The sequence below is a fragment of the Lactuca virosa genome, chromosome 5 (assembly GCF_052849685.1).
Source record: "Lactuca virosa cultivar CGN04683 chromosome 5, Lactuca_virosa_CGN04683_v6, whole genome shotgun sequence".
Classification (NCBI taxonomy): Eukaryota; Viridiplantae; Streptophyta; class Magnoliopsida; order Asterales; family Asteraceae; genus Lactuca; species Lactuca virosa.
Window position 1 is genome coordinate 420,225,953 of NC_136430.1, and position 72,089 is coordinate 420,298,041.

General features: G+C 38.4%; 1 protein-coding gene across 1 annotated transcript; it reads right to left on the reverse strand.

The window, feature by feature from the left end:
• Positions 1 to 40,016: 40,016 nt before the first annotated feature.
• On the reverse strand, positions 40,017 to 44,067 carry LOC145114074 (protein FAR1-RELATED SEQUENCE 5-like). The gene is made up of 7 exons (XM_079050084.1): positions 43,968 to 44,067; positions 42,242 to 43,058; positions 41,977 to 42,172; positions 41,555 to 41,665; positions 40,257 to 40,847; positions 40,133 to 40,140; positions 40,017 to 40,029 (listed from the first exon to the last, which is right to left on the reverse strand). Exons 1-7 carry the CDS (start codon positions 44,065 to 44,067, stop codon positions 40,017 to 40,019), a joined length of 1,836 nt encoding a protein of 611 aa, XP_078906210.1.
• Between the last annotated feature and the right edge of the window lie 28,022 nt (positions 44,068 to 72,089).

Sequence of the window (72,089 nt, forward strand, 5' to 3'; positions counted from 1 at the left end):
CCAGGAGTATGAATAAAAGTATGAAAAAATTTTCAACAATGTGTCAACTAAAAAGGATAATATGGAAGATATTATTTTTCATTGTCTATCGAAATTGCCTGAAGACAATAGAACGAAGGAGATGATAAGGAAGTTTAGAGACATATTTTCAACTACACTTTTTTCTAGTCGAGAGAAATCAGAAACTATTAAGGAGAGAACTGAAGTCAAAGCAGATAGAGATGAAGAGCTTAATAAAACAAACATTTCTGATTTTGATGATGATAAAGATGAAGGAATGAATACAAAGTTGGTTGCATTTTTAGCTGTTAAACCATTACAACAGAAGTTTCCAGAGAATGAAGAAAGACAAGAAGAAGATCAAAATATGAATGTTGACGACCCAATAAATTTGGGTTTAGAGAATAATATTGGCGAGGAAACTATTAGACATCCGCACAATCCAGAAAGACAAATAGAATTTGAAGGCATAAATGTTGATGAAAAAATAAATTTGGCTTTAGAGGTGAATAATATAGACGAAACTGTTGTAAAGAAGAATTTAGAAGAGAATGTTGAGAACAAAAATCTTGTTGAGGGTGGTGAAATGATTGGTGGGGAGAAAATTAGGGAGGGGAATATTGTAGAGAAGGTGGTTGGAGACAACATAGGTGAGAGCTCAATTGTTACACCAAAACACGATCCAAAAGGTATGAATATTGTAGACAAGATGGTTGGAGACAACAACATAGGTGAGAGCTCAATTGTTACACCAAAACACAATCCAAAAGGTATATCTATTGATTTTTCCCCTTGGTCTGATTCATTCATAGAAAAATTAGATGAGGATTTGTTTAGAATATTCTCAAACGGAAATCCATATTCAAATACAATTCCAAATCCAGTTGTCAAATCTCCTGTTCCAACAAAACTAACATTTGAAAATTCAGAATTTCCTTCCTTTGATCTTCAAATAACCCAATTAATGACAGATGCAGAAACTGGTTATAATTCTGAGGGTAATGATGAAGATGGAGAGTTAGAAGGGAATGAAGAACATATTTTAGATGAGAAAGGGAAAAAGGGTCAGAATGTGAATGAAAGAGGGAAAAGGAAGGTGACTAATCCATATGTTTTTATATCACCTTTTGTGAATAGGGTAGTTGACTTAAATGAAAAAGTCAGTACTGGGCAAGAGATAATGGCGCAAATCATATTTAGATGCGCTGGAGACAAAGATCCAATGTAAGTAAATTCACAATGTTTAGTAAATTTTTTTTTATTACATATGCATATTCTTGAAGGAATACTTTTATAAATTTGAGTATTGTGTAATATTCTTATTGGAATATTGCAACACTATTCAAAAGAAATATTAGAATACATTAGTTTTAGTTAAATAATATATTTTAACTACAATGCAATATTTTTGTTTGAAGGGAAATGTTGTTTGAAACCGAGTCTGGAGACATAATGGATAGGGTGCATTTTGAGGGTATGCGTCCAAATCATAAGATACATCCTTTTGTTATTGATTGTTGGGTTGTTGTTCTTAATTCTTGTAACATCCCATTTTTCAAGTCCAAAAATTTCGATTTTGATATAACAACATAGAAAAACATTCATAAGAAAATATCATGAAGTCATATCATTTCGTAAAAACCATAATCTCACGTCTGAATATCATATCATAAAAGTAGTGACAATGTCAGAGTACAATCCCAAGAAATCTCCTAATGCGGAATCCAATGTGTGTATGATGTGCAGCTACCGCGCCGACTCCTTCCCCTTCGCTGAAGAGGTACCTGAAACAAAACTGAAAACTGTAAGCATGAAGCTTAGTGAGTTCCCACATCGTACCACATACCATACAATCACATAGCATACATACTGCCGGCAATTCTGGGGTGCCCGACCTACCCGATACGACCATTCTTGGGTGCCAACCTACCCGTGTCAAGTCATTATGGGGTGCCAACCTACCAGTGTCGAGCCATTCTGGGGTACTGACCTACCCGTGTCGAGCCATTCTGGGGTGCTGACCTACCCTTCGGTCCTAACAACCGAACCTCGGGGACTATTCCACCCCCTACTACTACTATTGCATATATCATAGCATAACCTACTGTCAGACATATCTGGGGTACCTGACCTACCCTTCGGTCCTAACAACCTAACTTGGGGACTAATCCCCTCCTACTACCGTTATCACATATATCGTATCATGCCAGCATATAAACATATCATCACGTGCTGTCAGACATATCTGGGGTGCCTGACCTACTCTTCGGTCCTAACAACCGAACTCTACTACTATCACATATAACATATGAGGCCAGCATATAACATATCAGGTAGTAGCAACCTAGATGATATCACGAAGACAATCATCCAACATTCAACTCCTACTGGTGGGACGACATTGTGGCCGTAGACCCACCGCTGCTGGAAGGTAACTCACCTCGTAAAGCTGACTGCGGAAATGCTGATCAGGAAATGTCTGATTGCTGCTCCGGCGACTCCCCGGCTACAATTCCCATAAAGACACTCAGTCAACACTACTAGCTAAACTTTGGGTAAAGTGACTAATTTACCCCTGGTCAAAGTCAAAGCCTTAGTCAAAGTCAACTTCCAGTTGACCTGACTCGTCGAGTTGGGCCGCCAACTCGTCGAGTATTTTTCCTTTCTTTTGACCCCTTCCCGACTCTACTCGTCGAGTTTAGCAACGACTCGACGATTTCTCCTTCTATAATGTCATCGAATGAACCTTCATCGAACTCGTCGAGTTCACCTTCATCCTATGAACATGTCCAGTCTGTGACTCACCGAGTTGTATGAACAACTCGTCGAGTTCATCTTCAAAACTAAGGAGATTGTCTTGGACTCGCCGAGTTCCTCCTCGAACTCGTTGAGTACTATGTTCTTCATGTCCATTACGGACCCAGTCTGGCTGAATCCTTTACTAACTCCACTCACTGATCCGAATCATAAACAGAAGGGTTTGGGTTTGCGACCCTACTCGCCGAGTCCATGAACAGGCTCGTCGAGTCCACTTCATTACATCTCTATTCTGTCGATTACAGTCCATTCCATCACTTCCAACTCATAGATCTAGGCTCCTAATGCTAGCATTGCACGTAAAGTTGCTAACTTTACGTGCATGCAAAGTGTTATGAGTCTAGAAAACTTAATCCAAGCTACAATGAAGGCCTAGGTCATGAAATGGGACCTTAGCTGGATAAAGCCAACAACTTTGAGCTTCTAAAGCTCAAGAGTGTCCAGATCTGTTGTCCAATCCATCCTCAAAGGCTTAATACTCGGATTCTACTTGGAAATGATCTAATTGTGACAAAAAGGCAAGCTAGAAAGGGGATCTATCAATTGAAAGCTCAAGGTTCAGACTTTTTACCTCCTAACAGTTTCCAAGTCGATATGAAGGCTGGATCTACTCTTCCTTCCTTGCTCCTTTCTGTCCAAGCTTCCAAGACGCAGTCTAAATGCCCTTAATCTTCTCAAAAGCTCAAACAATGGAGTTGGGTGGCTAGGGTTTTGGGTTCTGGACGAGAGAGGCTGTAAATGAGCCCTAGGGAAGAGAATAAGATGCTTAAATAGGGTACCAAGTCTCGGAATTAGGGTTTCCAAACCCAGACCAGACTCACCGAGTCCACTCGCCGACTTGCCGAGTCGGTCACTTAATCTTTGACACGGAACCCGCTCCGACTCGTCGAGTTCTTCCCTAGACTCGACGAGTTGACCCCTTTGACTTAGGGTTTCCTTTTCTTTCTTGATCTTTCTGATTCTGGGTGTTACAACTCTCCCCCACTTAAACTAGACTTCATCCTTGAAGTCCGCTACGGCCAACTGTCCTGCAATCTGCTTTCAACCTTCCTGCCTGATGAATCTAACTCCTGCTGACCACTTCCTTTGACCTTCCGCCCGGTCATTCAGTCTAACACTAGTCTTTGCAAATAACAATCCTCAAGTGCACTCTGATCCCGTCAGTACTGAGAACGCAACTTACTCAACTGACAATCCTTCCGGTACTCCTCGAGTACTTATGCTGGACATCCTAGAGGTTCACCCCTTTTTTCCTTGCGCGTTTTTGTTGAATCATAAAAGTGACCCTCTTGAACTTTAGCTACTACAGCCGTCAAGCACCCGCAGTCAAGCTCCTCCATCAGCAACCGCATCCAGAGTCACTTCCTACCGCAGTCACTTTACTAGATTACTTTACTTGTCTTTTAATGTAATACTCTCTATTGTCCAGTATGCCTTGCATGGCTGCTATTAGAGATGTAATCTAGTGTTCTTAGTGAGTCTCTATAAATAGAGTTCATTCTCTTGTATTAAACACGCATCTATCTATTCTGAATACACTTTTCTGAAGTTATCTTTTCTATCTCTCTATCCAATTACTCATCCCTTCTTACTCTCATACAACTGATTATAACCTCTCTTCGGAGCAAGTCTTTTGTGACTTAATCACTAAGTTTGATCTTCCTAATTAACTTGGTTTGATTGCATTCCTTGTTATGAATCAACTTATGTGTATACTTGATATAACAATTGTTGTCATTTCTATTTCTTTACTTTTCCGCAACTAACTCTCTAACTATCTAACTCTAACTATCTAACTCTAACTTATTAATATTATTGTTGAGCTTTTAGATCCTTCGAGATTAACTATTCCGCAATATACTTGTTCTAACGTTTGTTCAAGTGTGTCTCTAAGTTTTTCTCTCAACAATTGGTATCAGAGCCATAGTGGTTGCTTTTTGAATACGGAACTCTGATTTTCAAAGGGCCTTCTATACCACTGAAGCTCACTTCTTAAAAAAAAAAAAAAAACTTTCAAAAATGGCACAATCGTTATCTCTGAATGTTTCCAACAGTGTTGGTGGTTCTAACCGAGCCCCAATACTGGTAGAAAATGAATATCATCACTGGTCACAAAGAATGGAAAGATACTTAAGGAGACTTGGTAGAGATGTATGGCAATCCGTAGAAGAAGGACCACATGTCCCAGTCCTTACACCAGTCCAAACTGACGGCGCTACAACCAGAATAGGAGGAGGACAACCAGTTATGATCCGTCCCACCAAGGATGATCTCGATAAAATGGAAAATGATGCTGTTGCTTTTTATGAAATCTCCTGTGGAGTTGCTCCTGACAACTTCGATATTATCATAAATTGCAAATAAGCAAAAGAGATCTGGGAAGTTCTCAAGAATCTGTACAAAGGCTCAGAACAAGCACAAGACAAGAAGCTTACTACCGCACTCAATGAGTTCAACAACTTCAAAGCTCATACCGGCGAAAGCTTGGAAGACTCCTTCAAAAGGTTCAACCTGATTGTCACCAAATTATCCAATGCGGGCACCATCGGCAGTAACCATGAAACAAATCTTCAGTTTCTTAATGGTTTGGGAAGACATTGGACTACGGCTAAGATGATAGTCTAAGGCGATAGAAAGATTCATTCCTTGTCACTCTACAAGCTCTATGGAGAACTGCAAGCACAAGAATCCACCGTACTCAAAAACTATGCTGACTTCGGAGGACCACTTGCTCTCATAGCACAAGCTCCACATAATCAATCTTACTCTCCCTCGTATGACACTCCACCGCAGTCATACGAAGCTGATTCAGAGTATGATGATGAAGAAGAATTTCAGAAGGCTATTGCTCTGGTTAGCCAACAGTTCAACCGTCTACCACCTCCTTCCTTCCGCAAGAATCAACAGTTCAACAAACCTCCATTCAACCGTAACCTCAGTTCCCAGAATAACCATCCTCGATATCCCAAAAGTTCTCATCCACCACCATAATCTCAAAATAATCAACCAAAGGAGGCACCGCAGTCTGCTCAAACCACTGACTCCGGTACTCCCTCAGAAGACAAGACTGATGTTGTAATTTGTCACAAATGCAACAAAGAGAATCACTTTGCAAGAGATTGTAAGGCCAATGTAGTAAAAGACAAAGCATTCTACCTTAGAATGGCTCAAGAGTTGGAAGATAAGGAAAAAGGCAAGGGCATACGTAGCCCATGTCAAAAGAGACCATCAAGTTTGGTCATCCAGAGACGAAGATGAAGCCATCAGCAGTGTCAAAGGAAAAGGAAAAATCTGCATGCTGGCAACTGCGGATGATGATGGGTCTACAAAGTTGGAAAAGAACTACTGCTACATGGAAAAGGATGGAACTCTAAGCATCGTCGAATAGGTAAAACTCATGATCCAAACTCTAAACTATAGCATGCATGACTGTCAACCATACATAGATGATCTTAATGACACTTGTGCTGCCGTCCTTACAGACTATAACAAAGCCTTAAATGAGAAGAACATTGCGTCCCAAGAGATGTTCCATGTGAGAGGACGCCTGGATAACAAAAGACTCAAAATGGCTATGTTAGAAAAGGACTTAGAGTTAGAGAAAGATGCAAGAATGTTAAGTGAAACACAATTAGAGATAGCTTTGAACCAGAGAGATTTAGCTCAGAGTGAAATTGTACGCTTAAATCTTTTAATCGAAAAATTGTTCAATGAAAGTGAAGCTATTGAAAATTTGGTAAATAATGGCACCGTGGACAATACATACAATTGGGGTTGGTCAAATGGATATCCTACCGCAATGGATTCCTCACCCCCGTTCAACAAAGACAGACTGTATGTCCCTCCAGACCGAGAATTTCATTTCCCAGTCAATGACAAGACCTTTCCCGAAGACATCAAAACTCACTTCGGTAGACTGCATAATCTAAGCAATAATTGTGTCATTGAGGAAATTGTGCCTGAGGTTTCGGGTCACACATGTGATCAAATTCCTATCTGTGGCACCATTTACCCAAATTCTCAAACCTCATCCGTAGTTGATGAAGAAATTGTCATTGAGGGCCCCGAAGTCTCAAAAGACTTTCCATCTCTGCCCTCAGACCGCAATGTCTCACACTGTAGTCAAAAGTCCCACAAAAGTCCCACTGAAGTCCCAACTAAGACTTACTCTGCAATAGTCAAATCATCACTACCGCAGTCCTCAGTAAAAGGAACTGTGACTCTTCAGGCAATTCATCATGAATTACCTATAGAGAACTTTGAAGTGGGTCAATGCTCTCAGACCCCAGAATCTTCAAGTTCGGATGACTCAAGCCCACGTTTTCAAAATCATTCTAAGAATTCCAGGAAACCGCAGTTGAACAACAATGACTGCGGCTCACCAAAATCCTTGGCCAAAAAGGCCTTCAAAGAGGAAATTAGATCTTGAGGCACAAATAGACAAACTTTTTCAAAAAATAAGAAGCATGTCAGATTTCCAAAGTCCAAGAGTCCAGAAAAACTTTTTTTCTCACACTACTTTTCAAAAAACTCTCCTATCAAGCAAACCTACAAAAAGGAATGTACAGCTTCAAAAGTCATTCCTACTTCATCTGACACAACCCAAAAGAGTGTTCAGTCTTTTCGAAACAATGGTTTTCAGGTCTATGCCTCAAATGATCCTAAATGGAAAGGTATTTTACCCACTCCACCACTCGTAAAGTCACATCAAAATCTTAACAAGTGGAAGGGTATTCTACCAACTCCACCAAAAAGAACTCAAAAATCTACACGTGCTAAACCTTTTTCAAAACAGACTTTCTCAAAACCCAACACCACTCATGTCAGGAATTACCAACCTCGGACCGGTCACAAGTCCAACTCATCCTTTAGACCGCTGACCAAGCATGGTGCCAGTACAAAAAACAAAATCTCTTCTTGTAAATGTCAGTGTAGTTGTCAACAGGCCTCATCCTATGTCAAATCTTGTCGGAGTCAGAAACCTCGTAATTTTTCAAAAATACACAACACTCCAAAATTGCACAAACATCCAGGACTAGGATTGAAAGTTGACAAGAAACCCGTCCCTGCAACCTCGGTCCATGCATCATTCAGAAATTCACCAATTGCCCCAGGCTCCAAACTAGTTTGGATGCCTAAACTAACCGCATAATTCTCAGGCTTTGTGCAAGGAGGAACAAGAAGAAGAATGGTTAATTGACAGTGCCTGCTCCTTGCACATGACCGGAAGGTTAGAATACCTTCGAGATTTCAGGCCAATATGCAATGGTGGAAATGTCACATTCGGCAACAATGCGAATGGGGTCATCCGAGGTTACGGTGTTCTCACTACGGGGAACTTCTCTATTCAGAAGGTTGCTTATGTAGAAAGCCTTAAACACAATCTCATCAGTGTTGGCCAACTATGTAATGCATGACATCGCGTTGAATTTGATGATCAGTTCTGCTATGTAATGACAAGTGACAGAAACACCTGTCTGATCAAATCCAGATCCGAAGGTACCATGTATCCCTTGGATGTCTCTTTGATCATTGGCAGACCGCAGTTGTGTTTCCTGTCCAAATCTGTATCCGAAGTCAGCTGGCTATGGCACCGCAAGCTAGCTCATCTCAACTTCAGGTACATCAACAACTTGGTCACCGGAGAACTAGTCAGAGGTCTCCCTATTCTCAAATTCAGCAACGATACTCTTTGTCCGGCTTGTGAATGTGGAAAACAGTCCAAAGCAAGTCACCCTATGATAATGGACTCCTCAATTTCTGAACCACTGGAGCTCTTGCACATTGATCTCTGCGGTCCATCCACCGTACCCAGTCTCCACCACAAAAAATACATACTGGTTATTGTAGATGACTTTACACGCTTCACTTGGATCTTCTTCCTTAGACTCAAGTTAGAAACACCGCAGATTCTCATCAATTTTATCAAGGAAATAGAGCTTCAGATCAAGCTTCCAGTAAGACGTATCCGCAGTGATAATGGAACCGAGTTTACTAATCATCTTCTCAATAGTTTCTTGGTTTCCAAAGGCATCACTCACAACTTCTCAGCTCCTTATACACCACAACAAAATGGAGTAGTAGAGAGAAGGAACCAGACTCTAGTAGAAGCAGCCAGATCCATGCTCAACTTCGCACACCTTCCTCTCTACTTCTGGGCTGAAGCTGTAGCCACCGCATGCTTTGTTCAAAATCGTAGCATTGTGTGCAAACGTCTCAACAAAACACCATATGAGGGCCTTAACAACCGCAAGCCAAATGTTCGCTTCTTTCATATCTTTGGGTGTAGATGTTTTGTGATCAACAACCGCGATCATCTTAACAAGTTTGCACCGAAGTCTGATGAAGGCATCTTCCTCGGCTATTCCACTAACAAGGTTGCTTATCGAGTTCTCATCAGACGTACAAGGCTAATCATTGAAAGCTTCGATGTGAAATTTGATGATTCTCACATCCGCAACGCCCCTCCATCCACCGAAACCACAACAATCATGGAAAGCGATATTCCTACCTCTTCAGGTCCTTTAAATCTTGTTGAAGTCAATTATGACGATCTTTTCGACCCTGTCGAAATGGCGAAACTATCTGAAGTTCTTGTGTCTCCGGCAGCTCAACAACAACATGCTGATGTTTCTGGTCCATCACTATCCGAAGTAGCCTCTCTCAATACTTCCACCTCTCCAGTTGAGGGGGAAAGTGTTGGATAAGGTGTCTAAGTCCATAACTATTTCTGGTATGTACTTGACCCGACCCGGCATGGTCCATTTGGGTTGCATGGCACCATGCAATTGGATAAACTAAAATGAGAGAAATAACACTTATGGTTTATTAATATATTATAAGTTCTAATATATTAATAATATTATTTAATTAGTTTGATCAAGAATTAATTTAGAATTAATTAAGTGATCAAAAGATAACTAATTAAATATATGGGTAGATTATGTAAATCTTCCATATCTTATATAGTGGGCTAAGAGGCTCCATGGATTATCAAGTTGAGTTCCACCCATAGGATGCTCCATGGATGCTCCATGGGAGTTACAAACCCATGGGTCATGGAAATGAAGAGTCATGACACATTAGGGTTTACATGGTGTAACCCTAGATGTGTCAACACTATATAAGAAACCCATTCTCCACCAAAATTGGCGACACATAAGAAACAAGAGGGCTAGAGCCGATTTTGCAAGTGTAAGATTCTCTCAAAGTTTACTCCTTTGCATTTGGTGTTGTGTGAAGCATTTGAGGCATCACACTTGGGGTGCTAGGCTCACAAGGTTTCAAGGATCATAATCAACAACAAGGTAAGTTATTCTATCTTTCATTCAAGTTAAAAATGTTCCCCATGTATGCTAGATAGGAATATAACCTTGGAATTCAACTTTGCATGATTATTAGACAAACATAGATCCAAGGTTATTAGGGTTGTATGTACACTTAGGAAGTGTTAGAATGCTCAAAACCCATCAGTGGTATCAGAGCCTAGGTTTGTTTGTTGTTTTTTTTTGTGTGCAAACAGCTTGAAAAAAAATCGTTAAATTACAAGTTTTTTTTAAGTGTAATTTTTGATTCTTGAAAGTGTTCATATTCATGTTCTTGAACTTATGAAGATTAGATGATCATAGGAATTGTTTGTAACCTTCATGGTAGTTTAATTCATGATCATAATGTGTTTTAATGGAGTCCATAACTTGTCCTCAAGTTCTGGAAAACCAAAAGTCTCACTTTTATTAAAGCCATTAAAAGAACACAAGAGTTATAAAAATGAAGAGTCTTCATTTTTATTACTCAATTAATTCATAAGTTATAAGAAATGAAAAGTTTTGGAAGTTTACAAAACTTGCCCTCAAGTTTTGGAACATGTAAAGTCTTGATTAAAACTTTAGTTCCAACCCTTAGAATTTTAAAAGTTAAAATTCAACCCTTATACTTTATAATATTATAAGTTACTAATATATATATGTATAACGTCAAGTCGTCTTACCGCTAGTACGCCTCATTCACGAAGCCGGTCTATAAGGGGGGTATAAGGTTGTTGCCTATAAAATGGCAACTTAATGGGTGTCCACTCTCACCCACCGCTTCCTTGATCGGTGGAGGGTCGTTAGCCGAACGGGTAAGACAAGGACTTATAAATTCTCATTAAAAGTATGATGAATATTATAAAGTAACTAAATGCTTTTATTAAATTCCCAATCTTAGTTAATTTAGGAAAATGTGAATAAGGTGCTAATCCATGAAATTACACTTTACACTTTGTTTAAGTCGTTGGTGGAGCGTGTGTGGTTAACCGGCACACTAAATTGGACTTAACAAGGTAGGTAAAGGGTGACTTAAGGTTTACCATAGCATCGGTGGAGCGTGTGTGGTTTACCGGCACATCGATTGAGTGATAAATCTTGAGGGTACCAAGTGATTTGCATGGTTACTTTACACCTAGTTTTGTGATCCTCGGTATCCCAGTCACAAAACTTGGAGGGTACACTCGAGATTGAAACATGCCTTTGAAAAGTTCATTGAATCTCAAAAGAATCTAGGAATTTCTAAGAACCAATTAAAAACCTAATATTTATATTTCGTTTTTCATGGTGGAAATTGGTGAATCGTCATTCACCTACCTTTCAAATATGTTATAGCTTGGATTACGGCATACCTCTTCTAAGTTATAATATATTGTGATTGGATCCTAGCCTTAATATTACATTTGGGTGTTTTATTAAGGACTCTCTTAATATCTAAACTAATCTTGTTCTCTTCTTTCAGATGTCTTCAAACAATGCTGCTTTTGGCTCTAATCCTAATGGCTCCTTTACCCTTATGAACTTGTGTGGGAAAGTCACTTTTGATGGATCCAACTTCAATAAATGGATCAGAAACATCAGGATGATTACCCGCTACGAGGACAAAGAATATGTCCTTGACAAGGAGCTTAAGGAGATTGATGAGACCACTGCAACTCCCCAGGAGATCGCTGACTTCCGGGCACATGAAAGGGATGCTATAAAAGTGGCATGCATCATGTTGGCCACCATGACAGCGGAACTCCAAAAGTCCTATGAGGACTTCTACCCTTTTGAAATGCACCAAGATCTGATGGAAAGATACCATCAAAGTGCACGACAAGAGAGGTATGAAATCATATGCTCTATCATAACAACCATGATGAAGGACGGGGAATCCGTCACGAGCCACATGCAGAAAATGCAAAGGTATGTGGATCGGTTGCTGAAGCTTAATGTGAACTTCCCTGAGGAGCTTGCAATAGATATCATTTTGCACTCCTTACCATCGTGCTATGATTAATTCCGCATGACATATCACATGAATAAGGAAGAGGTCACACTCAGCAAACTTCAGGGACTCCTCAAGACCGCAGAAACAGGTCTTAAGGGTAAGTCAGTTGTTAACACTCATACTCCAAACTCCGCCCCGGTTTTGGCAATCGGGAAAGGTAGAGGGAAGAAGAGGAAGAGCTCTTCGAAGGGTACCAAGGCTAGGACCCTTGATGGCTCTTCTTCAAGTGGAACCAAGAAAGGTTTTGTCACTCCTTCTTCTGACCCTAAAGAGGCTGAATGCTTCTATTGCCATGAAAAGTCACATTGGAAGCGGAACTGCCCAAAGTACCAGCAAGATGTGAAGGATGGGAAAGTTAAACCCAACCATGCAGGTATTTACACTATCTTATCTAATAACTCACCCCATTCTAACTCTTGGGTCCTTGATACCGGTTGTGGTATTCATATCTGTTCTGATTTGCAGGGACTAAGAAGAAGTGAGAATGTGGAGCATGGAAGAATAAACTTAATCATGGGGAATAGGAAAGCTTTACCTGTCACCAAGATTGGAGTTTATACTTTATCGCTAAGTAGTGGGTTTAGTTTAGATTTGAATAAATGTTGTTATTTGCCAGAAATGGCAAGAAATATTATTTCCTTTCATGCATTGTATAAACAAGGTTTCACCTTTTCATTTGATAATGAAGTTGGTTCGATTAATGCTTTCTTTAATAATGTTCTTTATTTTAAAGCATTACCTTGTGATGGTGTGTATGAAACTGTATCTGTGGTTGATAACTTAGGAAATAATGTATTGTGTATTGATTCTGTTAATGATAATAACTTGGATAAAGCATCATTATGGGATTGTTGTCTTGGACATATAAGCAAGAAACGCATAAGCCAACTCCAAAAGGATGGAGTATTGGAGTCATTTGACCTAAAGTCAGATGATAGTTGCGAATCATGCTTACTTGGAAAAATGACAAAGTCACCCTTCACAGGTTCTTGTGAGAGGGGTGAAGGTTTGTTGGATCTTATACACACGGATGTGTGTGGGCCCTTCAAACATGCCACAAGGGATGCTAATCGTTATTATTTGACTTTTACTGATGATTACAGTAGATATGGATATGTCTACTTAATCAAGCATAAGTCAGAGACTTTTGAGAGGTTTAAAGAGTTTAAACAGGAAGTCGAGAATCAATTGGGCAGGAACATTAAGATGCTTCGATCCGATCGAGGTGGTGAGTATCTTAGTTCAGAGTTCCTCGACTATCTTAGGGAATGTGGGATTGTCTCACAATTGACACCTCCCAGGACACCGCAGTTGAATGGTGTAGCTGAGAGGCGTAATCGATCCTTGTTGGATATGGTTCGTTCCATGATGAGTCGAGCTTCGCTACCAATCTCATTTTGGGGGTATGCCTTAGAGACTGCCGCCCATATCCTTAATCTAGTTCCCACAAAGAAAGTTGCCAAAACTCCTCATGAGATGTGGACTGGTAAAGTACCCAAACTAGACCACATTAAGATTTGGGGTTGCGAGGCTTTCGTGAGACGCGAGACTCATGATAAGCTCGAACCTCGAAGTGAGAGGTGTATTTTCATCGGCTACCCACAGAAATCCTTTGGTTACCTCTTCTACAGACCTAGTGAGAATGTGGTCTTTGTAGCTAGGAGAGCTTTCTTTCGAGAGAGAGAGTTCATAAGCCAAGGAGACAGTGGGAGGCAAGTTGACCTTGAAGAAATTCAAGAGTCAAGTGGTGAAGGAACTTCAAACCCTAGCACTCAACTTGAGGAGGTAACTCCTGTTGAGCCAATTGACAAGTCTGTACCTCTGAGGCGTTCCACAAGGGTTAGGAATGCACCTGAGCATTACTATGGATTCCATATTACTGCGGAAGGTGATACACTTATCAGTGATGAGACACTGATAGGTCTGGATGAACCTAACAGTTACGCGGAAGCCATGGCAGGCCCTGAGTCAGCCAAGTGGAAAGAGGCAATGGACAGCGAGATACAGTCCATGTATGACAATCAAGTTTGGAACTTGGTTGAGAATGTACCAGGTCGTAAGACTATAGGGTGCAAATGGATCTTCAAGAAGAAGAGCGACATGGATGGTAATGTACACACTTATAAGTCATGACTGGTTGCAAAGGGTTTCTCACAAACTCCGGGAGTTGATTATGATGAGACCTTTTCTCCAGTGGCCAAGATTAAGTATATTAGGTTTCTGTTAGCCATAGCTGCATTTCATGACTATGAAATATGGCAAATGGATGTCAAAACCGCTTTCCTTAATGGAAAGTTGGCTGAGGATGTTTACATGAGTCAGCCAGAGGGTTTAGTCAATACAGAGTACCCTAATAAAGTGTGTAAGCTTGAGAAATCCATTTATGGGTTAAAGCAAGCACCTCGCAGATGGAATCTTTGCTTTGATGAGAAAGTCAAAGAATTTGGTTTTTCTAGGAGTGAAGATGAATCTTGTGTATATGTCAAGGCTAGTGGGAGTATAGTTAGCTTTTTGGTATTGTATGTGGATGACATACTACTCATAGGAAATGACATCCCAACTCTGCAGGAAGTTAAGTCCAGGCTTGGGAAGTGTTTCTCTATGAAGGACCTAGGAGAAGCTGCCTATATTCTAGGGATAAGGATCTTTAGAGACCGGAGTAAAAGACTAATTGGACTTAGTCAGAGTACCTACTTGGATAAGGTGCTGAAGAGATTCGGTATGCAGTACTCCAAGAAAGGAGAGTTACCCATCCAGAGTAACGCCAGATTGAGTAAGACACAAAGCCCTAGTACTGAGGCTGAGATAGCAGAAATGAGTCGAATACCTTATGCTTCGGCTGTAGGATCGATCATGTATGTTATGACGTGTACTCGACCTGATGTAGCCTTTTCTTTGAGCATGGTTAGCAGGTATCAGGGGAACCCTGGCAAGGCACACTGGACTGCGGTAAAGAATATCCTCAAGTACCTACGGAGGACTAAGGACTGGGTCCTTACCCTCGGTGGGAGTGAAGACTTGAGAGTTGTAGGGTATAGTGATGCTAGCTTTCAGACTGATAGGGATAATTTCCGCTCTCAGTCAGGCTGGGTCTTTACCTTAAATGGAGGAGCAATTTCTTGGAAGAGTTCCAAGCAAGAGACAGTGGCTGATTCAACTTGCGAATCAGAGTATATAGCAGCTAGCGAGGCAGCAAAGGAGGCGATATGGATGAAGAACTTCATTGGAGACCTTGGAATTGTACCAGCTATTAAAGAGCCAATGGAAATTTTCTATGATAGTGAAAGTGCAGTTGCCTTAGCCAAGGAACCAAGGGATCACGGGAGATCCAGACACATCGATAGAAAATACCATTTCATCAGACATCAAATAGAAGAAGGACTCCTCGTGGCAAAGAGGGTATCATCGGATGAGAATCCAGCAGATCCCCTCACGAAGGGACTGACTCGGGTTAAGCATCTCCAGCATGCTCGGAGCATAGGGCTGAAGGATGATATTAGATTTAGTAGTTAGATAACCTTGAAATTTGTAAAGTGTAATTGACATTAGATGATGAATAAAAGGTGTTTTATTTATGAGTAAAGTGTTGCTATCTCTTGTCGATCGTTTACTATATTTCTTTTGCATGTTTTGACTTCCAGAATAATTATGTTTGGTATATCATATTATTCGAACCTCCACAGTCGGTCATATGTCGGAAGTAGGTATGAATCAAGACTGTCATGATTGGTTGCAGAGGTCTAAGTTGTTGGACATGGCTACAACACTCATAAGTGCTCATAAGTTCCGAGCATTGGACTCAACCCACGCTCACTGGAATCACTTCATGGAATTTATCTCGAGTGATCGTGAGACGGTAATATCATATAAGTCTTCAAACCTAGAGATATGATTTGTTACTTATGAGTTGGTTATGCATTGATTGTACGTTAACGCATTGGTAACTCGATGTTATAAAACGTGCTTTTGTGTATAATTCAATGAGTGGTAGAACAAACATATGAGTCGAAGTTTATCTGTTCCTTCTTGGATTAGAAGCTGATATCTGGGCCCCTCGATGATTTTGTTTTGACCTATGTACCGGGCCCGGTCAGAACTAAGTTGATGTGTTCAATTAAGTTCTTTGTCAAACAAATCGGAAATCGGGAAACAAACTGCTGGACAATAAGTAAGACATTGTTCCATGTATTTTTCCGGCTGATATCTAGAACAGAGGATTATATGATCACTTATCTTAAATGGCGTATCATCATCTTCTCAGTTCCGAGAGACCTTGAAAGAGCTACGATTGCCGATCGGTTCCTGAAGTATTGCTGTTATAGTTATTAGACTTATCCAAGTGGGAGACTGTTGGATAAGGTGTCTAAGTCCATAACTATTTCTGGTATGTACTTGACCCGACCCGGCATGGTCCATTTGGGTTGCATGGCACCATGCAATTGGATAAACTAAAATGAGAGAAATAACAGTTATGGTTTATTAATATATTATAAGTTCTAATATATTAATAATATTATTTAATTAGTTTGATCAAGAATTAATTTAGAATTATTTAAGTGATCAAAAGATAACTAATTAAATATATGGGTAGATTATGTAAATCCTCCATATCTTATATAGTGGGCTAAGAGGCTCCATGGATTATCAAGTTGGGTTCCACCCATAGGATGCTCCATGGGAGTTACAAACCCATGGATCATGGAAATGAAGAGTCATGACACATTAGGGTTTACATGGTGTAACCCTAGATGTGTCAACACTATATAAGAAACCCATTCTCCACCAAAATCGGCTACACATAAGAAACAAGAGGGCTAGGCCGATTTTAGAAGTGTGTATTCTCTCTAAAGTCATTCCAAAAGCATTTGGTGTTGTGTGAAGCATTTCAGGCATCACACTTGGGGTGCTAGGCTCACAAGGTTTCAAGGATCATAATCAACAACAAGGTAAGTTATTCTATCTTTCATTCAAGTTAAAAATGTTCCCCATGTATGCTAGATAGGAATATAACCTTGGAATTCAACTTTGCATGATTATTAGACAAACATAGATCCAAGGTTATTAGGGTTGTATGTACACTTAGGAAGTGTTAGAATTCTCAAAACCCATCAGAAAGCTCTACTCCAGATCAAGCAACAACCGTCGAGGTTCCAGTAGTTGATGATGCTCAAGTTCCTACCCGCAGAGAATCATTACCATCAAACGTATCTTCGGATTCGGATGATGAGCTCTTAGAGAACATTGACACAAGAACCGATTCAAGGATTATCACTCTCCCATCCGCAGTCCAGGGGGAACCTTCTCAGGTTCCAGAGGAACTCCCATCCGCAATCCAGGGGGAACCTCTCCCAACTGCTCAAGAAAACTCCTTTCTCGCTCCAACAACCCAAGATGATTCTGCAGGATGTTCTCAAATCCAAGGGGAACTGCCATCTCCAACCGCAGAATCTTCTGATATTGAAGATATTCCCTCTACCGCAGCTGCTGATCATCTGCAGCCCCGTCTACACGTATGGACGAAGGACCACCCACCAGGTCAAATCATTGGCAACCCATCCGCAGGTATCCAGACTCGATCTTCCAAGGACCTATCTGATCACTGCCACTACACAACATTTATGTCCTCGGTAGAGCCCAGAACGATCAACGAAGCATTGCTTGAACCTGACTGGATAGCTGCAATGCAAGAAGAGCTAGAAGAATTTCAAAGAAACAAAGTTTGGCAGCTCGTTCTGAAGCCACGTGGTCACGCCATTGTTGGCACTAGATGGGTGTTCAAAAACAAGCTGGATGAATCTGGTGCGATAGTCAGAAACAAGGCAAGGCTAGTTGCAAAGGGGTATAGTCAACTTGAAGGCATTGACTACGATGAAACGTATGCTCCGGTAGCACGCATGGAAGCTATCCGGATCTTCCTAGCATACGCAGCCCACAAGAATATCAAGGTTCATCAAATGGACGTTAAGAGTGCCTTTCTCAATGGAGAATTAAAAGAAGAGGTTTATCTTCAGCAACCTCCAGGTTTTGAAAATTTTGAATTCCCAGACCACTGCTACAAGCTTGAAAAAGCAGTCTACGGTCTGAAGCAAGCCCCAAGAGCATGGTATGAGACTCTTTCTGAATTCCTTGTCTCATCCGGGTACAAGAGAGGAGTGATTGACCCCATGTTATTTAGAAAAGCAAATGGTAACCACCTTATGCTCGTACAAATATATGTGGATGACATCATCTTCGGATCAACTGATCAAGAAATGGTGAATGAATTTGCTAAGCTCATGACTAACAAGTTCCAAATGAGCATGAATAGAGAGATTAACTTCTTTCTAGGTCTTCAAGTGAAATAAATTCCACAAGGAATTTTCATTCATCAAGAAAAATACACCACCAAACTGTTAAAGAAATATTCTATGAACAATTGTTCCTCGGCTAAGGTCCCCATGGCTTTCGGTTATAAGATCTCTGTTGATCCCTCAGGAGAACCTGTGGATCACAAAACTTATAAAGGTATCATAGGCTCTCTAATGTACCTCACCGCAAGCCGACCAGACATTGTCTTTGCAACTGGTGTATGTGCAAGGTATCAGGCTGACCCAAAAGTGTCTCACATGACCGCAGCCAAGCAAATACTACGGTACCTGAAAGGAAGCAAATCTCTTGGTCTATGGTACCCTGCAGGCAATGACTTCAGCCTGCAAGCTTTCACAGATGCGGATCACGCCGGATGCAGATTAGACCGCAAAAGTACCTCAGGAGGATGTCAATTTTTGGGAGGTAGACTCGTCAGCTGGTGCTCAAGGAAACAAAGTTGTGTTTCTCTGTCTACCGCAGAAGCTGAATATGTGGCTGCAGCCAGCTGTTGTTCTCAAGTCCTTTGGATGAAAACTCAACTCATGGACTACGGATACAGAATGTTGCGGATACCGATCTATTGTGACTCTGAAAGTGATATTGCTATTTCTCATAATCCTATTCAGCACTCCAAGACTAAGCATATTGAACTACGGTATCATTTCATCAAAGACCACATCTTGAAAGGTAACATTAAACTCATTTTTGTCCATACTCATGAAGAGATTGCTGATGTGTTCACAAAAGCGCTCGACTCCACAAAACTTAACACCTTCCTGCAAATGTTAGGAATGATGAATCCAGACCCGCAATTCTTTTTGAATTGATAGATACCGCAGACCATCGTTGGTCTCCGTTGCGGTTCTAACTGAAAGTTACTTATGATAAATGGTTTTGGTACCGCAGTCTATGTACCGCAACCATATATCATACTTATCTTTCATGGGTCCTTATTGTTTGTTATTACTAACTTTGTGTACAAGTGCTCTCCTCAGTTCCTATACTGCAGACATTCATCTGTCCATCCGCAATGACATCTTTCCATCCGCAATGACATCTGTCCGTCCGCAATGAAGTTTCCATACGCGATCACATTAATAATTTCTCAACTGTTTCATCAACTCTTGATTCATGGTGTGCTATTTAATGATCCTTCATTAAATAAAACATTAAATAAAAAAAAACATTCCTTGAGACACTGTCTCATTCTCTTTCTGAATAAACCTTGTGTCAGACCTATTTTAGGTATGATGACAAAAAGATCGTTTTTCCATAAACATATCCTTAATCTGTCTTTTCCTCTTACCCAGCATGTCCCATCCGTTACAACTTCCTTTCCCCTCACCCCACGATCATCTGACGTGATGATGTACATCTGAATTTTCATTAAATGCAAATCCCTTTTTGGTAAAATCTCAAAAAAAAAATTAAACTGTTTCATATTATGTGGCTGAGATTTAATTTCCAATTCAAAAGATTCCCCCCAAAAACGACCTTTTACCTTATCCTTTCTTTTTACCTAGGGTAAAAACAGTTACTGTTCAAATTCACCCCTATATAAATCCTTCTTCTTCCCCAAAATCACTTTACGCTCTCTGAACATTGAATCTTCCCTCTCAAATTCCTTCAAGCACTCTGTTTTCTACTCTTTCTCTCAAGCTTCAACAATGGTGAAATCCGGTGTTTCCAAGAAACAATCCAAGGCATCTGGATCAGTGAACCCTACTAGTTCAGACTCTCCCACGATTGCTTCAAGCAACTTCATAGCTGTATTCGAAGATCATCCATCCTACAATGCTCCAATCAAGCTGATGATCAAGTTTCTGAAGAATCACCCCCTGTTTGGCTCCTTCGATGCTTTCACAGATGTTGTCCCAATCTCAACCATTTTCAAATGTGCCTTCTCAGCCTATCGCCCACTCGAAAACCCTCAAGAAGTTCATCGTAACCTGGTTGACGACTCTTTGGTCATTATGTCCAAAGAAAAATTTCTTTCTGCCATTAACCTCCTTGTTTATCCCTCCATCAAGATTTTCACCCCTTCCATGGCGGACGTTACTTCAGCCCTTTACCAAATGGGTTATCAGAAAAAGATTGAAGGAATCGGGGAATTCAAGAAAAACTAACTGCCTGCGGTTTGACAATTTGTTTGCCACTTCGTCATCCGCAGTCTATCCGGCAGAACCGGAGGCACAGACAATATGGGACTCAAGCTTCTCGAGCTTGTGTGGAGTATCTTCACAGGTCACGATGTGAACTACGGGCAGATCCTATGGGACGACTTTCTTCAATACATTCCCAAGGAGAGTCCAAGGGAGAACCCAACCGAACTCACGTTTGCAAGGTTCTGGTCCCTCTGCATTTCAGACCTTCATGCAGATGCAGGGATCAACATGGGCAGTGACATCAATTTCTTTGTCACTAAGGATTTAAAAAGGTACAATCCCTCTTCTGATCAATCTATTTTTGGACCAATTAGAAGACTTCCCATCCACATTCTTTCTACTCTTGGTCTTGAGACTGCTGATGTCTCAGATCACATTGAGGCTATGGAAGGTATTGCCCCATACCTTCCTACCCCGCCTCTTCAAAACCCATCCGCAATCATTAACCCTGAAGGTACCGCAGTCCCTTCTTCCACTACTCTCTCCAATCTTTCTCAAAGAAGAAAGCAATTGGCCTCCAAGAAGAAACAAAGAACTCCCAAGAAGGATGCACCCAAACCAACCGCACCCACAAAGAAACGTAAAACCAAACCTACCGCAACCACACCTGATAGTGATTCTGATGAGGATAGGCAACCAATTGCTATCCTTAAGAAAAGAAAGACCAATCCCACTGGCCATATGTGTGACCGGACTGATACCTCAGCCTCTCAAAAGGCTCCGATAGTCCTTGGGGTGGCCGCAGACCCATTCAACACCACTATCCTTTTCCAATCAGACTCAGAAAGTAAGTCTGATTCACCACATCGTGGAGACTCCCCCCCCAGTTCACTCCCACGAGGATGACACTGGTGCACGCCCTAAGGTCTCCAGGGCTTCCCGACTGCATTTCTTTTCTTCTGAGGAGTTGCACTCCATCCTCTTGAACGTAACCCAAACACTTCAAACACCTCCCCAACCGCAGGGCACTTCTTCCGCCCTAGCCAGAACTGAGCCAAGGCCAAACTTGACTATGGGTCAAGGAGACCAAGGAAGAGTCCAAGGGAGAACCCAACCGAACTCACGTTTGCAAGGTTCTGGTCCCTCTGCATTTCAGACCTTCATGCAGATGCAGGGATCAACATGGGCAGTGACATCAATTTCTTTGTCACTAAGGATTTAAAAAGGTACAATCCCTCTTCTGATCAATCTATTTTTGGACCAATTAGAAGACTTCCCATCCACATTCTTTCTACTCTTGGTCTTGAGACTGCTGATGTCTCAGATCACATTGAGGCTATGGAAGGTATTGCCCCATACCTTCCTACCCCGCCTCTTCAAAACCCATCCGCAATCATTAACCCTGAAGGTACCGCAGTCCCTTCTTCCACTACTCTCTCCAATCTTTCTCAAAGAAGAAAGCAATTGGCCTCCAAGAAGAAACAAAGAACTCCCAAGAAGGATGCACCCAAACCAACCGCACCCACAAAGAAACGTAAAACCAAACCTACCGCAACCACACCTGATAGTGATTCTGATGAGGATAGGCAACCAATTGCTATCCTTAAGAAAAGAAAGACCAATCCCACTGGCCATATGTGTGACCGGACTGATACCTCAGCCTCTCAAAAGGCTCTGATAGTCCTTGGGGTGGCCGCAGACCCATTCAACACCACTATCCTTTTCCAATCAGACTCAGAAAGTAAGTCTGATTCACCACATCGTGGAGACTCCCCCCCCAGTTCACTCCCACGAGGATGACACTGGTGCACGCCCTAAGGTCTCCAGGGCTTCCCGAATGCATTTCTTTTCTTCTGAGGAGTTGCACTCCATCCTCTTGAACGTAACCCAAACACTTCAAACACCTCCCCAACCGCAGGGCACTTCTTCCGCCCTAGCCAGAACTGAGCCAAGGCCAAACTTGACTATGGGTCAAGGAGACCAAGGAAGCTCAGGAAATCCTACTCTGCTTACATCCGCAGCAGGTGGTTTAGGAACGGTGAGCACAAATGTGCCAGGATCCGTGGACCCGAAGGACACTTCGGTGCATTTCCAAGGATTTGACGGAGATGAATCAAATGACTCATGGTTACGCTACACTCCGGTAACTAAGTCAGAAATCAATAAATATGCCGCTTTCAGAAGGGCATTCCAAGCACGCAAGGAGCAACAGATCAAGCAACAACAACAAAAGGAGCAATAAATCCAGTTAGTGGCAAAGTATTGGGCAGATGCAATCAGTAATGCCAATACCGTAGCCACCATTCTGAAGGTTCAAGACTGGATGACCGATATGGCTGAAACAATCCTCAGAGCTCAAGCAACAGGTGAAGGTGTTGGTCCCTCCAGAGTAACTCCAACTCCAACTCCAAATCCGATTCCAACTCCAACAGTTCATGAATCACAAGACGAAGGAACCGCAATTGAAGTCAGTTCTGCTCTCACCTTCGGTCTTGATGATGATGACATTCAGGAATTAAACAAACCCTCTCCCTCTGATGATGACCTTATGATGTTCGACAAAGAAGAGGAATCTAGTGGCTCCCACCATTCAGCTTCAAAACCCAAAGAGAAGAAGAAAAAGAAGAAGAATGATGTCACAAGGAAAGAATTTCTGAGCTTACAAGCCAAAGTCGATCAAATCCTAGCTGCGGTCAAGCCAACTCAACCGCAACCAGAAGACACCCCAGGACCGCAGTCATTGATCGAACGCATAGAATGCCTGGAAACACGTGGGCGATTGGCTGCTGAGAGAATTTCTCTCAAAGTAGAAATAGGAATCCGGTCCCTTGACAACAATCGACAGGCCGATCACAAGGAATTCATGGCTGCTGCGGAACGCCTCATCTCTGAGGTGACCGCAATCAAAAAGGATCTCCAAGCAGCCAGTGCGGATCAAGCCACACAGTCTCAAAAACTGATAGCAGAGACTCACACTGCGTATGAGTCCACTATCTCAGTTCTTCAAGCCACAATCAACAGAGTGCAACGATCCCTGTCCTCCAACTTCCATGGTCCCGAGATTCTTCAGCTCACCAAGGAAATTCATAGACTGCTCTTCAACCCCACCATTCCCAATAATCAATAGTTGGCAGATGCCCTTAAAGCTCAATTTGAAGAAGTTTTTGCCAAGGTTGATGGCCTTCGAAAATGGCTTGAGGAAGCTCCTGGGTTGCATTCCTCAAGAGGGGGAAGTGAACACGAAGTTCATCGAAGTGAAGAAGAAGTTCATCATTCAAATCACTCCATCTCACAGCATCAGAGTCCCCCCATCATCACAGAAAAAAATTCCTACACCGCAACCATCTCATCATACTCCACCTCCTCATAACACTCCACCGCAAAAAGAGAACACTCCTGAGAATCCAGAGACCCCTCCTCATTTCAAAAACCTGGTTGAGCACATGTCCTCTCCAAGCTCAAACGACTCTCCTGCCACCACCCAAAGGAAGAAAGATTGGAAGGCAGCTAAACTTGCTGAGCTAATATGGAGAGAATGCGGTTTTGATACCATCATGGACGAATCCTTGATAAACTCTTGGATCAACCCTCACCGCAGACAGCTGGACGAAGACTACAGACCTCACCTCACCTATGTTGAACGTCCTTCGGATGGCTACTGGGATGTTCCAATCTCCCCAAATGCCAAATACTTCACTGTTTTTGAACAGTTCGACCGCAGCCTTCCAGACCACAAAAGACTGCCAATGGAATTTGAGAGACTTAGACATTTCTATGCTAAGCATGCCTCTCCCATTGAGAAGATTTGGTCTAACGATAGACCATCCGCAGTCAAGAACTACAAGATTTGAAAGTTCATGAAGGCTGACTTCATCCAGTACACCCTCACCAGAAGGGAACATGACTATGTTCGCACCCAAGCTGACTTCCCTTGTATGAATCCGGAAGAAGTCTTTCTCATTGCAAAGGTGTTCCAGAACAAGTCAGAGAAGCATCCGAAGATGAAAATTGCGCTTGAAAGGGCTAATATTTTCTTGAAGGAAACGGTCTGTGATTTTGCTAAAATCGATGCGGACATCTACCCCACCATTGCCAAGAAATTTGATATGCCACCACTCGACCCTGCACCAATGCCTACCGAAGGCTATCAAGAAAGATCCTTAGGTGCAACCAACTTTCCTGAACTTGGAGTCATTTTCAAAAGGAAGATCGATAATGTCAAATACTTCATTCCTATGACTGCCATGCATCGCCTCATAAGGAATCAACTTGACATCTGCCGAACCGCAGTTGAAAAATCGAAGCACACCACTGCAAAGGTCAAGTTCGAGATCTTAAGGAGAATCATCTGGTTGGAAAACATCAGGAAGTTTTGGTGGATCCTGATCAAATTTCTTAAACTTGATAGCTGAACAAAAGTTAAAGAGGTCACTTAGGGGGAAATTGTTGAATCATAAAAGTGACCCTCTTGAACTTCAGCTACCGCAGCCGTCAAGCACCCGCAGTCAAGCTCCTTCATCAGCAACCGCATCCGGAGTCACTTCCTACCGCAGTCACTTTACTAGATTACTTTACTTGTCTTTTAATGTAATACTCTCTATTGTCCAGTATGCCTTGCATGGCTGCTGTTAGAGATGTAATCTAGTGTTCTTAGTGAGTCTCTATAAATAGAGATCACTCTCTTGTATTAAACACGCATCTATCTATTCTGAAGACACTTTTCTGAAGTTATCTTTTCTATCTCTCTATCCAATTACTCATCCCTTCTTACTCTCATACAACTGATTATAACCTCTCTTCGGAGCAAGTCTTTTGTGACTTAATCACTAAGTTTGATCTTCCTAATTAACTTTGTTTGATTGCATTCCTTGTTATGAATCAACTTATGTGTATACTTGATATAACAATTGTTGTCATTTCTATTTCTTTACTTTTCCGCAACTAACTCTCTAACTATCTAACTCTAACTATCTAACTCTAACTTATTAATATTATTGTTGAGCTTTTAGATCCTTCGAGATTAACTATTCCGCAATATACTTGTTCTAACGTTTGTTCAAGTGTGTCTCTAAGTTTTTCTCTCAACAGTTTTCTGTCCTTCACAAGGCAACGTTCCATAACTAATCACCTCCTCTATCACCGTGAAGGACATACCCTTTGCTGTATGTACATCTCCAGCCACTCCCAGTGCTGGTCACTTCACTGATACATACTGAATGCTTCCTCTTAATATATCCTGATGCTGGATACCCCTCCCAACGAATGGACCAGATAATCCTTCGAGTAATAGACTCATCCCTGCAACGTTTGGACTCAAACGAGAGCTGTGCAACAGAGTCAAATCACTCACTTTGAGATTATTTAATCCTGTTGTTAGTGGCCTAGCACCTCTCAGTCAACTAACTACTTCCACTCACGGATCCCCTTATTGTTGTCCCTGTCCAAAGATTCTGCTGTCTCTCATCCGCCTTCCGGATGAACCGAGACCACCCTGGTCCCAACTGATTCTGCCGATAACTGGGTTACCGTACTCCGACCGGTTACTGCACCCAAGCTCAAACGCTCAGTCGCTCTCAGCGACTTCCAAAGAGAACTTCGGCTAGCTAAAATGCTCTGTCTACCTTGCCCCTCTGGCTCTCTAATTCCTGGGATCCTCGATCCCCTATCTTGGCTCTAAAGTCTCTACCAGGTTCCACATGTGCTGCTAAAATCTCACGGGCCTCGCCCACGGGTCTCACCCAAACTAGGTCTAGAGCGGTCTGTCCCTCTAGTCTCACCTGTACTGCTACTAATATACGGGCCTCACCCACGGGTCTCACCCGCTGTATATTGAAGTGGCCTCCCCCTCAGGTCTCACCTATCTAGGGCTATGCAGGCCTGTCTCCATACTGAATCTCAACGAACTAGGTCTACCTGATCCTGATCATACTAACTACGAGTTACGGGCCTCACCCACACTCTGCTAACTAGGAGATACGGGCCCTCGCCCACACTCCTCTATTTAGGAGATACGGGCCCCCGCCCACACTCCTAACTGGCTACTAACGACTGTTGCGGCTATCCCGCAGTTTTACCACACTCCCCATGTTGTCTCTACACTGATTACTAATCCGAAAGCATCCCATGCCGGACACTTACTCAGTCTGTATCCTGACTCACTCGAGTCCTGCTGGCGATCCTCCAACCTGGTTTTCCAAACCAACTAACATCTAACGTGATTACTGTGGTCTTCCCGTAGCCTCACTACTCTTCCCGTATTGTCTACCTACTGGTGAATGCTACGGCTGCCCCGTAGCCTTAAGTACTGGCTAAAATCACGTCCTGCCGAGAGAATCTTCAACCTGGTTTCCTAAACCAATCATCTACCGATCGCTATTACACGCACTCAACACTGGGAAGTTTCCCAAACTCCCAACTCACGCGTTACTCATCCGAACAGCTACTCAGACTATTGCCCTGCTCAATAGAGTTGCGAACTCATTCCAACTCCTTACTTACTTCTGATCCTGAATACTTGGAGGGCTCTCCCCCACTTTGACTCAACTAGCTCCTTGCAGTTTTCTGTCTGGGAAGGATTCCCAATCCTTCTTACCATTCCATAAGCATTCTGCTAAAAACTGATGTTTACCGCTGCCAGTGCTCCAAAGCTAACCAATACCATGACGCCACTGTCCTTGAAAGCTGGCGAAATACTTCTAGAGTCCCAATTTCACGCTTGCTACAGCGACCGCATCCTGAGTAACCTGCTCTAAAAGGGTACAACTACGGACTACTACTCTAAACTCATGGTATGCAGATGGCATATAACTCAATCATAAGCAGGAAACATAATATTCTGAGATACCCTTATTAACCTTGATGTAGTACCATAACAATAAAATCATAAAGAGAAGCTGAATTTGGAAAAAATACCAGCGATCTATTGCGGCCCGATCTTGACTTCCTACGGAATAATGGGCGTTGGAACCTGAACTCCCCCTCTCTGTCGAAGTATCTGCAATGAATCCAGAGCTGCCTTCACCCCTATACGGGGGCAGCTTGCCCTGATATGTCCTGGCTGATGACAACGATGGCACAACTCTACTTCCAATGTGCATTCCCGGCGTTTGTGTCCCTTCCACCCGCACCTGCCGCACTTAGACCTAATGCGAACATTCTCATGTGTCCCTTTATCCCTTGCACACCCTTCTCGTCCATTCGGGTCTCTTGTGGCAAATATAGCAGCGTCCGACCACTTATATTGTTGGGCCTGACTAGAAGTCCGCTTCCTCTTCCTTAACCGCACACCTAAACCAATCTCTTGCTCCCGAGTTACCCCGACTACTTCATCAACCGCCTGCGCAATCACTGTCTGACCTTCACCTAGCGGTTACCCTGTCAGTAACACGCTCGATAATGTCAGGTAACTCCTCGCGTACGACTCGCGAAACCTCCACAGCGATCCAATCCTGTAGTGAACTCTTCTGAAAACAAGGTTCATAACCCACCTCCGACCCCTGACGACCAGAGCTAATAACCGGATCCTTCCCCCCGAGGGATCCCAAAGATCCATAAACATCGGGCCCTAGAGGAGCCCCTAACTTCCCCGCAGCAATCTCGGCCCGGAAGGCCTCGGGGCGGCTATCCAAAAGCTCTAAAATTCCCTCATTGACTGTACCGAACATCAAAGGAGTCTGATCCATAATACTGCGCGTAATCTCGGTTGATACAAACTCTCTCATCTGCTCCTCGAGCTGACTGACTCCTGAACCTGAGCCCGATCCCTCACCGGCACCTGAATCGCCAACTGGTCTACCCCGTAGTGTCACCATGCTGCAATATATCATAACAACCATCTGAATACTCAATACAATCGAGGGATCCCGCACACACTACCAGTTCCCTGGTTTCATCTCAGCCCTTCTTGAATCGAGTACAAATCCTCTGCTTTCAGTAGTATGGGCCCCTACTACCTTCCACATCTATCCGTACTTTCCTCAAGAATTGCCTTGACTCTACCAAGTCCCTTACTACTACTATTGCTCCCAGCACTACTCTCATCCTAGGCTTGCCCTAGGGTAACCTCCAACTCATTCCGTCCTCAGTTGCTGAAAGACTTCCCATTAATGCTAACTAGCTACCTCATGAATATAGCCATATGCAACAGAGATCAAATAATCTTTCGAGTAATAGACTCATTCCTAGAACGGTTAGACTCAAACGAGAGTTGCGCAATAGGGTCAAATCCATCACTCTGAGATTATCCAGCCTGTGCCACATGTGACTTAGCATATTCACTTAATAGCTAGCTCACATTACTAAGAGTCCCACAAGCACAAAACAAGCAGCATTCAGACAATGGAAAATAAACTAACCACATAATCCAATCAAACTGTTATATCCTCTACTCAGGAATCTGTTCTAGCATGCAATTCATAAAGCTCATACACATATAACACGCATATAAGGCATCCTCCTAGATCCTTAGCCCTAATCTAGCATGTAGTTCTAATAAGCATATCATAACATAACTTGTATGGGTATTTTGGGGTACTTACTTGAGCTCGGCCGGTCGCGCACATCACACACCTTGTTCTTTCTCAAACTCTTTAACTTAGATTTTTGAAACCATTTTTCTTTGTAAAAATCTTTTAATCCCTCGGTTTGAGTCCAGACACTCCCGAAGGTGTGTCCGAATCCCTCAAACCAGGGCTCTGATACCAACTTGTAACATCCCATTTTTCAAGTCCAAAAATTTCGATTTTGATATAACAACATAGAAAAACATTCATAAGAAAATATCATGAAGTCATATCATTTCGTAAAAACCATAATCTCATGTCTGAAAATCATATCATAAAAGTAGTGACAATGTCAGAGTACAATCCCAAGAAATCTCCTAATGCGGAATCCAATGTGTGTATGATGTGCAGCTACCGCGCCGACTCCTTCCCCTTCGCTGAAGAGGTACCTGAAACAAAACTGAAAACTGTAAGCACGAAGCTTAGTGAGTTCCCCCATCGTACCACATACCATACAATCACATAACATACATGCTGCCGGCAATTCTAGGGTGCCCGACCTACCTGGTACGACTATTCTGGGGTGCCGACCTACCCGGTACGGCCATTCTGGGGTGCCCACCTACCCGTGTCAAGCCATTCTGGGGTGCTGACCTACCCGTGTCGAGCCATTCTGGGGTGCTGACCTACCCATGTCGAGCCATTCTGGGGTGCCGACCTACCCTTCGGTCCTAACAACCGAACCTCGAGGACTATTCCACCCCTACTACTACTATTGCATATATCATAGCATAACCTACTGTCAGACATATCTGGGGTGCCTGACCTACCCTTCGGTCCTAACAACCTAACTTGGGGACTAATCCCCTCCTACTACCACTACCACATATATCGTATCATGCCAGCATATAAACATATCATCACATGCTGTCAGACATATCTGGGGTGCCTCACCTACTCTTCGGTCCTAACAACCGAACTCTACTACTATCACATATAACATATCAGGCCAGCATATAACATATCAGGTAGTAGCAACCTAGATGATATCACGAAGACAATCATCCAACATTCAACTCCTACTGGTGGGCCGACATTGTGGCCGTAGACCCACCGCTGCTGGAAGGTAACTCACCTCGTAAAGCCGACTGCAGAAATGCTGATCGGGAAATGTATGACTGCTGCTCCGGCGACTCCCCGGCTACAATTCCCAGAAAGACACCCAGTCAACACTACTAGCTAAACTTTGGGTAAAGTGACTAATTTACCCCTTGTCAAAGTCAAAGCCTTAGTCAAAGTCAACTTCCAGTTGACCTGACTCGCCGAGTTGGGCCGCCAACTCGTCGAGTCTCTTTCCTTTCTCTTGACCCCTTCCCGACTCAACTCGTCGAGTTTAGCAACGACTCGACGATTTCTCCTTCTATAATGTCATCAAATGAACCTTCATCCGACTCGCCGAGTTGTATGAACAACTCGTCGAGTTCACCTTCATCCTATGAACATGTCCAGTCTGTGACTCGCCGAGTTGTATGAACAACTCGTCGAGTTCATCTTCAAAACTAAGGAGATTGTCTTGGACTCGCCGAGTTCCTCCTCGAACTCGTCGAGTACTATGATCTTCATGTCCATTACGGACCCAGTCTGGCTGAATCCTTTACTAACTCCAGTCACTGATCCAAATCATAAACAGAAGGGTTTGGGTTTGCGACCCGACTCGCCGAGTCCATGAACATGCTCGTCGAGTCCACTTTGTTACATCTCTATTCTGTCGATTACAGTCCATTCCAACACTTCCAACTCATAGATCTGGGCTCCTAATGCTAGCATTGCACGTAAAGTTGCTAACTTTACGTGCATGCAAGGTGTTATGAGTCTAGAACACTTAATCCAAGCTACAATGAAGGCCTATGCCATGAAATGGGACCTTAGCTGGATAAAGCCAACAACTTTGAGCTTCTAAAGCTCAAGAATGTCCAGATCTATTGTCCAATCCATCCTCAAAGGCTTAATACTCAGATTCTACTTGGAAATGATCCAATTGTGACAAAAAGGCAAGCTAGAAAGGGGATCTATCAATTGAAAGCTCAAGGTTCAGACTTTTTACCTCCTCATAGTTGCCAAGTCGATATGGAGGCTGGATCCACTCTTCCTTCCTTGCTCCTTTCTCTCCAAGCTTCCAAGACGCACTTTAAAGGCCCTTAATCTTCTCAAAAGCTCAAACAATGGAGTTGGGTGGCTAGGGTTTTGGGTTCTGGATGAGAGAGGTTGTAAATGAGCCCTAGGGAAGAGAATAAGATGCTTAAATAGGGTACCAAGTCCCGAAATTAGGGTTTCCAAACCCAGACCAGACTCGCCGAGTCCACTCGCCGACTTGTCGAGTCGGTAACTTAATCTTTGACACGGAACCAGCTCCGACTAGTCGAGTTTTCCCTTGACTCAACGAGTTGACCCCTTTGACTTAGGGTTTCCTTTTCTTTCTTGGTCTTTCTGATTTTGTGTGTTACAACTCTCCCCCACTTAAAATAGACTTCGTCCTCGAAGTCCGCTACGGCCAACTGTCCTGCAATCTGCTTTCAACCTTTCTGTCTGATGAATCTAACTCCTGCTGACCACTTCCTTTGACCTTCCGCCCGGTCATTCAGTCTAACACTAGTCCTTGCAAATAACAATCCTCAAGTGCACTCTGATCCCGTCAGTACTGAGAACGCAACTTACTCAACTGACAATCCTTCAGGTACTCCTCGAGTACTTATGTTGGACATCCTAGAGGTTCACCCCTTTTTTCCTTGCGTGTTTTCTGGCCTTCCCAAGGCAATGTTCCATAACTAATCACCTCCTCTATCACCGTGAAGGACATACCCTTTGCTGTATGTACATCTCCAGCCACTCCCAGTGCTGGTCACTTCACTGATACCTACTGAATGCTTCCTCTTACTATATCCTGATGCTGGATACCCCTCCCAGTGAATGGACCAGATTATCCTTCGAGTAATAGACTCATCCCTGCAACGGTTAGACTCAAACTAGAGTTGCGCAACAGAGTCAAATCACTCACTCTGAGATTATTTAACCCTGCTGTTAGTGGCCTAGCACCTCTCAGTCAACTAACTACTTCCACTCACGGATCCCCTTATTGTTGTCCCTGTCCGAAGATTCTGCTGTCTCTCATCCGCCTTCCGGATGAACCGAGACCACCTTGGTCCCAACTGATTCTGCCGATAACTTGGTTACCGGACTCCGACCGGTTACTGCACCCAAGCTCAAACGCTCAGTCGCTCTCAGCGACTTCCAAAGAGAACTTCGGCTAGCTAAAATGCTCTGTCTACCTTGCCCCTCTGGCTCTCTAATTCCTGGGATCCTCGATCCCCTATCTTTGCTCTAAAGTCTCTACCAGGTTCCACCTGTGCTGCTAAAATCTCATGGGCCTCGCCCACGGGTCTCACCCAAACTATGTCTAGAGCGGTCTCTCCCTCTAGTCTTACCTGTACTGCTACTAATATACGGGCCTCGCCCATGGGTCTCACCCACTGTATACTGAAGTGGCCTCTCCCTCAGGTCTCACCTATCTAGGGCTATGCAGGCCTGTCTCCATACTGAATCTCAACGAACTAGGTCTACCTGATCCTGATCATACTAACTAGGAGTTACGGGCCTCGCCCATACTCTGCTAACTAGGAGATACGGGCCCTCTCCCACACTCCTCTATTTAGGAGATACGGGCCCCCGCCCACACTCCTAACTGGCTACTAACAACTGTTGCGGCTATCCCGCAGTTTTACCATACTCCCCATGTTGTCTCTACACTGATTACTAATCCGAAAGCATCCCATGCCGGACACTTACTTAGTCTGTATCCTGACTCACTCGAGTCCTGCTGGCGATCCTCCAACTTGGTTTTCCAAACCAGCTATCATCTAACGTGATTACTGTGGTCTTCCCGTAGCCTCACTACTCTTCCCGTACTGTCTACCTAGTGGTGAATGCTATGGCTGCCCCGTAGCCTTACGTACTGGCTAAAATCACGTCCTGCCGAGAGAATCTTCAACCTGGTTTCCCAAACCAATCATCTACCGATCGCTATTACACGCACTCAACACTGGGAAGTTTCCCAAACTCCCAACTCAGCGTTACTCATCCGAACAGCGACTCAGACTATTGCCCTGCTCAATAGAGTTACGAACTCATTCCAACTCCTTACTTACTTCTAATCCTGAATACTTGGAGGGCTCTCCCCCACTTTGACTCAACTAGCTCCTTGCAGTTTTCTGTCTGGGAAGGATTCCCAATCCTTCTTACCATTCCATAATCATTCTGCTAAAAACTGATGTTTACCGCTGCCAGTGCTCCAAAGCTAACCAATACCATGACGCCACTGTCCTTGAAAGCTGGCGAAATACTTCTAGAGTCCCAACTTCACGCTTGCTACAGCGACCGCATCCTGAGTAACCTGCTCTAAAAGGGCACAACTATGGACTACTACTCTAAACTCATGGTATGCAGATGGCATATAACTCAATCATAAGCAGGAAACATAATATTCTGAGATACCCTTATTAACCTTGATGCAGTACCATAACAATAAAATCATAAAGAGAAGCTGAATTTGGAAAACATACCAGCGATCTATTGCGGCTCGATCTTGACTTCATGCGGAATCATGGGCGTTGGAACCTGAACTCCCCCTCTCTGTCGAAGTATCTGCGATGAATCCTGATTAAAATCCTAATTATTTGATTAATTTTTTTTGGTAAAATGATAAATGATTAAAATCCATATATGTTTATTATTCTTATACAACAATGTTGACAAATAAAAACGCATATTGTTAATATTGTATTAAGCTTATTCTAATTTGTTTTATGTTAATTATTCTGATTATTCTAGTTTCATTAAAATACTTAATAATAAAACGTTTTATTATCTAACTATAATATAATATGTAATTTTGTCTTAGAATATTTTAATAAAAAGAATAAATGAAATTAGATTTAGTATCCTGTTACAATAATAAAAAATTAGGATAATAAAATTTTAGTATACTTTAGGACATCTTACTTTAGAAAATAAAGTACATTGTCTCTATTAGTAAAAGTAAAATTTTAGAATAAATGAAAATATTTGTTTTAGATTATTTGTAATTAAGTAATTTTATTTTAGAATTAAAATAATATCGTAACTTTGTTTTAGAATATATGTAATTAAGTAATTTTATTTTAGAATTAAAATAATATTTGAATCAAAGTGTAAGTTTTTAAATTAAAAGGGACTAAAAATACTAGGACTTATTTGCCAGGGACGAAAAAGGGACAAATGTAATAACTTTGAGATTATGACTTATTCACGAGGGAAAAACATTAAAATGAAAAAACTCAATTTCTTCATCTGTATTCTCAAAACCCTCTTCCAAACTTCTTATCATTTTCGGTTTTAAAAACTCCATCAAAACCCTAACTTCTTGTGCTTTTAAACTCGTCATATTCGATTTCTCCTTGGCTCGATTTCATTTTTCGATGTTGTGAATCAAATTTTCACTTGAAAACATCGATAAAAACCCTAAAAACCTTGACATATCAATTTTAAACTTTTTGATTCATATTCTGGTCTTTAATCCCTCGATAATACCCCTAAACTTACTTACTTTCATTCTTATCGAGTATTTTTATCAACGAAAATGGCTACATCAACACGTGCTTCAGAATTTACACCATCAAATCATCTAAATGACATTATTACCAAAACTTCTCAAGAAATTCCAGGTATTTCAATAGTTCTGTTAATTATCATTTTATATCCTTGTTTCCGTTTGAAAATGACGATTTTGCTTCGAGAATTGATCTTCTATTGTTGCTCCAGTCTCCATATCTACATACTAATAATTAGGGAATTGGGCTCTTGTATCTTAGTGAGTCCCATTATTAGGATCATAAAGTGAAATAGGCGAAACGAAATGAAATAAGATGCAAGATACACCATACCTTCAAGAAGCAAGTGAAAATGTAGAAAATAACATCAAATTAGGCTTCTATTAATCAATCCAGTTTATGAATCAAACCAGCAGGACTAAGTATTATGATCCTAATAATGGGACGATTTTACCCCTGTTTCAAAAATGGCTGGTTTGAGAGATTTTTAGAATTTTTGACTTATACCTTGTTGAAAGTTGAAATTAGGTGACAATCCCCTGGTGTAAGTATTATGATGAGTTAGAATATAATTTTGAAATAAATGTAAGTGTTTTTCTATTACAGACAACAATTAAAGTGTATTTAACATTAATTATTTTCATGCAGCTAATATTATAACAAGAATGACAAAATCAAAAATAAAAATGATGACACTGGGTAGAAGTAGTGAAGTTGAAACTTCAACAGGCAAACGGTTGGTTCAAAAAAGAAAATCATCGAAGTCGATCGATGAATTAACAGCTACAACATCAAAAGAAAAAGAAAAAAAGGTACATCATCACTTATTCTATTCTAATAAAATATTTATCTCATTTGTTTCTGTTATTCTATGTATTATAATAAAATATTCTATATTCTATTAATGTTTTTCTATATTCTACTAATCTTATTCTAATAGAATATTTTTAAATATTAATCTAATTTGTTTCTGTTATTCTATGTACTATAATAAAATATTCTATGTATTATAATAGAATATAAAAGAATAAATGATATATTGTGTATTCTATGTATTCTAATAAAATATTTATCTCATTTGTTTCTGTTATTCTATTACAATAAAATATTCTATATTCTATTAATGTTTTTCTATATTCTATTAATCTTATTCTAATAGAATATTTTTAAATATTAATCTAATTTGTTTCCTTATTCTAATAGAATATTTTTAAATGTTACTCTAGATATTTGGATATGATAAATCAATTATTAATTCCTAATTTGATTCTGAAAATGGCAATAAACAGCAAGAAGGCTGGATATGGGTAAAACTCATGAAAAAACTTCAATAGCCGAACGACTAATTGAAAGAAGAAAATCATTTAAGCTTATTGATGAATCAGTCGATACAACAGCAAAAGCCAAAAAAAAAGGTATATCATCAATTATTGTATTTGTACTATAATATCTTGTGTATAATGTTATTCTAATAGCAAGAATGTCATATATAGGTAAAATTCATATTTGTTATTATTGATTATGCATTTACAATTAGAGTTAGCAGAAACATTTTACATAGTTCGTTTTATTTGGAGATTTTGTGTTGACTAATAACATGTTAGTTAAACCCTAATGGGTTTTTGCCTAACCCTAATCACTAACAGTTTGGACTTAATTATGTGATTAGGTACTTAAGTCATGATATTTAAAGTTTGGAAGAAATTTTCCATATAATCAATTTGATCGATTTTGCCCTTATGCAAAGTATTGACGATTTTACCCCTGTTTCAAAAATGGCCGGTTTCAGAGATTTTTAGAATCGTTTGACTTATACCTTGTCGAAAGTTGAAATTAGGTGACAATTACCTAGTGTAAGTATTATGATGAGTTAGAATATAATTTTAAAATAAATGTAAGTGTTTTTCTATTACATACAACAATTAAAGTGTATTTACTGTAATTATAGAATGTTGTTGGATTTTCTGAAGTTGTCAAAGTTGGTGTTTGACTTTGACTTCTGTTATTAATTATATTGATGTCTCAACATTCATTGGCTTCTGAAACATAGTAGACATATTCATATAGATGTTATTCTAATAGAATATTCTGAAGTGTTAATTTTGTATTCTATTTTTATGATGTTATTATCTTTTTTATAATATTATTTATTCTGAAACTCCATTGAACAATAGGGAAACAAAAGGTGCATTCTGAAGATGAAAAAAATAAAATAAGGAAGTTAGACACGAATGATAACATCGAGAAAAAGACACAAAAAACAACAAAAGATTTATTAAAAGATCTGCCTTCAATAAATACTAGAATGAATCCCGGAGCTATGATTGAAGTTATAAGAAGTTTAAGTATGTCTCAAAAAAATGTGTAAAGAAGATGGGTTTTGGATCGCTTTTGGAGTTGAACATCAAGAGAATTCCGTTGAAGCTTGCACATTTTGTAGTTCAACATTATGATCATCAAAACAACAGTATTGTGCTTGATAAAAAAATTAAGATCACAAAAGAAAAAATTCATAAAGTCTTTGGTCTACCAAATGGAGGAAGAAGCTTGTTTGATTTTCATTTTATTGACAGTGAGAATGAAACGTATGTTACATGGAAAAGCCAGTTTACAAAAGAAACAATGAATGCCACTGGATTCAAAGAAGCCATTCTGAAATCCAAAAGAGATGATGATATCTTCAAGCTAAATTTTCTTTCTTTGTTTGTGAATACGTTTACCGAATCACATTCTTATGGGACGTGCAACATAGATCCTGTTAGAAGAGTAGTTGGAGTTGAAGACATCTCATGCATTGATTGGTGTGCGTACTTAAATTACTGTCTGAAGAATACAAGATCTCTATGTCATCAAGATAAAAAGAAATGTTATTATAATGGGCCAATGTTGTTATTGATGGTATGCTTTTTGTTTAATTATTTTAATTATTTTTTATTTATGAATATCTAATACAATTTACAAACTACTATCATGCAACTACTTTACTGTGACGGTCTTGAATGTCAGCGTTTAATCTTAAAGTCAAAAATTCCAACAATAACAATGTGGTCAACAGAGGATTTGAATAACATGCAGTCTTTTGAAATTGAAGATGGTAGGTTTGGATGTGGAAAAGTTGTTATCACACAAATGACGAGAGATAGCGAGGGACCGTCCAATGTGAAAGACAATCTTTATGACACTATTGAGTTAACTTTAATATAAAATATAAAATATAATTTCTTTTTATATTAGGTTAAAGTATGATGTTATAAAAAATTCTGGATATTCTTATATTACATGCTTATGGTTCATAGTAAATATTCTAGATATTCTGAGATGATAAAATATTACATGCTTATAATTCTAGTATTTTATTATTTTTCAGGAATATAAAGAGAGCTTTGATAAGATGTTCAATAAAGTTTCATCAAGAAAGGAGGACATGTATGGAATTGTTTCTGATTGTATATCAACGTTCCCAGATGTCAATATAACAAATGAATTGAAAGAGAAGTTCATTAAGTTATTTTCAGATCCTATTTTTTCAAGTGCTGATAATCAAAACAATGAAAACGAAAAAAAGGGATCACATGAAAGGGTTGAATCTCAAAATGGTGACACGGGGGAGAATGATATAAGTTCTTACAAATCACAATATATGGATAAAGCTGTGAATTTATTTGATAGAATCGATTTGCAGAATGTTCTTTTGATTCAGGTTCTAATAAGATGTGCACAGGATAAAAATAGAATGTAAGTCACTAACTCTTGCTATTTCAATTAAACATGTATTATTTTTTTGAAATGTTGTTTAACTATAATACATGTGGATATTTATTCTAATGTTGATGACATATTTTTTGTTCATGTTTAAAATTAAGGGAGGTACTTTTTGAAACAAATACGGGAGAGATTATGCATAGACAGGATTTTGAGAGCATGCGGCCTAAACATGTTATACATCATTGTGTGATTGATTCTTGGGCTGTTGTTCTAAATTACGAGGAAGAAAAGTCAAAAAGTAAATCATACCGCATGTTCTTCAATACCAAAATTATGGTAAATTCTTTTACAATTGGAACTTTTATATTTTAGTTATAAATTATAACAAGATATTCTAATTTTTCTGTTTTTCTATGTTTATAGAGTTCTGAGTTATTAGATGAAACTAAATCTTTTGACGAGCGTTTTTTAACTTTTGAGACTCGTGTTGATAAGTTTCTATCTAATTTCAAGGCAAATGTAGATTTCAATGATCTTAAACTCGTAAGAATATTTTATTAAATAAAATATTACATTATTAAAGGATAGGAATTATGTTAACTTTTTGATCAATTTGTTGGAATTGCAGGTGGTTTTCCCAATACATAATGGTGATCAGATGTATGCTGTTGTTTTCAACCTAACATATCCACAAGTTCATATTATAGACAACATAAAAACAAAATCGTTAGAAGAAACTTATGGAATGACACCTACATCATTAGTAAATTTTCATTTACTTTTATTAAATGTATTATATTGAATAATGTAATTTTGTTACTATAAATTGCAGAAATTGTACTTTATACGATATCTGGAGAAAACTACATTTATCGTCAATAAAATCAAGGGTTTGCGATCAACAACAGTGAAGATGATGAAAATTGACTGGAACACAAAGAAGTTGACAACAGAGAATGGAGCACTTTTAATGAGACATATGGAAAAATATTATGGAGAAAAGCAAGGAAAGTGGAATGTGGAAATGGAAAAAGGCAGTGATGTGCAAGATGTGCAATTTGTAAAATTATGTGCCTTATATTTTGTTAAGATTGTTACACATGAAATCAACAACCACAAGGAGAGAGTTATCAAAGAGGCAATCGAATTTGGAAAATTTCATCATGCGACTAGAAAAAATATGTTAGAGGAAGGTATCAATAGAATGGATGAATTGGAAATGGGTAATAAATAGAATTTGATAGAAGTTTGGAATTTTATAAACGTGGTTATGGTGACTTAACAACAATTCCTTTTGTAATATTTATCTTATTTTGAACAAATTAGACAAAAAAAATGATGCCTAGTATTATGTAAGAAACTTGATATGGTTTATTAGGTGATTAATGCTTAATGTATAGTTGGTATTATGATCACTTCTTAATGGTCATGGTAGAATATTCTATAGTAAACATAAATTTTTTAGAATTTTCTAATAGAATAATGTATAATGGCATCATTATTCTATTAGAATAATATTAGATGTTGCATATACCTATATAACCTTCTTACATGTATAATCTTGTATTATAATAATTTGATAACAAAACATTATACTGCAATCATTCGTATATACTTCAATGCAAAAATTAAAGATTGAAAATATTAGAAGAATCAATATGTATTCAAATGTATGACACATCATCACAAACCAAATGTCTCATACATCATCACAAACCAAAACATCTGAAAAATGTCCAAACTAAAGAAATTCAAACTTTTATCTATATGGTATTATTGTACTTTATTGAAATACGAAAAAAATCGAAATATATTTCTAGACATAACTATGCACTTTGTACCTTGGAGTTATTCAACAATGTCAAACATTTCCTTGAATTATGCCATTTAACCCCACATGTTTTGCATGATTTTGATTGCTTGTTACCTTGAATAGTAGCCTTCTCCAAAACACTTTTTAAACGTTTTCCTATACCATAACCTTTATTCTTCACCATAGGTGGATTTTCAACATCAACAACTTCAGGATTCGTACTAGCTCCGTAAAGTTTATCAATATGAGCTTCTTTTGTAACCGGTGATTCGTCTGAACCTTCTTCACCAATATCAGTCATAAAAACTTCTAGCTTTTTCATGAACTCTTCTAACTTCTTGTCATCATTACTTAATGAAGACAAGCATTGATCAAGCATGGAAAAAGCTTTGTATGCAACCTTCTCAACATTTCCAGACGAATCACCATATCTAAACGTCCTTTTCAAAACTGTGGTGGGGATAATATCTCTTCTCCATCTCTTAAGAATGTATCTTAACGGAATCTCTTGTATGTCATAAATCTTTAGAATACAGAAGATGTGTCTACAAAAAATTCCAAACCGCTCAAAAAGCATGCATGAACATTTCACCGTTAGAACTTCTCTGTTGAATTCAACCTGTTTCAAAAGTATTAGGATATTAAGTATATTCAAAAAAAGAAAAATTAGAATATTTTTCAAAAGTATTAGAATATTAAGTATATTCTAAAAAGAAAAATTAGAATAATATAAAAAAAATTTAAAGACAATAATTTAGTAATAAAAATTATAATATTAGAATTATAAAATGTCAACATTACCTCAAAATCACCTTCACTTGTGTTAAAATTCCATTCACAATCGATGTCAACTTTTTTTTTTCTCAACTACTACCTTCTTCTTTGATAGATTTGTCCTTTTATGTTTGACAATGCATATGTCGGAAAAAACGCCTGAAGTAACACTCTTCTGTGAACAAGAAAAAAGTGAATGAAGAATCTCCCTCTGCACCATGAGAAAAATAGTCCTCGTGTATACCATAGATGCATGTTTCTCCATATCTTCAAGAGGTGTTTTGATGATTGAAATTATAGTAGATGTATCAAAATCAAATTTGATCTGATTATTCCTTCGCCTTTCCATAACAGACTCAAAAGCATTCATGAAATTGTTTAACGTATAACCATGATGCGATACCCTATTGAATGCTGAATTCTCACTTTCCGACCGAGAAGTTGTTTTCATTAGACCTGACATCGGTACATCTTTAAAATAGGCTGGAATCCAACCGCTTCTCAAATCAAACATATCTTTCATCATTTATTGTCTTGTAACTTATATTTTACCATTAATGCATCGCATCTCATTTCAAAATCTTTCACAACAATTTTGGAGTCCCATACTATACTGTTGAAGTCCGCCTTAAAATCCGATTCATTCATTGTTTCCCAGCTTAACTTCAAAAACAATTCATATATTATTCTGTTAGAATATAATATAGTATAAAAAGGCATTTCATTTAATATATTATCCTAATTACAAAAAATATTTCATTTAATATTCTGATAAGAATATAATACAATATAAAAATACATTTCATTTAATATATTATTCTCATTAAAAAAAATGTCATTTAATATTCTGATAAGAAAAGAACAATAATGTCATATTTATATTGATAAGAATATAACAATAATGTTAGTACCTTCAATGGAAGTTTACTTGTGATATGCCACATACAAAATCTATGTTTTGTGTATGGCAATACTATCTCAATAGCTTTTTTCATTGCTGGATCTTGATCGGTCACGACCATGATTGGTGCTTTTCCAAAACACTTCAAGAATGACCGAAGTAACCAAATATAGGAATTTATATCTTCTCTACACAACAAACCAGCTCCAAAAGTGACGCACCTTTTGTGATTATCAATGTCAGTAAAAGGTACAAATACCATACAATACCTAAAAAAACACAAAAAAAGACCATTAGAATATATAACTAAAAAATGTTTATAATTCTAGAATAAATACCTGTTTGTACGATATGTTGCGTCAAACGAAACAACGTCCCCAAATAACTCAAAGTTTTGTTTTGAAGTATCATCAGCCCAAAAGAGAGCATTTAACTGCTTCTTGTCACATCTGTATTTGTATGTAAAATTTGTAACATTCTCTTTACGATTCTGAAGCTTTGTAATCAACAAATTTGCATCGGTGCCCCAGATGTGACAATTTATATCCCTTGTAAAAATTTTCCAATCTATCTCTAGTTCACCAACAAATTCACATCTTCCTTTTATAACGCACATTAGCCTATATGATGTAGTTGCCCCCACCTTTGCACTCGAAAGCTTATGTATAAAAGCTTGATCAACAATATCCAACTGACGTTTAGCTCTTGAAAGATGCATACAATCTTGATTGATCGATTTGTGGTTGTGCTGTTGTTCAAAGCGCCACAGGTAAACTTCTGAAGAATGTGGTATAACTTTGAATGCAACAAAAGCTTTGCAGTTTGTGCGTTTACAATTACTATTTCTCAATTGCTTGTTATGATCATCACTAACCGTGTCTAAGGTAGAAGTGTTTGGCAATCCCCCTCTATTGCATATAAAATATTTCGAAGTTGTGATTCCACTCTTTTTCCTCTCTGTTGATTTTCTAATATCAAAACCAAATCTTAATGCATATCCTTTATACCACTTAATAACATCTTTGATATCTTTAAATATTGAACCCATAGGAGGTATCCAACTAGCTTCAACCTCTGGAATCCAAAAGAAAGAACCATCAGCTCCAATGAATTGTTTGCAAGAGCCATATTGTGTTGCAACATTGTCACTTTGAACTACAAAAAAGAATATACCACCATGTTAACATATAATCAGAATAATTTGCATTCATATGACTGTAATCATAAAAAACCACAATGTTATATGTGCATTATTCTATAAGCATAATATGCAGTAACATGAGCTTATCACCAACATCATTCTATAAGAATAACCCACTACTAGAAAACAAATCTTTAATGACACGCTTTTTACGACACGCACTGATTAATGATACGCAAAAGGGCGTGCCCTAAAAATAATGTCAGATCTTTAGAAATTTGAAGAATTTAGGACGCGCATTTTTGTGTGCCCTAAAATTAGTGTCTCACAAAAAAAACACGGAGGGCGCTTATGTTAAAGGTGTGTCGTCTAGAAATGTCGCTTTATAATTTTACAAACGCGCTCTTCAGCAAATAGCAGCGGGAAAAAAGAAATCAAAAAAATTAGAAAACCCTCCTTCCTTCCTTGTTTCCCCTCTTTAGCTCTGGGTGTGTTCTTTGACCACAAAAATCTTCTCCGGTCTTCCTCCGCCTCCCTTGTTGCTTGTTTCTTTCCCTTGCACTCCGACCGCCTCCACCGATTCTTCCCCGTTCGTTGACATCGATCAAGGCTCACTTACTTCTACCCACTGGAACCACCATATCTCCCACTCAATGTTGAAATTGTCAGAAAAAGCCCTAATTCAGTATTATACTCTCAAGTCTCAATATTAGGAATGCAAATCTTGATTCTCATTTGTTTCTGATTCCCCACAGATAAATCGAAAAAGGGGAATCAGAATGACGAAGGTAGCGGGAGTTTTGGTCCGGTGGTCGTGGTTCATCTGTCGAGCAAGGAAGATGGGAACGCAAGCAACCATGGTGGCTCGATGATGGCAATCAATCAAGAAAGGGGAAGCACCTCTGGTGCGGGATCGATTTGACCAAAGGAGAAGGGAGAAGCAGCAACGCTTCTCTTGTCTGTGGCGGCTAGGGGGGGCGCTCCGGCGGTCTCAATGGCTGTTCTTCCTTGTCGCCAGCACATTACACGTAGGGAGGGGACTCAACTAGTCTGATGGAGCAGGGCAAGTAGCGACCGGTAATGTGTAACTAGTCTGATGGAGCAGGGCAACTAGTCTGGAGGAGGTAATTATCGGTTCCCGGTGAGCCTTCCTTGGCTTCTTAAACTCCGTCATCGGTAGAAATCGGGGTCAACGAGTCGGGTTCTTGTCTGATTTCGATGAAATAAACGGAGGGAGGAAAGGTTTGGGTGGAGGTCTGATCGATGAAAACAGTGGGAGCCTCTTGGTCTCGTCGGATGCTACTCCATCTCCAGTGGTCGTTGCGAACGAAGGGGAGGACCTCTGGGGTTTGGATAGATCGAAGGAAGAAGAAGAACGAAGCTGTGGTGGTCTTCGGCGATTGAAGGTAAACGGATGCGGTTTGCTTGAACCTCACAGGTCGTATTCTTCTTTTTTTTTTTTTGTTTGTTTGTGTCGACCAATATCAATGAATACTGGGATGTTTGGGTGTTTGAGTTTACTGGGAAAAGAAAACATCGAAAAATAAAAGTATTGTGTTTGGTTTGCTTCATTTGACAGGGAAGAAGGAGTACAATCGAGGTTGTGAAATTGATGGGAAAGAAGAAAAGAAACAGAAGTCGTTGCTGCCCTTGATGGTTAGCTGAAATACTTATGATCAACACCTCCATTTGGAGGTGTTCTTGGCTGGGAATGAAGGTGCAAGCAGATACAAAAGGATCGATCAATTTTTCTCTGTAAGTTATGTTTATTCTCCTGCATAAAACATAAGGGAAAAAGGCACAAATTAGATTAGTTAGTTTGGGGTCAATCACCTTCGGTGCTTGTAATGTGTAACTTGATTACTTTTTTTTCTTCCTTGTGGGCTTTGATAGGGATTTTTCAATCTGTCTTTAAATCTCCAGGTCTATAGGTGGGTGGGTGGGTGTGGGACGGGGGGAGGGGGGTCAGATGAAGTGTATCTTGGTGGGTGTGTGTGTGTGTGTTTGGTGCGTGTAACTATCACAATTGGGAAGGGTTTAGAGTCTGTTGGTGTGAGTTCTCTTTGTGATACTCAAGTGCTAGTTGGGTCTGTGATAGCGTGCATTTTTATCTTTTCTCTAGGTATGTAATCACATGTTTTTTTGGTTCCTGTTTTTACAGCTCCTGATATACATCAATCCAACAACACAAGTTCCAGGGATATGCTTGGTATTGACACTCGAGGTTGAAAACTTCAACGTCATGTCAGGGATAAATATAAACTTATTTCGAGTTTGGTCCATTATACCCTTGGGATTGTTACTTACCTGTTATGGTTTTTCTATTTATGGATATCCTGTCCAGGTGCTAGCTTCAAAGATTATGTGTTTATTTTGCAGTTCATACATGGCACCCTGCTGTCTCTTGCCATTTTATGACATTTTTGCCCCTAGAGCTGTTTTGAAGGATTTTTGGGCCTAGTTTGTTATTGATTTTGCATTTGGAGCTTTGTTGGAGTGATATTTCCCCTCTAATATTATCTGGAAGTTACTAAAGAAACAGTCGTTGCCATCTTTGTGCTATTCATCAGGTGTTAAATGGCTTCTGCCAACCTTGGACATGGCGGAGTTGGCAGTTCCAGAGTTGTTACCGGCTTGAATTATTCATCTAGTTCAGTTGACTGGCTAGGGAGAGAGATGCTTGAGATGCGACTCACGGACAAGGTAGAACATGATGATGAAAGAGTGAGTGCAAGTTCCTTTTCCCTTATCATAACTTTTCTTATATATCTTTCATAAAATTCTTATATATCATCAGTTGTTATTGATAATCTGTTCATGTTGGATTTATATTGCAAGAAAGTGAACCAGAGATAGTACATGGTGTGGGTTCTGAAGCCGGGCATGTTATAAGAACAACAGTAGGTGGTTGTAATGGTCAGTCTAAACAGGTTTGCAGTAATGAATTTTCAAGAATTAGCCTTTTTCATGGCAATGGATCAAATTACATAAATACCCTTTCTTTGATCATGTGTTGTCCCAGACTGTTAGTTACATAGCTGAGCATGTGATTGTAATTGGCTCTTTTGGTGTTGTTTTCCAAGTAAGTAGATGATTTTGTTGAGTTATTGTTTTAGAATTTAGATTCTTGGTGTGTTTTTCTTTTTTCTTTTTTCTGATTTTGTTTTTGGCGAAGGCGAAATTACATAAATACCCTTTCTTTGATCATGTGTTGTCCCGGTTGTTATTTGATTTTTTACTATACTCTCATTAAAGGTAGATAAATTAGTTGCTACAGCGTGAATAAATAAACACACTATTAAAATTTATAAACATTGACGACTGATAATTTACTTTACAAACAAAAATAGGAAGGAGTTTGAGGTAATATAATTTACGAACTGATAATATACATAGGTAACTGTTTTCAAACTTCTAAATAGAGGAGACATAAATATAACGTAAATTTGATTTCTGATTTTAAATATCCAAATTTCAACTACAATCTGTTATTTACTTTTTATATGATATAAAGGGTTAACATGGGTTTCAATGTTTCATGCAATTGAGAAAGCAAATTAAAACAGAGCTTTGAGAATTTAATATATGGCAACGTCCAATACTAAAATGTAGCCAAGAATCAGTTATTCATCCTTTATTGAGATTATATATATATATATATATATATATATATATATATATATATATATATATATATATATATATATATATATATATATATACCGGTTCTGACGGGTACCCGGCGGGTACCCGTTCCAAAAAGATAGAAACCGGAACCGGAACCGCTTAAGGAGGTTCCACAACTTTAGGAACTGGAACCGGAACCACTTAAGGCGGTTCCGGTTCCGGAACCGGCGGATCCTATACTGTTCCGGTTTCGAAAGCGGGTACCCTGTTTCACTGCTCACCCCTAATTAACATACATATTCATGCTGGTAAGTTAACTCAATTCATAGCATACCTAAGGCTTTACCATATTTCTGTAACTGGGCTGCGTGTTCTATTACAATGGCTTTAGAGTTCTTTACTCCAGCATACAAAGGTCATTCACGTGTCATGGCTTATATTCTCAAGGTATTGGAATCTTACCCTCCTTCCAAAGTAACATTTTTCATGCCCCAACTCATTCAAGTTTTGAGGTATGATGATGAGGTGGGTATTGGCAACAACTCCCTTTGTCTCCTATACTTTGTCAGATCACACCCTTTAATTGTACATAATTCATTATTGCCTTAAAATTGCAGAAATTGGTTGAAGGATACTTTCTTAGAGCTGCTCAAAGAAACTCGAGTTTTTTTAGGGACATCTACAGATTAGTGATCAGCCATGTGCCAAGGTATTCTTTTATTTATTAAGATGTTATCTAAAGTTCTTAATACTTCACACAAGTTCTTAATATTTGCTAATTTTCTGCTTTCATGTCTTTATGGCATGGAAGTGCAAAATGGAGATGAAAAATGAAAAAGAACCTGAGTTCATACTTCATTGAGATCATCGCCACGTTTAAAGGTTAAACACTTATTGTCCCCATTAAGTAAAAAGGGTGACAAATCCATTGTGTATCCCGTAACATATATGTTGCTATTGTGACATGCTAAACAGCTTTGAGCAATTTTATTTTCATGGTGAGGATTTGCTCAGTCTTGATTTCTTGTTTTCTGCATAGTTTGTGAATCTATGCTGTTGTAAAATTATAACCTCTGGTTTTTTTTAATCTTTGCAGAGTGTAAAAAGCTTGCAGATGTTCACTTTTCCCTCATTTGACCACTCATATTTGGCACAAGTATTTGCAACTAACATTCCTTGTTTGATTCATCTATTAATTATATCTTTTTAGTTTGTAGAAGGTGTCCCTTGATACGCAATGTACTATTAGGTTATATAGTTAGGGAAAACCTCTTAATAACAATGTACAATTAGATCCCCTTAATATCAATGTATTACAATTTTTTGACATGATGTTATTGGATGAAATTGATTGTTTTGATTTGTTTACATATTTTTGTATTATTGGTAAATGAGTATCGTAAAGACGCGTCGTAAATGCATATCGCAAATAGTTACTGAAGTTTATGACACGCAAATGTGTGTCATCTTCATTTATGACAGGGGCTTCCTTGATACGCATTGCGTGTCATAAACACGCACGTCGTAAGGTTACGACACACAAATGCGTGTCGTCTTCCTTTATGACAGGGCCTTCCTTGATACACATTGCATGTCATAACTGCGCGTCGTAAATGCATGTCGTAAATGCGCGTCGTAAATAGACGACGCGCAAAAGCGTGTCGTCTGTCGTTATGACAGGGCCTTCCTTGACACGCATTTGTGCGTCGTCTGAGCGTTTTACGACACCCATTGCGCGTCGTAAAAGGCTATTTTTCTAGTAGTGACCGATATCAGTAACAGAATTACCTTGGATTTTCGATTGATTTTCATCATTATGCAGAATCTCTAAATCACCAGAACTGAATTGATGATTTTCTTCGTCGTAATGATCATTTCCGATGTCATTCATATCTAAATCATCCATAATTGTTACTAGGTTAAAAATTGAATATGTTATATACAACTAACAATGAAAGCAATGAAAACTCAAACCTTGATCAATTGATCAAATCATGATATAAAGTAAAATTTAAGAAAATTACCTTGGGTTTCCGAATGATTTTTCTTGTTATGAAGAATCTCTGAATCATTAGAACCGAACTGATGATTTTCTTCATCGAGATGATTGTTTTCGATGTCATGCATATCCAAGTCATCCATAACTGTTATCATTATTGATATATAAATGTATGTACAATATTCTATAAGAATAACATGCAGTCTCATGAACTTATCACTAAGATGATGTTAATGAAAAGCAAATAGATGATGTTAATCAAAAGAAAACAGATGACATATTGCTAAAAAACATAATGATTGAATGAAAGTTAAAAATCAAACAATGAAATAGATGATGCATTGTCAAATAACATATTATAGATTAAATTGTTTTCTAGGTCAAACAAATTCAACAACAAGTGATGTTTGATTTCTGAATTGGATGTCTCAACAACAGATGATGTTTGATTGCTGAAATCACAAATCATACAAATATAAAATTGGAGAAATCGATAATAGCATGATGATTCAATTCATGAACTAGGTTAAAAATTGAATATGTTATATGCAAGTAACAGTGAAATCGATGAAAACTCAAACCTTGATCAATTGACGATTTCATGATGTTGAGTAAAATTCACAGCTTGAATGATCGTAAACAATTGTTGAAGATGAAGATTAGCAGAAATCGTTGAACACTTGAACCTCTACCGAAATCGATGATCACAAAGTTAAAATTGATCAAAATCGTCTAATGAATTGCTAATATTGATACATGAACATAAACATCAATCACTCAGATTATCAATTGCAGATGTAGAAGAATCAAGAACATGAACTCGAAAAACATAAAAATCGCGAATTTAAAAGCTATGATTTAGCATCGTTCGATCAATGTCCAAATCAAATCGATTATCGGTTGAAAGAATATAAGATTGGAGATAGAATATCGATCAAATTGAATTGAAGAACAAGGAATGTTGATTCATCGAATAAATTGGTAGAAAACCGGAACAAATGAGATGATTTCTTGATGACGTGAAAATTAAGCTAACCCGATATCTGATCATCTTAAATTTAACCTAGTGACTAATCTACCCCTAGTTAACTAATCAGTTAGATTAATTAGTATTAATCCCTTTTTTTATGAGCCACAAGATCAAATTTGATCAAAGACTAAGATTTGGTCCCCATGTCTCACAAAATATAGGTGGTCTCAAATGAACATCTACCTATATATATATATATATATATATATATATATATATATATATATATATATATATATATATATATATATATATATATATATATATATATATATATATAGCTAGGTTCAAGTATTCTAACTAATTATTGTGTGGATGTAAGAATCAATGTGAGCCAATCATTTCAAAACCTAAATAAAGTAAATTTTTAATGTTATCTATTATTTAATTTTAGTAATTAAATAAATATTTAATTAATCGCTTTAATTTAGCCAAGATAGTTTTAGAATTAATTAAATAAGGTAAAATTTTAATATTATCTATTAATTAATTTTAGTAATCAAATATATTTGTTCAATAATTGTATATTTAAGAATGTTATTTAAACTATTATTCTGTAAGAATATGTATGAATCTATATTTGCAGTACAATGTTTGAATATATAAGGATCATGTTATATTTCAACTGAAGGTTCAAGAATGTTGTTTTTCTACAAGAAGTTATTTCAATCAAAATATATACTCTATCAGAATATATTCCAGCAATTTCATAGAATATTGTTCTAACAGAATTGCATTCTAAAAGAATAAAATCAAATAAAATTAAAAATTATATTAGAATTAAAAATGAATTAATTAAAAAAAATCAGAATTCAAAATTAAAAGAATCAATATCCCTTAAAATCCGAAATTTTCATTAATTAAACATGTGTTTCCGAATTTAAACATGTGTCTCCTAATTTAAAGATAGGTAAATCATTATTTAAAACAACTAAAATCATTGGTCTACATTCATCCCTACATCCACACAATAATTAATTAGAATAGAATAACCTACGCATATATATATATATAGAGAGAGAGAGAGAGAGAGGAATGATCATTTGAGAACTCATAGTTTCCCGAAAACCCGAGTACCAAATACGAGCCATTAGATCAAAATAATAGAAGGTCAAGATGATTTATGACAATTTTCTAAATACTTAAAAAAAATATGACATAGGGGTATCAAACTAAAATGAACTAGGGGCATTTTGGGTAACATAATTTACAGCCCTAAATCAAATTCAATATGTGTCGTTCAGGTGAAACCAAATCCTTTCTCTCCCCATCATCACGTCTCTCTCTCTCTCTCTCTCTCTCTCTCTCTCTTTCACTCTCATACCGTCTCCGACGATCCGCTTCCTAATCTTCGATCGATCTAGGCTTCATTGAAGCGAATCATCAACGTGAAGAAGGTACGATTAATCAACAATTGACTATCTCTCTTCCAGTCGAATATTGTTCACCAAAATTCGACACCGTCGATTGCTTCCCCAAAATCAAGCATCGCCTTCTGGAATCAATGAGTCGACCTCTGAATCCATGGCTTCCTCTGCCATTGTCGATTATTAAGCCATTGTGTATATGATATCAACGTCGTTGGAGATTCATCAAGTTTTTTTTTTCCCAAAATCAGATTTCATAAATCTGGAATCGATTCAACCTAGCATCGCGATTATGTAACTGAAATTGTAGGATCGTCTCTCGGTTCGATTTCACCTTCATCCATCGATTTGTGTCTACTGTTCCGGTAAGATTAACGTAATTTTTGTTTATTGTTGTCTGGATTTACTTCACATATTATTTTCGTATGTGTTATTGAGTAATTGTGATTTATTTTTCTAGTTTCCTTTCCTTCACTTGTCTCTCAAGATCTTTAATTTGATGCATTAAAATCAAGATCATCTCATCCTTTTGATCCTCAGGAACATATTCGATGTCCCCTTCAAGATTCAGATCACGAAACTTACTCAGCATCATGTTAACCACTTCTTGATTCTTCGTGCTCTATGTCTCATCTGTTTTTTTCAACTTCACCACTTGTGGTTTCAACTACAGTTGATGAATGGAGTTGTGTTTATTGATTTGGACATAAGGTGTGTCATGTATTGAGTACACTGAGTTTGACAAATTTGGAATTGTTGATGGATCCCTTTCTTCCAATAGGTACTACATGAACCCTTCTGTTAGTTATGATTATTTTTATGTTCTCTGATTAACCATGGTGATTTGTTAAGTTTGCAGACAGAGTTCCCAGCAAATACAAATATTCTTTATCTGGATTTGAATGCTGCAGAGCTTATTGGATAAAGTAAAGATGAGTCGAGTTTACCAGGAATGGTGTTGAATGTAAAGAAAACTATCAACTTCATAGACCACTATGGAATCCAGCATGGGTATGTTTCTGCTTACATTATATAAACATTAATCTCTTTTAACCAATAACATCATGAAAATATTTAAATTCTTTTCTATGGGCAGTGTTCCAGGTGGGCGTTTGGAATGCACAATGCAAAATATTGCTAATAATCTTACAAATAGTTTTTCCTCTCAGTGCTTTGAAGGTGTAGAAGGTATAATGCAATTTGTTTTGTATTTAGTAGTTTTTGCATACTTGCATTATGAGTTTATCATCATGAATTTTAATCTTTTTTTGCAAGTCTATTGTATTCAGTAATAATGCTATTCATGTAACTTAATGGCAGAAAAGCTAGATACCTTCATAATTTATATATATTTCCATTTTCTTATTTTAATATAAGTTAGATTTCTCAACTTCCATGAAAGAATAGATACCATATTAATTGCTTTTATTTACAAAATTGCCATTTTTGATCAACACTATTAAAAAATTTAATCTAGTCTTCTGTTCTGCAAACTATTTCTTCTACATAATTTCGTCGAAAATCTATCTACTGTTATAATCAACTTTTAAAATCTATTTGTTTATAATACTTTATATTATGTACTTGCTTTTTAGATCATATAATTGTGATTTTAGAAATTTCAAAACTGCACTTTTTAAATTTATATTTAATTCTTCACGGCAATTTCACCCAATAACTATATACTAGTATAATCCATATAGTATGTTTTTTAAACATTTACTTGCAATTACTTGTCGATGTTGAGAAAAAAAAGAGGAAGATATTGTGGTATATAAAACTTCATTGGTTCCTAATTCATTATCTCTGTCATCTTTTTGATTATTATATGTTTGGTTGCTTTTTGATTATTATATGTTAGGTTGATTTTGGTGGAAATTTAAGATGCGCAATAAGACTTGTTAGCATCATTTTATTTTATTTCCTATGTTTAATACATGTAGTTAATATTTCCTGTTGTTTTGTTAGGAAAATTTTTGGGCTTGAAATTATGAGAAAGCATCGGAGACACCTTTCAGTGGTAACATAATATTCATTGTCTCTTTATAATTTTGTTGCTACTTAATATATACATAAAGGATTTTTATGTTTCTCGAATCTACATCTTTTTTGAATTATTATGAATCACAAGTAAGTCACATGTGATTCACATGTAAATCTCAAAGGTGGAACGTTTGAGAACTCACATGTAAATATCACGTATGAATTACATGTAATTCACATGTAAATCATAAGTAATTGACATATGAATCACATGTAAATCACAAGTAAATCATATATGAATTATATGTGATTAACATGTAAATATAACATATGAATTACATGTGATTCACATGTAAATCACAAATAATTCACATATGAATCACATGTAAATCACAAGTGAATCAAATATTAATTACATGTGATTTACATGTAATTCACATGTAAATCACAAGTGAATCACATATGAATTATATGTGATTCACATGTAAATATCACATATGAATTACATATGATTCACATGTAAATCACAAGTAATTCACATATGAATCACATGTAATTCACATGTGAATCATATATGAATTACCTGTCACATGTAAATCACATGTAATTCACATGTAAATCACAAGTGAATCACATATGAATTATATGTGATTTACATGTAAATATCACATATGAATTACATGTGATTCACATGTAAATCACAAGTAATTTACATACGCATCACATGTAATTCACATGTAAATCATAAGTGAATCATATATGAATTTTATGTGATTCACATTTAATCACATACGAATTACGGCTATATGCACTCATACATTTTGTGTGATTGTTCTTCGTTAATTATTCTTAAAATTTTTCTTATGAATTTCACATTTCAATATTAAAAGATACAATAACATGTGAATCTCACATGATATAGTCACATGTGAATCTTACATGATATATACATATGCATTTTTGTAAGTGTTCTTGCATTAATCAATTTTTTTAAAATTTTCTTGTAGATATTGGAAGAATTTATGGAAAATATTGAGGAGATGAAAAATGATAAATTGAAGAAAGTATGGAAATCTTGACAAGAAGAAATGAAAAAAAAAACTTAGAAAGCGTGCAACGTTTTTTGTTTTTAAAATTTTATTTTCTATCGAAAAAAATACTTGTACTATTGTATTATAGATTAGTAAATAATGGGTTTTTTGTTACTAGCGAATATTATAGTATAGGAAATATGCATATATGCACTTGAAATATTCCAAATTTTTTTTATAATATTCTAGTTTTTTTTGGTTAAAAAATTATAGTTTTTTAAAATATTCCAGTTTTTTTTATTATAATTTACTGTTTTAGAAAAAATTGTAGTTTTTAACAAAAAAAATATTTTTTCACCTTTTTTAAAAAATTATGTTTTTTAAAAAAAATAAAAAATCTGCATTTTTTAAAAAAAAATCAAAAATTATTATTTAAAAAAAAATCCAAAATTTTGATTTATTATGTTAAATTTTAGACATTTTTTTTCAAATGTTTCCAATAACACAATAATTAAACATTAAATGAGTTTGATAAGATGACGATCATGCCCTTAATGAATTAATTTTGATCTAACGCTCCACTTTTAGTTTTTGGGTTCTCAGGAAACTATGAATTCTCAACGGATCTCACCCTATATATATATATATATATATATATATATATATATATATATATATATATATATATATATATATATATATATATATATATATATATATATATTTGAAAAATAAAAGTTCAAAATACGAAAATAAATTTGTATCATAAGTTTATTCATTGCTGCAAAAACACTTAATCAAACCAACACAACGCAAAGATTTAATATTTATATGTGAATATAAAATTAAATATATATGAATATATGAATATTGCATATCAACACCACTAGTGTCCCTCTCCTCCACTTCCACTACCTCTACCATTATTATGGCCTCGTGAGGTTTCTTTTGCCTTGCATGCTTACTTACATATTTTATTCGGTAATTTTAATAGTTTTCTAATAAAAAAATAGAAATTGATGAATTATATTTTTGAATTGTGGAAGAGAATTAAATAATATATTTAGTATATTAAAGTATAAAAGAGATTATTAAAAGCTTTAAAATATGTAAAAATAATTAAAATCAATATTAAATCATGTGTGTTTAATATATTTTTGAATAGTTAATTTCGACTTAAATATTAACTCTTAATTTATATAGTAATATGATGGTTTTATCTACGATAATATAATTAAACATAAAAGAACGATAACTTGAAAATAAATTAATGAAAGTTTTCATAAAACAATCAATTATATTTAGGTGTTGATTGTTTTTTCTAAAGTAAAATGTCTGCAGTCTGCGGAACATATCTGCAAACCTCTACAGTAAAAGAGATGGACCAAACGTCTGTAGTCCGAAAGAAAAAGACTGTTTGTTTTTTAACATTTGCAGACTGTTAGAATAAACTAAAATCTAATTAAACTTCATTAAAAAAATAAATAAAAGATTTATAAAGACTAAATATTTATTTATAAGTTTGTCACAAATATCATGATTGTGTCGTCAAATCTTTTTTTCTTTTTGTATTGTAATTTTTTTATTAAAAATTGTTTATAACAGATAAAGTTGAAATAAATCTAAGTTAAAAAAAAAAGCAAAGATATATGTGTTTTTTTAGACTAGAAGATGTCTGAAGATGTTTGAAGACTCTGGTCCATATTTGCGCGTGGTCTGCGTCGTGCAGATAGAAGATGCCAAACAGATCTGCAGACAAAAATCAAACAGCATCTTAGTCTGTTTAACAAAGAAGGATAGGAGACTTTATACCCTTTGGCTATATCTTTTCTTAGTTTTTAAAAAAACTAAGTAAATTACAGAAATGGTCTCAATGATCGAATTATGAGTTTTGGTCCCTAAGTTTAAAATATGATAGGTTACATCTCTGTGGTTTGTGAATACTGCACTTCATGTCTTTGCTCCACATAAAAAGACAAATTTACTCTTTCTTTCTTTTTACTTTTTTTAACATATTATTATTATTATTATTATTATTATTATTATTATAGATTTTATTTGATCTTTATTTTGATAGAATAAATATAGATTATTTATAAGTTATTTTTATTTTTTTAAATCAATTATCTAAATTATATAAAATTATATTATTATTATTTAATTTTTGCTTTATTTTTTTGTGGTTTAAATATCTTTTAATATTATTGACGTTTTATTTGAATATATTATTTGATGTTTTTTTTGATATTTTGTTTGTTTAAATTATATAATGATTTTTTTTTATGTTTTTTTCGAATAAACAAATTAAAACAATATATATATATATATATATATATATATATATATATATATATATATATATATATTAGATTGAATAGTTTTTCTTTGGTTTATTTTTTCAGAAATAGTTATACAAAAAAAATATAATTATTTACGCAATAAATGAAGAAGCATTGTCATATAAACAAATGATGTAAACGTAAAACACATAAAACCATAAAACCTCTTAGAACTGAATAAAAGAACAAACACTAACATATAAGTGAATGATAAAAACAAAAAAAACACATAAAAAACAACATTAAATAATTATATTAGACGATTTATAGTTATCAGATTTGTAACATCCCAAAAATCATGACCAAAAATTTCATTTTTAATTAATAAATAAAACCATAGTTATCAAAATCATTCCATGAAAACATAAGTAATAGTATCTCATATAAAAACATCTGTCAAAATATCAGAGTAAACATCCCAGACTATAAACAAATGGTGTGTGCACTACAGTCATCCCGAGCTCTTCCCCTTGCTACCGGAAGTACTTGAAACCAAAACTGAAAACTGCAAGCACGAAGCTTAGTGAGTCTCCCCAAACTACCGCATACCATACACATAACATGCAAATAGTAGATACGGGCCCCGCCCACACTCAATGAGATACGGGCCCCGCCCACACTCAACTACTATAAGATACGGGCCCCATCCACACTCAGCTACTATGAGATACGGGCCCCGCCCACACTCAGGTACTATGAGATACGAGCCCCGCACACACTCGGCTACTATGAGATACGGGCCCCGCCCACACTCAGCTAGTCATGAAAATACATACATGTATCACACATACAACAAGTATAACTAAGCATATAAATCTGTACCATATCATCTATCTATGAGATACGGGCCCCGCCCACACTCAGATACTAATCATATCATGTATACGGGCTGGCCTTGGTGACGTAGTCCCGTTCCTACTGAAGGAAACTCACATCAATGTCGTGAATAGCTGAAAGTCCATGCTCCGCAACCGGCTCTACTCACACCCTATACAGAAAAATCTCTTAGATAACATCCCATACTCAAATCCCCTTCACGGGTTAACCTTTGTTAAAGTTAAAGTCAAGGTCATAGTCAACATCCTGGGTTGACTCAATTCGCCGAGTTGGTCCATCAACTCGTCGAGTTCCATGTATCATAAACCCTGAAATCGCGATCCAACTCGACGAGTTCTTTCACAACTCGTCGAGTTCCTCCTATCTACAGAATCAGGAATTCTCCAGTCAACTCGTCGAGTCATCCTTGAAATCGTCTAGTTTTTTCCTTTAACAGAATCGGGACACTTCGTCCCAACTCGTCGAGTTCCTCAATGGACTCGACGAGTTCTTCAGCCTGTTAAGCCATCTTAATAGATTAAGCCCCTAATCTTCAGATCTAAGCCCTATACTCCACCTATACACTGGAATTGTCCTTTTAAGGGTAAAGTTTCCAACTTTACCCGTTAATACCCTTACTTGATGAATCTAGCTATAACCCTAATTCTTTAGAACCTAGATCTTGGTCCACAAGCCATCAATACTCCATACTAAGGCATATACACTGAGATCTAGACCCTAAATACTACATGAACACGTAAAGCTTCCACATTTCTCTTCATGCATGGCCTTTTGGAGCTTAAAAGGCCAAAATGACATCCTATAGCTTGCACGGGGCTTCACTAGCCATAAATTTTGCACCTTTATGCCATAAAAGCCCTCCATGGTTCCAGATCTAATGGTATACTCACTTGAGACGTCCATTTCCCAAAGGTTATGCTTCTTGGACCAAAAACCCATTAATATGATAATAAGGATATCTAAGAAGTTACTAAGCAAGTTTGAGACTTGCTTAGCAGAAAATGATTAGAATGAAATGGAGTCTCTGGATCTACTAGCTTCCTCTTGAATCCTCAAGCTTCTTCTTCTTCTTCTTGCACAAGCTTGAAACACACAAAATTCTCTCAAGAATGGCTTAAAAACTCACACAAGGTATTAGGGTTTCAAGATTTAGGGTTTGGAACTTGGAGGCTGTAAATGAGGCTGTCATGAGGGGATTAAGATGCTTAAATAGGGTGCAAAATCCCGAAATTAGGGTTTCACTCTGGCAGTCCTACTCGTCGAGTTGAGGCTTGCAACTCGTCGAGTAGACTTCAAAACCCGCATCCAAAACCATTCCCTACTCGATGAGTTTGGGGCCTCCAACTCGTCGAATTCCTACATAAAAATGAATAAATTTATAATTTAAATACATACCCGGAACCCGGTGTTACAATTCTCCCCCACTTGTCTTAGAATTCGTCCTTGAAGTCTGTTGCGTCGAATAACTCTGGGTAGTGCTCCCTCATCTCCTCATCTGGCTCCCAAGTCCACTTCGAGCCCTTACGGTGCTGCCACTGCACCTTCACTAGCTGAACAACCTTGTTCCTTAAGGTTTTCGTTTTGCGATCCAGAATCGCCACTGGCCTCTCAATGTAGTTCAGGCTGTCATCCACCTGGATATCCTCTAATGGCACAACTACGGAGTCATCCACCAAGCACTTCCGCAGCTGGGAGACATGAAAAGTTCTGTAGATCTGGCTAAGCTTTGCTGGAAGATCCAATCGATATGCCACCTTGCCCACCCGAGCTATAACCCTGAAAGGACCGATGTACCTAGGGCCTAGCTTGCCCCGCTTCCTAAACCGGATGATACCTTTCCAAGGTGGCACCTTCAGGAGAACCATGTCGCCCACCTGAAACTCCAAGTCTGAACGACGCTTGTCGGCATAGCTTTTCTGCCAACTCTGAGCAGTCGGGAGCCTGCTCCGGACCTGCTGGATCCTCTCAGTAGTCTTGAGTACCACCTCAGTACTCCCCATGACTCTCTGACCGACCTCACCCCAACAAATTGGGGTCCTGCATTTCCTCCCGTAGAGCATCTCGAAGGGAGGTTGGTCTATGCTGGCGTGGTAACTGTTGTTATACGAAAATTCCGCTAACGGAAGATACGTATCCCAACTGCCACCGAAATCCAAAACTCATACGCGCAGCATGTCCTCGAGAGTCTGAATCTTCCTCTTACTTCGCTCATCCGTCTGATGGTGGAAAGTGGTGCTGAAGTGGAGACGAGTACCCACCTCGTCGTGAAACCGCTTCCAAAATCTGGAACTAAAACGGACGTCTCGGTCCGACACAACCGAAACTGGCACTCCATGACGTGCCACCACCTCTCAAACGTAGATCTCGGCTAACTTCTCAGCTGATATACTCTCCTGGATCAAAATGAAATGAGCACTCTTGGTGAACCGATCCATGATGACCCATATAAAATCCACTCCACATGCGGTCCTGGGAAGCTTTGTGATGAATTCCATAGTGATATCTTCCCATTTCCACACGGGAATATCCAACGGCTGCATCTCACTGTGAGGTCGCTGATGTTACGCCTTGACTTTCTTGTAAGTCAAGCACCGCTCCACATACCATGCGATGTCCCGCTTCATGCAGGGCCACCAATAATGAGGGCGAAGATCCCAATACATCTTCGTCGCCCCGGGATGGATGAAGAATCTCGACTTGTGAGCCTCATCCATCAGAACCTGGCATACCCTGCCATAGTAAGGAACCCAGACCCGCCGATACAGGGTCAACAATCCACAGTAGTCATAATCAAATGAGGCCACCTGTCCTACGATCTGCTCACACTTCCGGTGCTCCTCCTTCAGGCCCTCGACCCGCGCCTCCCGGATCTGCTCTAGCAGCAGAGTAATCACTGTCATCCTCAAACATATGTCTCGAATCGGAGCCATCACTGCCTTGCGGCTCAGAGCATCGGCCACCACGTTGGCCTTGCCCGGGTGATAAAGGATCTCATAGTCATAATCCTTTACCACATCTAACCACCGACGCTGCCTCATGTTCAGATTCAAATGATCCATGAGGTACCTCAAACTCTTGTGGTCCGTGTAAATGGTACAACGAACCCCATAGAGGTAGTGTCGCCAAATCTTGAAGGCAAAAACTACAGCCCCCAGCTCCAAATCGTGCGTCGGGTAGTTCGCCTCATGAGGCTTCAGCTGCCTCGAAGCGTAAGCTATCACATGACCCCGCTGTATCAATACCGCACCCATACCCGTGATCGAAGCATCACAGTAAACCACAAAATCCTTGACGCCCTCCGGCAACGTCAGAATCGGTGCCTCACATAACCGCTATCTGAGAGTCTCGAAGGTTGCCTGGTGCTCAGGCCCCCAACAGAATGTCATCGACTTCTTGGTCAGTCAGGTCAAGGGAACAACAATCTTCGAGAAATCCTGGATGAATCTCTGATAATAACCCGCTAGACCAAGAAAACTTCGAATCTCAGTTGGAGTCCTCGGAACCTCCCACTGCATCACGGCCTCTATCTTGATGGATCGACCAGAATAACCTTTTGGTTGACAAGGTGCCCCAGAAACTGCACCCCGCGCAACCAGAACTCACACTTGGAGAACTCTACAAAAAGTTTCTCCTTCCTTAGTGTCTCCAGCACCTGCCTCAGGTGCTCCTCATGCTTCTCCTGAGTCTTGGAATAAACCAAGATATCATCTATGAAGACTATCATAGACTGGTCCAACATCGGTCTGGACACGTGGTTCATGAGATCCATGAACGCGACTGGAGCATTGGTGAGCCGAAACGGCATCACCACGAACTCATAGTAACCATAGCGAGTCCGAAAGGCTGTCTTCGGCACGTCGTCGTCCCTGAATCGCATCTGGTGATAACCTGGCCATAGATCAATCTTGGAGAACCAAGATGCACTCTGTAGCTGGTCAAATAGATCATCAATCCTCGGGAGGGGATATCGCTTCTTCACCGTTACCTTATTCAGCTCCCGGTAATCTATGTACATCGGATGTGACCCGTCCTTCTTCTTCAAAAACAAGATTGGGGCTCCCCATGACGAACTTCTCGGCCTGATAAATCCCTTGTCTAACAGCTCCTGCATCTGTGTAGACAACTCCTGCATCTCGGGAGGAGCCAACCGATATGGTGCCTTGGCTATCGGAGCCGCACCCAGAACTAGGTCAATCATGAACTCTACCTGCCTCTCCCGAGGTATCCCAGGAAAATCCTCCGGGAATACGTCCGAGTACTCCCGCACGATCGGTACATCATCCATTGTTGTCTTACCCTTATTTCAGGTATCCATAACATATGCGACATAACCTGCGCAACCCTGCTGAAGGTAGCGCCTCGCTCTCACTACTAAACATAGGGCCGGTCCACCCTGCGACCTCTCGCCCTTAATCACTAACCCTCCCCCCACTAGGAGTCCGAACTCTCACTAGCTGCTACTCGCACTCGATCACTACTCCGTTGGGACTCAACCAGTCCATATCCACAATAACCTTATTCCCTCTCAGGGGAATGGGGATCAAATCTACTGAAAACTACTTGTCGAACAACTGCAGTGTACAACCCCGATGAACTCTGGCAACCTGAACGGTCCTATCATCTGCTATCTCCACATCCAGTGGACAGTCTAGCTCCCCCGGAGCTCCAACAAATCGCTTGCTAAGCGCGAGCGATACAAAAGATCGGGTAACCCCCGAATCGAACAATACCATAGCAGATATATCGTTCACTAAGAACGATCCTATAATGAAACACATAAACATGAGTGACAATAAATATAAATAAAGAGATAAGGTGAAGATACATACCCTTAACGACATCAGGAGCTGCACGTGCCTCCTTTGTTGTCAACTGGAAGGCTCTGCTCTTCGCCAGTGGTGCCTCTATTCGGCCCTGACGACCGTCTGTAATCCTCAACATAGTAGGAGCGGGTGCCGCCACCTTCCCTGCGGCTGCTAAACTCGGGCACTGAGACCTCTTGTGGCCCCTATGATTGCACTGAAAGAAAATCAGATCAGATACTGTGGTGGTGGAGGTAGCAGTGCAATTCCTGCTGACATGTCTAGTTCGGTTGCACTTGAAGCAGCCCAAACTACCTGCCCTACACGTGCCCTCGTGCATCCTACCACACTTGCCGCAGCGGCCTCGGTCCTGCTGGCCCTTTCCTCGGGAATCTACCTTGGGCTTTTTGCCCGAGCCATCCATGCCAGACACCGTCTCTGGCTTCCTCTTCCTCTCCATCTTTAAATCAATCTCTCTCACGAACCCTCGCTATCATATCCTCCAGCGTCTTGCAGCTGGATCGAATCAGAAACTGTATGATGTCGCTCCTCAACATCTCATGATATCTGGCCTTCTTCATCTCCTCATTCGCCACGTACTTCAGAACGAGAAGGGCCCTCTCCTTAAACATGGCGACGGTCTTCGTCACCGTCTCAGTCGTCTTCTGGATATCCTGGAACTCCCTAGCAAGCTGTTGCACCTCGATCACAGGTGCAAACTCGGCCCTGAACCTGGCCGAAAAGTCACTCCAAGTCATAGCATCAAGAACTGCATCATCACCAATGGCATGTCGGACCTCCTCCCACCAGTCACGTGCTCTGTCCTTCAGAAGACAGGAAGCTAGTCGGACCTTGTCCCCCTCGGGACATCTGCTTGTAGGGAAGGCGTTGGCGACATCAACCAACCATCTGCTACTAGCAATGGGGTCCCGAGCCCCATGGTAGTCTGGAGCTCCGCAAGCCCAGAACTCCCTGAAAGTCATCATGCGTGCCCCTAGCATGGCCGCCATCTCGGTGCGGAATGCACCCAACCTCTCATCAAGTATCTCCAAGATACCCTCCTTGACAATACCGAAGATCACAGGAGTCTGGTCTAAAATACTGCGAGTGACCTCATATGAGATGAACTCCCCCGTATGCTCATCAAGCAGGCCGACTCCAGAGCCTGAGCTTGATCCCTCACCGGCTCCCGAAGTGCCGATTGGTCTAGTGCGTAGCGTCACCATTATGAAAATACACCATAACAGACATCTGAATACTCATCATAACTCGAGGGATCACATACTCTACAAGTTTCCTGGATTCATCTCAGCCTTTCTTGATTCAATTACGGATCCTCTACTTTCAGTAGTACGGGCCCATACCTTCCACATCTATCCGTACTTTCTTCAAAAACTGCCTTGACTCCACCAAGTCCCTTCTACTATTACTACTGATCTCATGCTAATCTCATCCTAGGCTTGCCCTAGGGTAATCACAAACCCACTCTCTGCCATCAGCTGCATAAGAAGTCCCTGTTATCTCTCCTAACTAGCTTGCTAATACCATTACATATCCCTAAGACTAGATAATTCTTCGAAGGAGAGGTCCTACCCTACAACGGTTGGACTCAAACAAAAGCTGCGAAATAGAGCTAAACCTAACATTCTGAAATTATTTAGTCCTCGTAATATGTAACTTAACATATTCGTTTACTAGTTAGTTAAAGATAACTAGAACTCCTAAAAGCACAAAGCAAGCAACATTCGAGCATTGAGTAAACATAATCAAGTATATCCTACTCAGGCCATCATATCACTGACTAATCAGTACTAGCATGCAGTTCATAAAGCTCATACACATATAACATGCACATAAGGCATCCTTCCTAGATCCTCAGCCCTAATCTAGCATGCAGTTCTCATAAGCATATCATAACATAAACTTGTATGGGTAATTTGGGAGTACTTACTTGAGCTCGGCTGACTGCATGCACCACACCCTTTTTCACTTTTCAAAATCCTTTTTGTAAAAATGGTTTTCCTTATAAAAATTTTATACCAAGTCCTCAGTTTGAGTTCAAACACAACCGAGAGTGTGCCTGAATCCCTTAAACCAAGGCTTTGATACCAACTTGTAACATCCCAAAAATCATGACCAAAATTTTCTTTTTTAAATAAAAAAACCATAGTTATCAAAATCATTTCATCAAAACATAAGTAATAGTATCTCATATAAAAACATCTGTCAAAATATCAAAGTAAACATCTCATGCTATAAACAAATGGTGTGTGCACTACAGTCATCCCGAGCTCTTCCCCTTGCTACCGAAAGTACCTGAAACCAAAACTGAAAAATGTAAGCACAAAGCTTAGTGAGTCTCCCCAAAATACCACATACCATACACATAACATGCAACTAGGAGATACGGGCCCCGCCCACACTTAGCTACTATGAGATACGGGCCCCGCCCACACTGAACTACTATGAGATACGGGCCCCACCCACACTCAGCTAGTCATGAAAATAATACAGGTATCACACAGACAACAAGTATAACTAAGCATATAGATCTGTACCATATCATCTAATTTATGTTAGTTCTATTAAAATAAAGATTAAATAAAATCAATAATCTTCTCTTCTAATAAAAGACTCTTAAATATGCCACATGGCTCTTTTTTACAACTCTACTTTGCCACATGGCACATTCTGCTTCACTCTTCCCTCTAAGTCCCGCCTAAAAACTCCATCCTTGATGAATTCCTACAAAATAGGCATGTAAGTTAGAAACTATTCAATTATCCCACCAAATCAACAAAAAAAATATGTAATTATTTGAAAATGAATTATATTAGCGAATAAATCAGCTAACGTAATCTCATTAAGAAAATTAAAACTAATACCCTATTTATTTACGTTCTTTGACCTACCAAAACTGCATTCCCTTTCTGTATCAACGAGGTAGCAACTTTTATTCTGTTTCTGCATAGGTTTGAAGAATCATTCTCCATCAGGTAATTATTTGTGTTTTTCTGCTTTGTGTATGGTTCATTTTGTTTATATCATATTTCTTTGTTGATGTTCGGTTTCAGATTCATTCTTCGGTTACATTTTCTTTATGTCGATTAACCTATGTCCAACAAGTTGTTAACAATATTAAATCTGGAACAAGATGGAAACATTTTAAAACTTTTCTTGAAGGAACTTAGAGAGAAGGTAGACTAATTGTATGCGAAAGACAGATGTGATCAAACTTTCTAGATATAAATTTTTAACTTGACAAGAAGCACTAATGAAATGTAGAAGTCCTATAATTAGCACATCTTTTTTAATGGTACTTTCTTGACATAATAAAAAAAAAATTAATAATCCATATAAGATTATGATAGATATCATATTTTTCATTAACGGAAATCTTCAACCAGACATGTGGGGTTCTTTCATACTATGATGGTTATTCATTTCTATGGAAACAGTTGATATATGTATATTTGTTGATGAATAATTGTCGTATTTTTAACCTATTAAAATTACTTCTTCTTCATATTTGAATAACAAGTTAGGGTCCTTCTATATAGGGATTACACCGCATCAAGTCTTTGGGATGAAGCTCATGTAGTTCTATGTAATAATTTTAATTTATCTCGAAGGTATTCAGACTTTTTTTCTCTACTTGATCTTTCCATTGTACTTATAAATAACTTTTTAAGTCAATACTTTCATTGACTTCAAGTAATTTTTTGTTAAAGGGTCATCTAATAGATATATTTTTGGCAATTATTAATAGATGAATACTACATAATAGATAAACGTAATAGCTTCAATTTTTAATTTGATTTTAAACCATTTTGTTTCTCAGTTTGTTCCTTAATCCTAGCGTTTTTGAATTTATAAATAATTCTTATCTTTCTCAGTGTTGCCATCAAATATCCTTTCTTTTATCAATGCTCTGCAAAAATTGAAGAAAAAAAAACATTAATCTTCACATCAGTTTAATATGAATATTCGGTGTATGTCCTTCTTCTCTGTGTGTTTCTTTTAATTTGTATGTATATGTGTATGTGTTATGTTGATGTTTGTTTGTTTGTATAGAATTGTATTTATGTGCTTCGTTAGAACAATATTTAGAAAATAGTACTTATGTTTGTTGATGCCAAACAGCTATTAGATGAGATGCTTATTGATGAATCAATGAATCGAGTAATGAATTAATCAGAGTATGAATTCAAGTAAGAATATGAGATTTGAACACATGATGTAAATATGATCTTGTTATGCTTTATTATGCTTTCGAATTCTTTATAGAGAATAGTAGACAAGTCTGTAAAACTTCTTTTCTAACTCTAGTAAATAACCCTATTTATAGGGAACTGAAAGCATACAAAAAATATACTAAGGCATTGACTCTAAAGCTTCGAATAAAAGCGCCCTAGTAAAATACATTACAAAATATTCGAAGAGTTCAAAACATACTTCGACTAATTACAATAATTCGACCCTTACAATCTCCCCCTTTGTAATCATAGTCGAAGTCTTCAATTTGTAAGAAGTGTGATGGAATATAGTAATACTCTTCGAATCTCCGTGTACCAGGAGATAATCTTCTTCAGCTCTTTCTTGTCGCCTTCATTGTTCTTCTTGCAATGATTCATACGAACAATCAAGTTCGTATATTGAGATGTTGAATATCTCTCGACTTCACTTGCTTGGAATAAGAACCGTTTAGACTTTCCAGCTTTGTCTTTTCCTGCGAAGACAATTCCAAAAGGCTTCAGGCAAATTTCACCATCAGCATACTTCTTCAATTCAACCTGAGTCTTCGTAGGAGCCATCGGAGCTTTAATTTCCATTCCTTTAGCAGTAGCTAATTCAACATCTGTTAGTGCCAAGCACTCATAATAGTTTTCGATAAAAATCTTGATGTGAGCTACTCCAAGCTTGAATTCATCTGGTTCTGTGTTTTGAAGGTATGAGAATGATTTGTCTTTCAAAAGTAATGCAACTTGTATAAGATCATACAAGTTCATTAATGGAAAATCTGCAACAGTGAATTCGCAAATATTTCCATTTGCCCTGGCAACCACATACTTAACATTTTGGACTGTGTTTTCGAAAACCACATCCTTTTTCATACTTATGACCTTCTTGATTTTTATTGAAGACCAAACTTCCTCAGGGGCTTTTCCAAGAACAGCATGAAAACGAATTTTCATGTGTGTACCTTCATCTTTATTTTTAAAATTCCCTTCTGCTTTGAACTGAGGCATGATAAACATCATTTCGTTTATGGGAAAATCCAACTGGCCTGCATCAGTATTTGTGACCAAATAACTATGCTTTGGTTTCTTCTCAAATGAATACATGTGATTGAATGCAACCTTGGCCTTGATTGTTTCGTAGTTATAGTGTTTAGTTGGATCCCCTTTATCCATTCCCTTCGGATCATTTGCTCGCTGAGCCATAATGCTTTGAACTATTCTGAGCTTTTCGATTTCAGCATCAACTTCAGCCTTCTTTTCTTCTTTTGATTTTTCCACAACAATCGATTTCCCTTTATCTTTTAATGCTTGATTGTCAGTTGTCTCTTTTGGTTTTGAACCACTCCCACCAGTCTCCGAAGATTTACCAATCACAATTCCTTTCGAAATTGGTCTTGCAATTGGCATTGTTGTTACGACTGTTGAAGTCACCTGTTCAGCAGAAACAATTATTGGTTTTGTTATAGGGATTTTCGAAGAAAAGACTTTTCCCACAACTTTCGCATCTTCTCCACTAGTCTTCGACTCACTAGTTTTTCTTTCTCCCCCTTGCACCCCTGTGAAAACAGGTGGGGCATTTGTGGTTGGAAGAAGACTTGATATGCGAAAGAGAGGAGCAAGTTGCTTGTTGAGAATGGCTTCGAATTGGATAAACTTATGAGATAAAAATTCAGGAGTAATCAATGGAGAAGAAACCGGCCTATCAGAAATCTCTTTTAACTCCTTAAGCAACTTAAGCACTTCTTCAAAGCTTGTACTTTCGGATGTTGAAAGTTGAGTAATTTGAGGACTCAAATTTTCATACAACTTAACAAATCGAGTGACTGCGTCACAAATGATATCAACCTTTTGATGCAATGATGCATAGTCATGTTGAACAGTTGCTATTTCTCTTTTCATATCTTCACGAAGTTCGTGAATTTGCAAGTTGACATCCTCTCGAACTTTCTTCACATCTTGAATAAAAATAACATGTCGTTCCTTTGCAACATTCTTCAATTCTTTCAGATTACCAGCAAACTTCAAACTCTGAGAATTGATCCGAATTTCATTGTTTTGATCATTATGATCAATCTTCTCCAAGACTCGAGATTCAGAATCTTTAAGCATCCCCGATACTTTACTTATGATTCTGGATTCAAACACCTTCAGCAATGAATCAACTTCAACACTTGAAACAGACGAACCAACCCCTAGATCTGCTTGGGATTGAATGACAGAATTCAACTTTTGATTTAAAATCTTAAACTGCTTCATGGTCATTAGCATGTGATCTGGAAACTGCTCTTCTTCTTCATGAAACTCCAAGTCTTCAAACATACTGCCAAACCCCTCATTATCAGTCTCTGTTTCCATACAAACAGTATCTTGAATAGGTGAAGTTGTTTTGGGTGGCTCAGTAGATTGAGAAGAAAAAATAGACGTAAAGGGTTGATCAAGAATGTGTTCGAATGTTGGGGAATCTGTTGTTGAAGTAAGAGGAGTAGAAGATAACGGTAAAGAAACGGTACTTGCAAAAGGAGCAGAAATAGATGGACCTGTAGCTTCATTCTTCAAACCTCCTTCACCCATATTGACATTTGCATCCGTATCAGATACGTGTGCAGGGATGCCTGAAGATCGAACCTCCTCAGGAACTGATTTGGCAATCGAATCTTCGGGTGGTATGACAACTGTCTTCTCAGGAGTGAAACTTTCGGTGATAAGAGTAAACTCTGGAGTTTCAGGAATTCTTTCACTATCATCATCTGTTGACTCAGTAGAGATTACAAGTTTTCGAGTCTTCTTCTTCTTTTTCTGTGACAAATGCTTTGCCATGTCTTCAGCCCTTCGTTTCTTGGACACCGGTGAAACAGGTGCGGGCACTTCTCTAATTAGAATCCCTTGATGAGTTAATTGAGGTTTTCGAACCACTTTGTGCGTTGGAGACTTGCTTTTGTGAGTAGACTTCATTTTAATTCTTCTAAACATGCCAGTCTTCGAAGGAAGGACTACATGTTCTCGTGTTTCTTCAAGAATGGGCTCAATTACTCGAGTCTCAGCAACAGTCATTTCAACTGTTTCAGGCTTCTTCTTTGGAGATTTCGAAGATCTGGACTCAGTTTCATGCTTTCTCGACTTCTTGGTTTTCTTATCATCTCCTCCCAGTAAAACACCAGTTTTAATTGAAGAATCATTTGTCGTCAAATAGGCTACCAATACAGGGTTCGAAGAATCAACTCTTTTAAGCATCGCATCTGGAATACGAGCAACTGTAGGAAAAACATCAGCATTATCTGTAACCTCCTTCGGATAGTGGTAAGATTGAAAAACTGCTTTGTCTTCATCAGTGGGTACCAAAATCCCTTCCTTATTGTAAAAGTGTTGCAGAATCAAACTCCAGTATCTTACACACGAAATACCATGAATAGCATTCGTGCGTTCTACACCCTTTTGGAATTCCTTCCACAACTGTGTAGAATAATCTACTTGAAGATCATAGTAGATTCCAGCAACCATGGCATAAACCTCCATTCTTCCTTTATCAAGGCCAGCTGATCTCCCAGTCAAACAGCGTAGAAAAATACCAAATAAGAAATTCTAGATTCGTGGAAGACCAGATTTCTTAAAATCACTAATCTTGGACAATGGTGGCTGATATCCCATGTCATTAAACATGTGAACAATTTGTGGAAAAGTAAATGAAACATATGGAGGCAAATTCGGAATATCAAGAATTTGGCAAAATAGTTTCTCAGTTAGCCTGACCTTTTTTTCGTTCACCAGATGAAAAGTAATCGTATCAGTTGCTTTGTTATATGTCGCAGTTGATCCTGCTTGAGAAAGCCAGGACAATGGAACAGAGAAAGAGTTGAACATCGCTTTGGCCAAAACCGAGTTCTTCAAAGCAACTATGAGCATCTTTAATTCTTCCGGGTACTGAGAAACGTCACCCTCCAAGTAGTAGTTTGTTGCTTGAATCTTCATTATTGGTAATGAAGAGGCATCTTCAGTGGTATGAGAATCAACATGAGCAGAAGTTGCCATTGTTAGGGTTTGAAGATGATGATGAACGGAGAATTTTGGGAAATTTGCTTTTTGATCGTGTAAACTGACAATGAACCCCAGGAATTCCCTTTTATATGTAACCCTTAAATTTGAATTTGAAGCGGCATATGTATTTAATGATATCCGACGTGGCACCTTGAAAACCGGACAGAATACCATACGTCATTTATAAACAGCCTGTCTTGTAATCCCCAAGAAAATTGTAACCGTCAGAACCCTTCGAATGGAAGCAAGGCTCTTTCACTTTTGGGATGAAAAGCGAAGTCATACGCCAGAAGTTCGAAATCATCAGCCTGAGTTGGTATTACTCAGAACCTCAAGGATTTCGTGAGTGCTATGTTCCAAAGAATAGAGACGAGAAACAAATATAATAAAAACATGGGATATTGTGATGTCAAACCATTGACACAAAAGCAGATGAAATCCCGGGCAAAGATTACTTCATTAATCATTAAGAGAAATGATCAATAGCTTGTGTGGGTTCCCATGAATTACAACCGAATACTTGTTGATAAGTATCAAAGGGCTTCTTTTATAATGCTTCGAGGATGGTTTAAAATTTCGTTACATGTCATCCTAAACATAAGGTGAGAAATTGTAACAGAAATTACTTGTTTGACTAGTGTAGTCAGTGACAAGTTGGCTTTGAAAATTTTTGAAATGACTAGGACATTCGAATGAAACTCACACGGAAATCATATTCAAGAAAAAATTTATATGCTGGATCTTGTTGGGTAACAAACATCGTGGGTTTCGAATGTTTGATCAAGACCACTCATTCGAAATGAATATGATTTGGAGTTTCGAATTTTGGTACAGAAACAAAAGTTTCATGAAAATCTGGAACTTAGTTCCCCGTCAATTCCTTAAAAGTTAATGAAAATTGGGTTTCACTTTCATCACGGTCTCATGATGTCAGATCATAAACACAGAGTTTTGATATATCTAAGTCTCGATGGGTTTGATCAGAGACCTCTCGGACATATGTCTGTGTGATCGTGAAAGAATTTTATGGATGAAAAAGATTGATGTAAGACACGAAAAGTACCTCTGTTGTGTTTGGACCAAACAGTAAACTCTTAACTCATTTTGAGAAGAGTAAGGTAGCTCAAAGACTAATGTAAATATAAGCCTGATTGGGAAGAAATCTTCGTATGAATAATTTCATTAAGGCTTTCTTACACACACATTGAGTCATGGAGGCTTTGGTCAACATACAGCAGCATGCTTCTAGGGACATCCTAACTAGTTCGAATGATGAAAAATTTATCGATTCATACGAAAAATGTACCGTACCTGAGTACTGCAAGCATAATCTCCGCTGTATCTTCATGAGAATCTGCAACAAAATACTAAAAAGAAATAGGAATCAAAATATTTTTGATGTTTTGATTTTTCGAAAATAAAGACAGAACAAACGAAAATCTTTTTGAATTTTTTTTTAAATTTTTCGAAAATTAAATGACAAAATAAACGAAAATCTTTTTGGATTTTGGAATTTTCTGAAAATTAAATGACAAAACAAACGAAAATCTTTTTGGATTTTTTAATTTTCGAAAATTGAAATAGTACTTGATGCAAATATGCAAATTTTATCATCCCCTTATAAGTAACAAATGTACGAATTCGAAGAGGTCGAAGCGTTGACTATGAACAGTAACAGCTGAATCAACCCTTAAAATAAGTAACAAATGTGCGAATTCGAAGGGGTCGAAGCGTTGACTATGAACAGTAACCTCTGA

Excerpts from the sequence above, each read along its gene's own strand:
- LOC145114074 (XM_079050084.1), bottom strand. The coding sequence starts at position 44,067 with ATGTGCTGGCGACAAGGAAGAACAGCCATTGAGACCGCCGGAGCGCCC. Across the intron at positions 43,059-43,967 it reads TGCTTCTCCCTTCTCCTTTG|TTCAAAGTGACAATGTTGCA; the intron begins GTCAAATCGATC and ends TCTTTTTTGTAG. Across the intron at positions 42,173-42,241 it reads GCAACATATCGTACAAACAG|GTATTGTATGGTATTTGTAC; the intron begins GTATTTATTCTA and ends GTGTTTTTTTAG.